This window comes from Aquarana catesbeiana, linkage group LG04 (assembly GCF_042186555.1).
Source record: "Aquarana catesbeiana isolate 2022-GZ linkage group LG04, ASM4218655v1, whole genome shotgun sequence".
NCBI lineage: Eukaryota > Metazoa > Chordata > Amphibia > Anura > Ranidae > Aquarana > Aquarana catesbeiana.
This window is the reverse complement of record NC_133327.1, coordinates 680,535,620-680,607,708: the sequence shown is the minus strand read 5'-3', so window position 1 is coordinate 680,607,708 and position 72,089 is coordinate 680,535,620. Positions and strand designations below refer to the sequence as shown.

Here is a 72,089-nt window from a genome sequence, read left to right as displayed (position 1 = left end):
ACCGCCATTGAAATCCCCCCTCCCCCTCCCACTCCAAATTTTTATACAGTATTTGAGAATAAGTTTTGAGAATAAGTTCCCTTTTACATTTCGGAATGTAACATTTGCTTATCGTCTGTTTGTGTTATCGTGCCTTTTTATGGTAAACCTTTTACAGAGAAGAAGATCTCATAGTGGAAATATGTATTTTATAATCCGCCATCTGTGCCAAGCAGTATGGAAAGTGTCCACTGGGTGTCATTGTTGCTCCGGTGATTTGGGGTGGATGTGGTCTGTACAATGTGGGGCTCTCCGCACCTCTGACATTGGATTATTATATAGATCACATTCCTGGCACTAGGCCTGTATAGAAATAAGCACAGAATGAGTGATAAGACTTATTATCTGCTCATATTTACTTTAATTTCCATTTGTATAAAGATTCCTCTTATTGCTGCAGCCCTGCGGCATTATCGCCAATGAACCGTATGGAACAGTTGGTGGTCAGCGCAAATTTAGGAGTCCATTACCGGCATCGCCGTCCTCCCGGAGGATCGCTGGCTGTCGAATTGCAGGGATATCATTTTTAACAATTGCCTAAATACTGTTATTTTACCCAGGCCCTGTCCCCCTAGGAGGGAGGCGCTGCAGAAAACGCTTCAGGGATTTGTTTTTAATCACATAAATCCGCCGCCTTGTTATAATAGTCTTATCTAAGCAATGTGGGCAATGTGGACTTAAAGAGGAGCTCCAGTCCCCCTCCCCCACCCCCATAATATTAAAAGTCAGCAGTTACAATACTGTAGCGGCTTACTTTTAATATAAGGACACTTACCTGTCCAGGGATCCAGCCACTGGCGTCAACAGGGGGAGGAGGGGGCCTGACAGTGGCTGAAGCCCTGAGTGGGTTCCCCAAAAAGCCCTGGGTCTCGGGTGGGCACTGTTCTATTATTAGCCCCGAGCGCCACCGCCCGCCGCCGAGGGGGGACCGATCAGATTCCGAGCGCCGCCGAGTGTGGCCGAGTCACGTAGCAGGTCCCGCCTTCTGGAGCCTGCAGCGCCTATGATGGACCTCCCACTGGTCCAATGTCGGGACCGCGGGACGTGTGACGTCCATCATAGGAGCTGCAGGCTCCAGAGGGCGGTAATTACAATGCGGCCGCCGCGCCACATCGATCCCCCGCTCGGGCGGGCGGCTCTCCTCTCTGCCTCGCACTGTTGTACACCACGGCTGAGCTGAGCTGCTGATGCAAGACACATGAAGTCTGTCTCCTGGTCAGGTAGGTCAGTGTGTGTCAGGTAGGTAGGTCAGCATGTCAGGTCAGTGTAGGTAGGTCAGTGTATGTCAGGTAGGTGAGTTTAGTGGTCAGCATTGATGGGCACTGGTAAGCAGGGCAGCAACCAGCAAGTGAGCTTACCCCCCGCCACACAACCCCACCGCCCAGCCAAAAAACCCCACCCCACTAACGCCACCCCACCCCCACCCCCGTGCCGGCCTTGGACTTCAGGCCGGAGCCCCTGGCCTTTTTGCCACCTAACAACTCCCCTGGATCCAGCAATGTCCTTACCTGAGCCAATTCTTCAATCGGCTTCGGGTGCAGGCGCCGGCATTTTGATTTCCACTCGGAAACCTGCTTGCGGCAATCTGCCCGGAAGTGGGCGTGGGTACTTGTCAAAACTAGGTACCCCAAACCCCCCCCACCCCCAAAAGAAATCAAAAAGTGCCAAATGTGGCAGAGGAAGGGGGAGGATGTAAATGAGCAAAACTTCCCCTTTTGGGTGAAGTTCTGCTTTAAAAGGGACTTCACTCTGTCCACCCCCCCAACCAAAAAAATCCCTAACACTGATTACTGCTTCAGAATAAAAAAAAAAAATGGAGTCCGGCGCTGTAATGGTTGAAGCAGAGGTTCTCCCTTTGCCCTTCTTCTCCATCTTTACTACATGTCCTGACAGAGATGCCACAGCGTGTCTGCGCATGTGCTGGATCCACAAATATGCGGCGTCTCGGCGGCGTCTGTGCATGCGTGGTGACATCTTGCAAACAGCTTCTTGGTTGCTACATCACACATCTCAGGAGCCAGTGTACAGGATGTTGCGCATACCTTCCTTTTTGAGATGGGAATGAGGGACATAGGCATAGGACACACCCCTTGCCATGCCCCCTTAAAGGAGAATTGTACAAAAAAAAACAAAAAACAAAACAAGATTGGGTAAACCCTCAAGTGCTTTTTTTAGCACTACTATTCCTTTATATTGGCCTTTGGAATTTATAAATGCAGCAATTTAGAAATCAGATGAAAGGTTTAGCTCTGGGAAACACTTTTTGATAGATAAAAAGTGCATTTTATATACAACTATATGGATCAGAGCAAAATGAGGGACAAATGAGGAGGAATGAGGGACAGAGGGACATTGCTCCAAATCAGGGACAGTTGGGAGCTGTGGTTGTGCATGCACAAAAACACTGCAGGGGGTCTCTACCAGGGTACTGGTCAAGACCCGTGGCATCTCTGAACATGCTGGAAGGCAGCAATGTCATCCTGGCTAAGGAAAGGATTTAGGAATCAACCCTTTCGCTGCCAGAGCCGTTTTTGCATTTTTTTTTTTTTTTTGCACACACATGTTTAACCACTTAAGGACGGAGCCTCTTTCTGAGATTTGTTGTTTACAAGTTAAAAACAGTTTTTTTTAACGCTAGAAAATTACTTAGACGCCCCAAACATTATATATATTTTTTTCTAACACCCTAGAGAATAAAATGGCGGTCCTGGCAATACTTTCTTTTCACACCATATTTGCGCAGTGGTCTTACAAGCGCACTTTTTTTGGCAAAAAATACACTTTTTTGAATTAAAAAATAAGACAGCAGTAAAGTTAGCCCAATTTTTTACATTGTGAAAGATAATGTTACGCCGAGTAAATTGATACCGAACATGTCACGCTTCAAAATTTCGCCCGCTCGTGGAATGGTGACAAACTTTTAAAAATCTCCATAGACAATGTTTAAAAAACTACAGGTTGCATATTTTTAGTTACAGAGGAGGTCTAGGGCTAGAATTATTGCTCTCGCTCTACGGATCGCGGCGATACCTCACATGTGTGGTTTGAACACCGTTTTCATATGCAGGCGCTACTCACGTATGCATTCGCTTCTGCGCGCGAGCTCGGCGGGACGGGGTGCGTTTATAAAAAAAATTTTTTTTCTTATTTATTTTACCTTTTTTTTTACATTTTTACACTGTTCTTTAAAAAGAAAAATTGTGTCACTTTTATTCCTATTACAAGGATTGTAAACATCCCTTGTTAGAGCCCTTGCACACTGGGGCGGGGGCGGCGTCGGCGGTAAAATGCCGCTATTATTAGCGGCGTTTTACCGTCGGTATTCGGCCGCTAGCGGGGCGGTTTTACCCCCCGCTAGCGGCCAAAAAGGGTTAAATACCACCGCAAAGCGCCTCTGCAGAGGCGCTTTGCTGGCGGTATAGCCGTGTCGTCCCATTGATTTCAATAAGCAGGAGCGGTAAAGGAGCGGTATACACTCCGCTCCTTCACCGCTCCGAAGATGCTGCTGGCAGGACTTTTTTTACCATCCTGCCAGCGCACCGCTCGGGGCTTTCACACTGGATACACAGCAGCGGCACTTTCAGGTCGGTTTGCAGGCGCTATTATTAGCGCAATAGCGCCTGCAAACCACCCCAATGTGCAAGGGCTCTAATAGAAAAAAAGCATGACAGGACCTCTTAAATATGGGATCTGGGGGTCAAAAAGACCTCAGATCTCATATTTACACTAAAATGCAATAAAAAAATAAAAAAATAAATTTTGTCATTTAAAAAAATGAAAAAAAAAAAAATGGACCTTTAAGAGCTCTGGGCGGAAGTGACGTTTTGACGGCCTGAAGATTACGCAAAGCCCACAAATATAATATATTTTCTGAAAGCAGACACCCTAAAGAATAAAATAGTGGTAGTTGCAATTTTTTGTCACCCGATATTACCATAAAGGTCTAGGAAACTCAAAATTTCAGTAAAAAAAACACACTAACGTGAATTATAGGGGCAAACGAGCACAATAAATTACCCGAATTTTTGTTAAAATATAAAAGACGAGGTTGCGCCGAGTAAATAGATACCCAACATGCCAAACCTTTCATTTGTGTGCGTCAGTGCAATGGTGACAAACAAACGTCAGTACCCTATATTTTCTATAGGCGACGCTTCAAAAGCCCCCCTATAGGTATCAGTTTAGCATTACGGGGAGGAGGTCTGGTGATAGAATTATTGCTCTCACTCTGGCGTGCGTGGCGATCATAGTTGCCAACATTGCAAAAAAAATATGTGGGACACTTTTTTGGCAGTAGGTAGAGCCGCACAATAATTAGGGGGCGGGGCATTCGTTTGTGGGCATGGCTTATCAAAAATTACAAGTGCGGTGCGCAAAGCCATTAGGCTAGGGGGAAGATCGAGCGGCGGCGCCGGCCGCCATTTTGCTGGAGCCAGCTGCTCCAAAAATAAAAAAACAACATTCCCGATTTTCCTTAATCCTGATTCGGGACAGCCTCCAATCGGGACGAGGGTCCCAAAATCGGGATTGCCCCGGGAATATCGGGACTGTTGGCAACTATGGGCGATATGTAACATGTGTATCGCAATCAACGTTTTCACATGTAGGCGCCCCTCGACGCATGCTTTTAAGTTTGTACGTATGTATATGTGGAGGTGGGGGGGTCCTCAACATTTTTTAGGGGGGGGGGAGGGTTATGTGCTTGGGTTTAACCTAATTTTTTTGCAAAAAAAAATCTAAAAAATATTTTACTTAACTTTTTTTTTTTCATCATGTGATTTTTAGATGGCAGGTTCTCTGTATTGAGACATGCAGGGTCTAAAAGACCCCCCCCCCATGTCTCCTTTGGACTCCACTGAATGTTTTGCAATGCAAATGGTGTTCTATCAGATTACCGCTACCCATCAGATTGCGCAACGGAAGTGACGTTCCGACCAAAAATACTTCCTGCGCATGCGCTATGCGCTCCAACATGCGTTCCACGGCGCTATGCGTTCCACAAATAAATAATATAAACGATATGTAACATGTGTATTGCAATCAACGTTTTCACGCCTAGGCGCCCCGATGCATGCGTTTACGACCGTTTACGTTCATGCGTGTGTATATGTGGGGGGGGGGCCTCAAAAAATTGGGGGGGGGGGGGTGTATTTTTTTTTTTTACTTAACTTTCATTTTTTCATCACACAGGGGACAAACAGTCCCCTGATGTGACGATTTTTAGGTGACAGGTTCTCTTTACTGAGATATTCAGGGTCTAAAAGTCCCCCCAACGTCTCCCCTGTGCCCTGAATGTTTTGCAATGCAGATCGCGGGTTCACCGGCGGACATCGCGGCCACGCGCATCGGCTCCGGCGTCATGCGGCGGGCGCGCACACCTTCCCCATACCCCTTAAAATGGGGATTGGCGCAGGGGAGCCAACCTGCCACCATATAATGACGGCGGCTGGTCGGCAAGTAGTTAAAGTATAACTAAAGGCAATATTTTTTTTTTCCGTTTTGGATAGAGTGGAGAGGGATTAGAACCCCTGTCAGGTTTTATTGCTGTATGTTCCACCGTTATGGAGATTCTTCCTCTCTATTTGTCTTGGCCGTGTTTTTGTTTTTTGATTCTTCTAAACTGATCCCGCTGGAGTTTCTAAGGTTATGCTTAATAAATTTGGTTGTTTTTTTTTGTTTTTTCACCTAAACAGCGCTATACCTTTACGCACCCCGTACACGCCGCCGCTAAAGAAGGATCTCCGATCGGTGACATGTGACTGACTTAGAAGGAGCCTCGGGCAGGAAGGCCGGTCTCTTCTGGCCGCTGACAGAATAACATAACTGGATCCAGGAGGGATTATTATTACAAGAAACAGAAGATGTACCCTTCTGCTTCTCATTATCAGACTTCTTGGCCCGAGGATCCGACAGACACAACATCTCTATCAGGTTCAGAGGTCCTTCTACAGCCTTCCAACCAAAATCCTCTGATCCCAAACCTATCTTCGTCTTATTTCCTTTTTCTATCCTATTTCAAGTAGAACTAAAGTCCTTATTATTAGACATGTGTACTGCAAAAAAATGTGTTCATTTTTGTTTTCGTTTCCTTCATTTTTATTATTTTTTGTTTTGTTTTTCGGGTCATTCGTTATGAACGAAATTCGGATATCCGTAAATTCAAAAATTCTTAAAATTTGAAAATCCGAAGATTCGTAAATTCTATATTTGAAAATTCGTAAATTTCGAAATTTCGATATTCGTAAATTCGTAAATCCAAAAATTTGGAAATTCTATATTCAAAAATTCGTAAATTTCGAAAATTCGTAAATTCAAAAATGCAGAAAATCAAGAATTCGTAAATCCGAAAATCCATCAATTCATAAATCCGAAAATCTGAAAAACCGTAAATTCGTAAATTGTTAAATTAGAATATTCAGAAAATCGAAAATTCGTGAATTCGTGAATTCAAAAATTCGAAAATTCAAAAATCCGAAAACAAGTAAGAAAATCCGAAAATTCGAAAGAAGAAAATCCGAAAATGTGAAATAATAATTAACTTGTAATAACTAACTATTACATTTTAGGTATTGAAATTTCCTTTCAAATTTGGCTGTTAGTAAACGAATACGAAATGTATACAAAGTTAAGAATTATCCGAAATAACGAATGCCGCATCTAAACAAATGGAATGGAACAAATTAATAATAAATAATGATAATAATAATAATAATATTTTTGTTATTATTATTATTCATTTTTTGTTCTGTTCCATTTATTTAGCTACGCCATTCGTTATTTTGGATAATTCGTAACTTTGGATTAATTTGTATTCATTAGTTCAATAACAGCCAAATTTGAAAGGAAATTCAAATACCCATAATTTATTAGTTAGTAATAGTTAGGTTATTATTAGTTAGTTATTATTTCAGATTTTCGAATTTTTGGGTTTTTGAATTCTCAGATTTTCGTGCTTTGAATTTTCGTTCCTCTTTTCGGATTTTCGAATGTTCAGATTATCGAATTTTCGAATTTCAGAATTTACGGATTTTAGAATTTACGAATATTTGGAAAAATTTGTTAAACGGGTTTTTGTTAATTCGGATATTTCTGAATGATCAAATTTGTCGAAATTTGTTAAAAAACAAATTCTGAACGAAAAAAAAATTGCACATGTCTACTCATCATGGTGGCTGGGCTGAAAACGCACAACACAGACATTTTGGCACATTTTTCATGTGTTTTTGCGCCAGCAACCAGTCTTCTATCATAAACCTCAGGCCTGTGAATAAAACGAAGGACTCAGGAGTGTCAATGGTGGGTAAGGAGAATTCCATTCACCTGGTGAGGAAACTTTCATCTACCTGGTGAAGCGACTTTCATCCACCTGGTGAGGAGACTTTCATCCACCTGGTGAGGAGACTTTCATCCACCTGGTGAGGAGACTTTCATCCACCTGGTGAGGAGACTGTCATCCACCTGGTGAGGAGACTGTCATCCACCTGGTGAGGAGACTGTCATCCACCTGGTGAGGAGACTTTCATCCACCTGGTGAGGAGACTGTCATCCACCTGGTGAGGAGACTTTCATCCACCTGGTGAGGAGACTGTCATCCACCTGGTGAGGAGACTTTCATCCACCTGGTGAGGAGACCTTCATCCACCTGGTGAGGAGACTGTCATCCACCTGGTGAGGAGACTTTCATCCACCTGGTGAGGAGACTGTCATCCACCTGGTGAGGAGACTGTCATCCACCTGGTGAGGAGACTGTCATCCACCTGGTGAGGAGACTTTCATCCACCTGGTGAGGAGACTGTCATCCACCTGGTGAGGAGACTTTCATCCACCTGGTGAGGAGACTGTCATCCACCTGGTGAGGAGACTGTCATCCACCTGGTGAGGAGACTGTCATCCACCTGGTGAGGAGACTGTCATCCACCTGGTGAGGAGACTTTCATCCACCTGGTGAGGAGACTGTCATCCACCTGGTGAGGAGACTGTCATCCACCTGGTGAGGAGACTGTCATCCACCTGGTGAGGAGACTGTCATCCACCTGGTGAGGAGACTGTCATCCACCTGGTGAGGAGACTGTCATCCACCTGGTGAGGAGACTGTCATCCACCTGGTGAGGAGACTGTCATCCACCTGGTGAGGACCCACAAGCAGGGCTGTGTTTTGGCCTAGGGCGGCACTTTGCGGGGGGCGGCAAAAAAAGCCGCCCCCCCCGCATGAGAGAAATTCCCCCCACCCGATTCCCGGCTCCCGCGGCCGCCCCCCCCGCACACATGCAGCCCACGGCGGCCGCCTTGCTGTAGCGTCGCTGTTGTGTATGGGCGTGCTTGGCAGAGGGTGGAGGGGCGTGTGTATGGGCGTGCTTAGCAGAGCTCACGCCCCTCCACCCTCTGACAAGCACGCCCATACACAGCAGCGCCGCCCGCTACAGCAAGACGGCTGCCGTGGGCTGCATGTGTACGGGGCGGGTGCAGGAGCTGGGAATCAGGAAGACGGGTGGGGGGACTTGCTCTCATGCGGGGGGCGGCGTGTGACTCATGCCCCCATAAGCGGCCAATGGCTGGCGGAGGTGGAGCCTTATGCTCCGCCTACCCTCCTCCACACTGCTTGACCCTTCTCCTCGGCACTGGGGCAGGGTCTGGCAGTGACGTCAGGAAAAGATAAACAGAGAGAGAGAGGCACAAGGGAACCCCGTAGAACAGCAGGTAAAGTTATTAAATAAATTATAAGAGTTTTATGGAACAGTGTTGGCATTTGATGGCACAGTGGCTACAATTGATGGGGCACAGTGACAGCGTTTGATGGGGCACAATGGCTGCGTTTAAAGGCACAGTAGCTACAATTGATGGGGCACAGTGACAGCGTTTGATGGGGCACAATGGCTGCGTTTAAAGGCAAAGTGGCTGCAAATGATGGGCACAGTGACAGCGTTTGATGGTGCACAATGGCTGCGTTTAAAGGCACAGTGGCTGCAAATGATGGGGCACAGTGACAGCGTTTGATGGGGCACAATGGCTGCGTTTAAAGGCACAGTAGCTACAATTGATGGGGCACAGTGACAGCGTTTGATGGGGCACAATGGCTGCGTTTAAAGGCACAGTAGCTACAATTGATGGGGCACAGTGACAGCGTTTGATGGGGCACAATGGCTGCGTTTAAAGGCACAGTGGCTGCAAATGATGGGCACAGTGACTGCAATTGATGGGCACAGTGACAGCATTTGAAGGCACAGTGCCTGCAATTGATAGGGCACAGTGGCTGCATTTGATGGGGCACAGTGGCTGCGTTTGATGGCATAGTGGCTGCGTTTGATGGCAAAGTGGCTGCAATTGATGGGCACAGTGGCTGTGTTTGGTGGGCACAGTGGCTGCGTTTGATGGCACAGTGGCTGCGTTTGATGGCACAGTGGCTGCATTTGATGGCACAGTGGCTGCGTTTGATGGCACAGTGGCTGCAATTGATGGGCACAGTGGCTGCGTTTGGTGGGGCACAGTGTCTGCCTTTGGTGGGCACAGTGGCTGCGTTTGATGGGGCACAGTGTCTGCGTTTGGTGGGCACAGTGTCTGCGTTTGGTGGGCACAGTGTCTGCGTTTGGTGGGCACAGTGACTGCAATTGATGGGCACAGTGGTTGCGTTTGGTGGGCACAGTGGCTGCGTTTGGTGGGAATAGTGGCTGCATTTGATGGAACAGTGGCTGCATTTGATGGAGCACAGTGAGGCTGCAATTGATGTCTTTTTTGCTGAATTTTTTAGTTTGTTTGCACCCCCCCAAAAATTTTGAGCACCAGCCGCCACTGGCATGTGCAAAGTGCTCCATGCATGCTAAAATCAATGCAAACCCTTTAAACAGTCCACATTTAGTTGCAGTCTCCAGGGAGTGGGGAAGGGTACCTGTCAAAAACAGGTACCTGTTCCCCCCTCCCCCCTGAAAGGTGCCAAATGAGCCTAAAGAGGAAGGTGTGTGGTTTACAGATGATAGGGCGGGTCTTAAACAGGAAGGGGTGTGGCCTCGGCAGCAAGGGGTGGGTCGTATTTAAATTAGGGGGGTGCATGAGTTTAGTCAGGCCTAGGGCAGCACAAAACCTAAATACACCACTGCCCACAAGAACATCTACAGCCCCAGCAATGATGATTACAAGAACTGTGACCAGCGGCAGAGGGCCTGGGAAGAAGTTGGCATAGCGGACATGGCTCAGGAGCTCTGATAGCACAAAACACCCCAAACAGAAAAAAAATGTAAAACCGATACAAGAACAACGAGGAATTATGAGGTCACAGGTGATACCGCTTTCCATTGGCCAAAACAAAAATGTTTTCTTTTATTCGGATATTTCCGAATTAACAAATTTGTCGAAATTTGTTAAAAAAACAAAATCGGAACGAAAAAAAAATTGCACATGCCTACTCATCATGGTGGCTGGGCTGAAAACGCACAACACAGACATTTTGGCACATTTTTCATGTGTTTTTGCGCCAGCAACCAGCCTTCTATCATCAACCTCAGGCCTGTGAATAAAATGAAGGACTCAGGAGTGTCAATGGTGGGTAAGGAGAATTTCATCCACCTGGTGAGGAGACTTTCATTAACCTGGTGAGGAGACTTTCATCTACCTGGTGAGGAGACTTTCATCTACCTGGTGAGGAGACTTTCATCTACCTGGTGAGGAGACTTTCATCCACCTGGTGAGGAGACTTTCATCTACCTGGTGAGGAGACTTTCATCTACCTGGTGAGGAGACTTTCATCCACCTGGTGAGGAGACTTTCATCCACCTGGTGAGGAGACTTTCATCCACCTGGTGAGGAGACTTTCATCCACCTGGTGAGGAGACTTTCATTCACCTGGTGTGGAGACTTTCATCTACCTGGTGAGGAGACTTTCATCTACCTGGTGAGGAGACTTTCAGCCACCTGGTGAGGAGACTTTCATTCACCTGGTGAGGAGACTTTCATCTACCTGGTGAGGAGACCTTCATCCACCTAGTGAGGAGACTTTCATTCACCTGGTGAGGAAACTTTCATCTACCTGGTGAGGAGACTTTCATCCACCTGGTGAGGAGACTTTCATCCACCTGGTGAGGAGACTTTCATCCACCTGGTGAGGAGCATTAATCCACCTGGTGAGGGCCCACAAGAACATCTACAGCCCCAGCAATGATGATTACAAGAACTGTGACCAGCGGCAGAGGGCCTGGGAAGAAGTTGGCATAGCGAACATGACTCAGGAGCTCTGATAGCACAAAACACCCTAAACAGAAAAAAATGTAAAACCGATACAAGAACAACGAGGAATTATGAGGTCACAGGTGATACTGCCTTCCATTGGCCAAAACAAAAATGTCTGAAGCTTGACTGCTGAAGACACTTATGCTCAAGTGGTAACGGGAGATTAATCTGCTGACACCAGAAACGCTTAGTTTATTTCGGTGTTTGCATTAAAGCATTCTTTCCCAACCTTTTCAACACAAAGGAAGCCTTGAAATAACTTTCCAGTCTCAGGAAACCTTGCTAATCATTTCTATATCTACAATTCATGGTACATTAGTGTGATGGTCAGTGAGAAGAATGCTTCTCACACTTGTGGTCATTGGGAAGATTGACCCCCTACAGATAGCTAAAAAGATCAATGGTGTCAGTGGGAACTTATCAGAGAGGCAGGAATTGCTCATTGCTCAAGGAACCCCTAGAAACCTCTGGAGCAGTGGTCTCCAAACTGCGGCCCTTTGCTTTCCTGTATCCGGCCCTTGGGGCACTGTTCCTTCCACTGATACGGGACACAATTCTGCCAGCTGACACCAACAATGGGGCACCATTTTTCCCACTGACACCAAAAATGGGGCACTAGTCCTTCCACTGATACAGGACACAATTCTGCCAGTTGACACCAACAATGAGGCACCAATTTTCCCACTGTCACCAATAATGGGGCACTATTCCTGCCAGTGATACCAATAATAAGGCACTATTCCTTCCACTGATACTGGACACTATTCTGCCAGCTGACACCAACAATGAGGCACCATTTTTCCCACTGACACCAATAATGGGGCACTATTCCTGCCAGTGATACCAATAATAAGGCACTATTCCTTCCACTGGCACCAAATGTGGGTTTACTCCCACTGATGCCGGACAAATTTAATTATCGGAAAGAGCCCACTGATGCCAGGAAAATTTCCACTCCTGTTGGCCACATTCCGGCCCCCATTAGATCTGAAGGACAATAAACTGGCCCTTTGTTTAGTAAGTTTGGAGACCCCTGCTCTGGAGGAACTGTAAGGTTCCATCGAACCTTGGCTGAGAAACCTGCATTAAGCTTCCATTCACACCAGTCAGCCTTTATACCGCAGTGGGTGGTGTGTAGTGGGAATCCCCGCTCTGTACCGCACCATTCTCTCTCTCTCTCTCTTTTTTTTTAATGAGCTTTATTGAAATGTTTATTGACATTCATAGACGCTTTGTTGGCAACCGTGTTTTAAATTCCCACCTGCATTGTACTTCCAGTGTAGCACATGAAGAGTATGAAGGGTCCATAGTCAGTTATGGGTTTAGTAGTCTATTTGGGGTTAATCTCTGGATTAGGTCACATGGCAGGAATGAAAAATTATCATTTCAAAGCTGTTTTTTTTTCGCTATTAAAATAAATGAGACGGATGTGTTTTTGCTTAGGATCAACGAATGAAACGGTCATGTTGTATAACAAAACGTTTCCACGTGTCTTGCTGAATCACGCGCCCCTGCCGCCTCGGCCTTCCGCCCACCAGGGAGTTTCACAAAGCAAGACTGGGAAGCATGGAGGCCAGGCCTTTACCCTCACTCCTACTCTCTGCTATTCATATTGAGTGATCACATTATATCACTGAATCAAAGAACAAGAGGGGATGATCTAAAGCGGGAAGTCTGATCTGGCAGGACTTGTACTTCTTAGGAGTATAAGAACCAAATGATGGGGGTATATGGGTACAAAATAATAGGGTTACAGGACCAAAATGATGGGGGTATATTGGTACAAAATGATAAGGGTACAGGACCCAAATGATGGGGGTATATGGGTACAATATGATAAGGGTACAGGACCCAAATGATAGGGGTATATGGGTACAAAATGATAGGGATACAGGACCCAAAGCATGGGGGTATATGGGTACAAAATGATAGGGGTACAGGGACCCAAATGATAGAGGTATATGAGTACAAAATGATAGGGATACAGGACCCAAATGATGGGGGTATATGGGTACAAAATGATAGGGGTACAGGACCCAAATGATGGGGGTATATGGGTACAAAATGATAGGGATACAGGACCCAAATGATGGGGGTATATGGGTACAAAATGATAGGGATACAGGACCCAAATGATGGGGGTATATGGGTACAAAATGATAGAGGTACAGGGACCCAAATTATAGGGGTATTCGGGTACAAAATGATAGGGATACAGGACCCAAATGATGGGGGTATATGGGTACAAAATGATAGGGATACAGGACCCAAATGATGGGGGTATATGGGTACAAAATGATAGGGGTACAGGACCCAAATGATGGGGGTATATGGGTACAAAATGACAGGGATACAGGACCCAAAGGATGGGGGTATATGGGTACAAAATGATAGGAGTACAGGGACCCAAATGATAGGGGTATATGGGTACAAAATGATAGGGTTACAGGACCCAAATGATAGGGGTATATGGGTACAAAATGATAGGGTTACAGGACCCAAATGATAGGGGTATATGGGTACAAAATGATAGGAATACAGGACCCAAAGCATGGGGGTATATGGGTACAAAATGTTAGGGGTACAGGGATCCAAATGATAGGGGTATATGGGTACAAAATGATAGGGCTACAGGACCCAAATGATGGGGGTATATGGGTACAAAATGATAGGGATACAGGACCCAAATGATGGGGGTATATGGGTACAAAATGATAGGGCTACAGGACCCAAATGATGGGGGTATATGGGTACAAAATGATAGGGCTACAGAACCCAAATGATGGGGGTATATGGGTACAAAATGATAGGGATACAGGACCCAAATGATGGGGGTATATGGGTACAAAATGATAGGGCTACAGGACCCAAATGATGGCTGTATATGGGTACAAAATGATAGGGGTACAGAACCAAATGATAGGGGTATATGGGTACAATATGATAGGGGTACAGGACCCAAATGATGGGGGTATATGGGTACAAAATGATAGGGCTACAGGACCCAAATGATGGCTGTATATGGGTACAAAATGATAGGGGTACAGAACCAAATGATAGGGGTATATGGGTACAAAATGATAGGGGTACAGAACCAAATGATAGGGGTATATGGGTACAATATGATAGGGGTACAGGACCCAAATGATGGGGGTGCAGAAAAAAAATGGAGATATGGCAACAAAATAATGGGGCATGGGAACACAATCATCAAGGGAGGGGAAAAAATGATGGGGTACAGGACTGAAATAATGGGAACAAAATGAGGGGAATAAAGGAACAAAATCATGGGGATATGGGAACAAAATGATGGAGGAATAGGAAAAAAAAAATGGGGGACTGGTACCAAACGATCAGGGAGTGGGAACAAAATGATGGAGGTAAAAGGACCTGAATGATGAGGATATGGGGAAAAAAATGTATAATGGTGCAGAACCAAAATGATGGAGGTTTAGAAACAAAATGATGGGGGTATGGGAACAAAATTATGGAGGGATGGAAAGAAATGTGGGGGGAATTTGTTCATAAACGATCCGGAGGATGGGGTAAACAGTTCAATCTCTGTATTTGTGGACGATACTAAGCTAAGCAGGGCAATAACTTATCCACAGGATGTGGAAACCTTCCAAGAAGATCTGAACAAATTAATGGGGTGGGCAACTACATGGCAAATGAGGTTCAATGTAGAAAAATGTAAAATAATGCATTTGGGTGGCAAAAATATTAATGTAATCTATACAGGGGGGGAGAACCTCTGGGGGAATCTAGGATGGAAAAGGAACTGGGGGTCCTAGTAGATGATAGGCTCAGCAATGCCAAGCTAATGCTAACAAAGCAAACAGAATATTGGCATTAAAAAGGGGATCAACTCCAGAGATAAAACGATAATTCTCCCGCTCTACAATACTCTGGTCCGGCCGCACCTGGAGTATGCTGTCCAGTTCTGGGCACCAGTCCTCAGGAAGGATGTACTGGAAATGGAGCGAGTACAAAGAAGGGCAATTAAGCTAATAAAGGGTCTGGAGCAGGGGCGGACTAACCATTTAGTCACTCGGGCACTGCCCGAGGGCTCTGGGCCACTAGGGGGCCCCATCAGGGTTGCCAGGGACAGTATGGACCAGGGACAGCCAATAGAAACATGTCTGTGTATACTGTGTGTACATGTATGTGTATACTGTGTGTGTGTGTATACTATGTGGCCCCATAATCTCTGATTGCCTGGGGGCCCCATCATCTCCTATTGCCCGGGGGGCCCATGAGTTGTCATTCCGCCCCTGGTCTGGAGGATCTTAGTTATGAGGAAAGGTTGCGAGCATTGAACTTATTCTCTCTGGAGAGGATATGATTTCGCAGAAGAGAGTTTAACAAGACACATGGCCACTCATTAAAAATAGAAGAAAAGAGGCTTAACCTTAAACTACGTAGAGGGTTCTTTACTGTAAGAGCGGCAAGGATGTGGAATTCCCTTCCACGGGCGGTGGTCTCAGGGGGGGGGCATCGATCGTTTCAAAAAACTATTAGATAAACACCTGAACGACCGCAACATACCGCAACATACAGGGATATACAATGCAATACTGACACATAATCACACACATAGGTTGGACCTGATGGACTTGTGTCTTTTTTCGACCTCACCTACTATGTAACTAATATGAACAAAATGGTGGGGATTGGAATCAAATGGTTGGGGTACAGAGCCCAAATGATGGGGATATGGGGAACAAAAATTATAGGGGTACAGAACCCAAACTAATGGAGGTATTGGGACAAAATGATGAGGGTACAGGAACAGGTAAACATGATCAAAATGATGGGGGTATGGGAACAGAATGATTGGGAATGGGAAAAAAATGATGGAGGTATAAAAGTCAAATGATGGGGGTAGAGAAGTGAAGTGAGAGGGGGGATGGAGCCAAATGATGGGGGTGGGAACAAAACAATGGGAGTACGGAACCAAATGATGGGGGTACAGGGTGAATATTCGGAATATGGGAAACAAATCTATAGGGGTACAGAACCCAAATGATGGGGGTACAAAGCCCAAAATGATTGGGATACAGGACTCAAATGATGGGGAAATGGGATCTGTATTATGGAGGTATGGGAATCAAATGATGGGGCTATGGGAAACAAATAATGGGGGTACAGGATTAAAATGATTGTGATATGGAAGCTAAATGATGGGAGAATAAGAACAAAATGATGAGGGCATAGCAACAAAATGATCAGGGGCTGAATACAAAATGATCAGGGAATGGGAACAAAATGATGGGGAATGGGAACAAAACGATGGGGAATGGGAACGAACTGATGGGGTGGACATGGAAACCAAATGATGGGGGTTCAGGACCTAAATAAAAGGGGTATATAAATGAAATGATGGTGGTATGGGACCATCTCTGAATAATGAAAAATAATTATACAAATCTGCATTACTGGACCTGGAATCATAAATGGACCTTGACGTGATGGATGACGTGTAACATTGCCAGTAACTGGACCTCCATTTCACATTCCAATTGTACAAAGACATCAATCGTCTCATCGGTTGTATCTCCTCCGTGTATTTCTGATTTGCCTTTTTATATAAATATGATCAAATGTATTTATTTTTTTTTTCAAATGTTAAGTTCCTAGCTATGTATATGTAAAATAAAACCAAGCTATTAGCATTTTATATTATCTTTTGAATGTTTCTGTGTTTGAACAACTGGAGGAATGTCTGGAAATGCTCTTGTACTGGAATGCTAGCTGGCCCGGGGGGGGGGGGGGGGGTTGGGGGGGGGGGGTTATTGCCAGCTGGTGTCCATCTAGAGCCAATTCCAATTAGAAATCCATTGAAGCACAATTATCCAGTGTTAGTCTAAAGATGGGTGTATTGAACCTCCTCGGTACCGACATGTTTCACCCCCTTCATTACAAGGACATTTTTCAGTCTTCGGTGCTCTGATAGTTTGACTGACAATTACTTATTACTTATTTAAAGGGGTTGTAAATCTTCGTATTTTTTCACCTTAATGCATCCTATGCATTAGGATGAATAAACACCTGGCAGTGACCGGCCCCCCAGCCCCCCCCCCCCCCCCGTTTTACTTACCTGAGCCCTGGAACTTGACCCGCCGGGGACGCGCTGTCTCTCTGCCCGGGGTTCTCAGCTCTTGATTGATAGATTGATAGCAGCGCAGCCATTGGCTCCCGCTGTTGTCAATCAAATCCAATGACACGGTGGGCGGGGCCAAGTCATACATTCAGCAGCTATGGACACTGAGTGTATGACTCGGGAGCTCGCCCGCAAGGTAACCCCCTCAGGAGAGCGCTTCTCCTAGGAGGTCACCCGATGTGGAGAGGAGCCGCGAGAGCCACTGGGGGACCCCAGAAGAGCAGGTTCGGGGGCCACTCTGTGCAAAACGAGCTGCACAGTGGAGGTAAGTATGATATGTTTGTTATTTTTTTTAAAAAGCAAAACAAACCCTTACAATCACTTTAACACTACACTAATGAATTGTATATATTTTTTAGATGGATAAACCTTTTTTTGTAGTGCTTAGTAACCCCAAGTTTTTTTTTTTTTTTTTACTGTATAAAAGAAAAAAGACTAAAAGATTCTGTTAAATATGAAAAAAGGTCCCCTTTTTGGAAAGTAGACACCCCAAGGCATAGCTACCAACTGTCCTGGATTTTATGGGACTGTCCCCGATTTTGAGGGACTGTCCCTGATTTGGAGCAATGTCCCTCTTTCCTCCTCATTTTAGTCTGATCTATATACAGTGGAACCTTGGTTTACGAGTAACGTGATTAACGAGCGTTTTGAAAGACGAGCAACTTTTTTTTTTAAATCCCGACTTGGTTTGGGAGTGTTGTCTTGCAAAACAAGCAGGATTCAAGCCAATGGGGTGTGCAGTACTGCATTTGGCCAGAGGTACAGGGGGGCGCCGGTGACACTAGGAATGGTTCGGAGCCGTTCAGAAATACTCGGAACCACTTGGAAATACTCCGTTCCCCATTGTTTCCGAGCCTTTCCGAGGGTTTCTGAGTTTAGCCGAGCTGTCCCCGAGTATTTCTGAGGCTCTCCGGCGCCCCCCCCCCACCTCTGGCCACTTGTGGTATTGCATGCAATAGAAGTGAATGCGGAACGAATTATGCGGAATGGGGAAACTCGCTTTGATATGCGAGTGCTTTGTCTTACAAGCATTCTCCTGGAACGGATTATGCTCGTAATCCAAGGTTCCACTGTAGTTGTATATAAAATGCACTTTTTATCTTTCAAAAAGTATTTCCAGTGCTAAACCTTTCATCCAATTTCTAAATTGCTACATTTGTAAATTTCAAAACCAGTATAACAGTAGTAAAAAAAAGCTCTTGTGGGTTAACTAATCTTTTTTTTTTTACGTATAATTCTCCTTTAAGGGGGCATGGCAGGGGGCGTGTCCTATGCCTACATACATTTGCTAATAGGTGTCCCTCGTTCCCTTCTCAAAAAGTTGGGAGGTATGCCCAAGGTGATCTAATTTTTTGTCCCAATCTGAAAGAGTGGACTTCCTGATCTCCCTTTCTGGCTAATGGCAGCCTTTGCTTGCATTCTGTGATGCTGTCACCAAGATCATGTAGTATAGAGCCGCTTTCATTGGCTCTGTACCTTTTTGCATGTCATGATGCAATGACATGCAAAAAGCGCTTTTGTGGGTGTGCGGTTCCCGGAGGAACACACCGGTATGTCTCTATGGACTGGGAAGAAGATTTCCCTGTAGGTCATTGTCCTCGGGTGGATTTGAGGATATCAGAATCCGGGGTTACACAGAGTCCAGCTCTGTTATTCCGTATTGTTTCCCTTCATGCCGTATCTGGGTGGGTATTGCATGGTGAGAAGGAGCCAGATCCAGTCCGCTCCCTCTCCGTGTGAAGTCCGTTGTCTGATATTCATACTGGCTGGAAATCTCCTTCTGCTTTTCAGGACTGGTCAGGAGAGATGACTGCAGAACCCCAACAGAAAGTACAGAGGACTGCAGAACCCCAACAGAAAGTACTGAGGACTACAGAACCCCAACAGAAAGTACAGAGGACTGCAGAACCCCAACAGAAAGTACAGAGGACTGCAGAACCCCAACAGAAAGTACAGAGGACTGCAGAACCCCAACAGAAAGTACAGAGGACTGCAGAACCCCAACAGAAAGTACAGAGGACTGCAGAACCCCAACAGAAAGTACTGAGGACTGCAGAACCCCAACAGAAAGTACTGAGGACTGCAGAACCCCAACAGAAAGTACTGAGGACTGCAGAACCCCAACAGAAAGTACTGAGGACTGCAGAACCCCAACAGAAAGTACTGAGGACTGCAGAATCCCAACAGAAAGTACAGAGGACTGCAAAACCCCAACAGAAAGTACCGAGGACTGCAAAACCCCAACAGAAAGTACAGAGGACTGCAGAACCCCCAACAGAAAGTACAGAGGACTGCAGAACCTCAACAGAATGTACTGAGGACTGCAGAACCTCAACAGAATGTACTGAGGACTGCAGAACCTCAACAGAAAGTACTGAGGACTGCAGAACCTCAACAGAAAGTACAGAGGACTGCAGAACCCCAACAGAAAGTAATGAGGACTGCAGAACCTCAACAGAAAGTACTGAGGACTGCAGAACCCCAACAGAAAGTAATGAGGACTGCCGAACCTAAACAGAAAGTACAGAGGACTGCAGAGCACCAACAGAAAGTACTGAGGACTGCAGAACCCCAACAGAAAGTACCGAGGACTGCAGAACCCCAACAGAAAGTACTGAGGACTGCAGAACCCCAACAGAAAGTACAGAGGACTGCAGAACCCCAACAGAAAGTACTGAGGACTGCAGAACCCCAACAGAAAGTACAGAGGACTGCAAAACCCCAACAGAAAGTACCGAGGACTGCAGAACCCCAACAGAAAGTACCGAGGACTGCAGAACCCCAACAGAAAGTACCGAGGACTGCAGAACCCCAACAGAAAGTACCGAGGACTGCAGAACCCCAACAGAAAGTACAGAGGACTGCAGAGCACCAACAGAAAGTACAGAGGACTGCAGAGCACCAACAGAAAGTACCGAGGACTGCAGAACCCCAACAGAAAGTACCGAGGACTGCAGAACCCCAACAGAAAGTACAGAGGACTGCAGAACCTCAACAGAAAGTACTGAGGACTGCAGAACCCCAACAGAAAGTACTGAGGACTGCAGAACCCCAACAGAAAGTACAGAGGACTGCAGAACCCCAACAGAAAGTACAGAGGACTGCAGAGCACCAACAGAAAGTACTGAGGACTGCAGAGCACCAACAGAAAGTACTGAGGACTGCAGAACCCCAACAGAAAGTACAGAGGACTGCAGAACCCCAACAGAAAGTACTGAGGACTGCAGAACACCAACAGAAAGTACTGAGGACTGCAGAACCCCAACAGAAAGTACAGAGGACTGCAGAACCTCAACAGAAAGTACAGAGGACTGCAGAACCTCAACAGAATGTACTGAGGACTGCAGAAACTCAACAGAAAGTACTGAGGACTGCAGAACCTCAACAGAAAGTACAGAGGACTGCAGAACCCTAACAGAAAGTACTGAGGACTGCAGAACCTCAACAGAATGTACAGAGGACTGCAGAACCCCAACAGAAAGTACAGAGGACTGCAGAGCACCAACAGAAAGTACTGAGGACTGTAGAACCCCAACAGAAAGTACCGAGGACTGCAGAACCCCAACAGAAAGTACCGAGGACTGCAGAACCCCAACAGAAAGTACTGAGGACTGCAGAACCCCAACAGAAAGTACTGAGGACTGCAGAACCCCAACAGAAAGTACTGAGGACTGCAGAACCCCAACAGAAAGTACAGAGGACTGCAAAACCCCAACAGAAAGTACCGAGGACTGCAGAACCCCAACAGAAAGTACCGAGGACTGCAGAACCCCAACAGAAAGTACCGAGGACTGCAGAACCCCAACAGAAAGTACCGAGGACTGCAGAACCCCAACAGAAAGTACCGAGGACTGCAGAACCCCAACAGAAAGTACAGAGGACTGCAGAGCACCAACAGAAAGTACAGAGGACTGCAGAGCACCAACAGAAAGTACCGAGGACTGCAGAACCCCAACAGAAAGTACCGAGGACTGCAGAACCCCAACAGAAAGTACAGAGGACTGCAGAACCTCAACAGAAAGTACAGAGGACTGCAGAACCCCAACAGAAAGTACTGAGGACTGCAGAACCCCAACAGAAAGTACAGAGGACTGCAGAACCCCAACAGAAAGTACAGAGGACTGCAGAGCACCAACAGAAAGTACTGAGGACTGCAGAGCACCAACAGAAAGTACTGAGGACTGCAGAACCCCAACAGAAAGTACAGAGGACTGCAGAACCCCAACAGAAAGTACTGAGGACTGCAGAACACCAACAGAAAGTACTGAGGACTGCAGAACCCCAACAGAAAGTACAGAGGACTGCAGAACCTCAACAGAAAGTACAGAGGACTGCAGAACCTCAACAGAATGTACTGAGGACTGCAGAAACTCAACAGAAAGTACAGAGGACTGCAGAACCTCAACAGAAAGTACAGAGGACTGCAGAACCCTAACAGAAAGTACTGAGGACTGCAGAACCTCAACAGAATGTACAGAGGACTGCAGAACCCCAACAGAAAGTACAGAGGACTGCAGAGCACCAACAGAAAGTACTGAGGACTGTAGAACCCCAACAGAAAGTACTGAGGACTGCAGAACCCCAACAGAAATTACAGAGGACTGCAGAACCCCAACAGAAAGTACAGAGGACTGCAGTACCCCAACAGAAAGTACTGAGGACTGCAGAACCCCAACAGAAAGTAATGAGGCCTGCAGAACCTCAACAGAAAGTACAGAGGACTGCAGAACCCCAACAGAAAGTAATGAGGACTGCAGAACCTAAACAGAAAGTACAGAGGACTGCAGAGCACCAACAGAAAGTACAGAGGACTGCAGAGCCCCGATGTGGGGGGGCGCAGAGGACTGCAGAGCTCCAAGGGAAAGAAGGACAGAGGACTGCAGATCCTCAACAGGGGGAAGGACAGAGGACTGCAGAGCTCCAAAGGAAAGAAGGACAGAGGACTGCAGAGCCCCAACCGGGAGAAGGACAGAGGACTGCAGAGCTCCAAGAGGGAGAAGGACAGAGGACTGCAGATCTCCAAGAGGGTGAAGGACAGAGGACTGCAGAGCCCCAACAGGGAGAAGGACAGAGGACTGCAGATCTCCAAGAGGGTGAAGGACAGAGGACTGCAGAGCCCCAACAGGGAGAAGGACAGAGGACTGCAGATCTCCAAGAGGGAGAAGGACAGAGGACTGCAAAGCCCCAACAGGGTAAAGGACAGAGGACTGCAAAGCCCCAACAGGGTAAAGGACAGAGGACTGCAGAGCTCCAAGAGGGTGAAGGACAGAGGACTGCAGAGCTCCAAGAGGGTGAAGGACAGAGGACTGCAGAGCTCCAAGAGGGTGAAGGACAGAGGACTGCAGAGCTCCAAGAGGGTGAAGGACAGAGGACTGCATCAATCTTGTAGCGTACCTCTGGTCTCCCCTTCATTCTTGCACAGTTGTACCAGCTCCTCTCCTGGACTGAAATGTCTTCCTCTGATTTCATCGCACACTGTAAGCTTCTCACAATGTGCATCAGAAGTGACAGCAAGTCAGCTAGAGCCCCGCCTCATTTCCTGGTTGGAGGACATCCAGCGTCATCTAACACTTTCCTCCCCAGTCTGACCTTACCTGGCCCACCCCTTTCCATTCATTGGATTTTAGTTCCTTCAATAATAGAGGCTCAGCATCACATAAGGGGGCGTTATCATGCAAATACAGCCTGCCTAGGAACGCCCACTTCTCCAGACTGACATCCACCCATGAAGGCATTTTTCATATTTGCATAACTCCTCCCCAGAGCCTACCCACTTGCTTGCATCAGAGGGTGAGGGCTCCAGAGGGCAGTACTGAGGACGGGATGCTATGATGTTTTCAGGAAGCCCATGTACAGCCCCTCCCACCAGCAATGGTCTGCCTGCATTACATAGAGAAGAAGAGAGATGACACATCACTGGGATTAAAATAAAGAATGTTAAGAAAACAGAAAGATTTTACACAAAAAATGTCATTATCACGTTGATGGGGGGGAGGGACAAAGAAAATAAATCATAAGCAGATTAAACTTCAGCTTTGAAGAATGTGAGGCAATGTTTGCAATCACTTGAAAGCTTCTCGGGAAAGGAACTGTCTGAGGTCAGTGAGATCCTACGTGCCGAGAACTGAGCGGTCTCATGAGAACGGGCGGCTGCAAAGGAAACACTTTCTTCCAGTTTGTTGGCATGAAGTGTTTGGCGGACTTCGCTTTACCTGTTCATCTTATCCAGACAATGATGTCATAATGAGGAAATCCTTCAAAAACAAGGATAGAGCTTCACAGTAATGCCAGGATAAGCCCAGAAGCATTGCATGCTGGGAATACCTCTCAACAGTTTGAGAAGGGACACCTATCAGCAAATGTATGTAGGCATAGGCCACGCCCACTGCCACGCCCCCTTAAAGGAGAATTAACCAAAAAGAAAAGGTTAATTAAATCCACAGGGACTTTTTTTTACCACTACTATTCCTTCATATTGGCTTTTAAAATGTACAAATGCAGCAATTTAGAAATCAGATGAAAGGTTTAGCGCTGGGAAACCCTTTTTGAAAGATAAAAAGTGCATTTTATATATAACTCTATAGATCAGACCAAAATGAGGGATAAATGAGGAGGAATGAGGGACATTGCTCCAAATCAAGGACAGTCCCTCGAAATCAGGGACAGCTGGGAGCTAAGAGCTTCACAGTAATGCCAGGATAAGGCCAGAAGCAATGCATGCTGGGTATACCTTCAGATGTGCGGCATTACTTGCAACTCAGCACAGATGACACTCTCCGTAACTTATCAGAACATTGCCGGGGATGCCATATTCCATGCAACAAACTGTCTGTCTGTAGTAGATGTGTGCGGTTTGTTTTGTTCCAAATTGAAATTCAGACATATTTTTGTGTACAGCAACTTGATGGCTGCCATGGACCCCTGGAAGTGTTGTGACCCCCCCCCCCCTCCACAATGTTTTCTGGCCCCCATTATCCCGCCTGTGAGCCGGCATGAGGGGGAGGGGGGACCGGTCCATTCGCTGATCTCCCCTCAGCTCTCTGCCCTCATATTGCGAAGCGCCCGCAATTCGCTACTTTTAAAATTCACTAAATGCCAGCAAGCATGCAGCCAGTGAAGTCAGAAGTGCCCATTATATAGGACTGACAACCTTCAGGTGACCTCCCTACAACAAGGGGGCAGAACAAGTCCTGACAGGTCACTGATGTGAGAAGGAACTCCTTCCTCCACTCCTATCACCTCGCTCCTCCCTCTCAACTCCACTGCCCACAACCAAGATGGCGCCGACTTTGCGCGTTTCCAGGGAAACGGGCGGAAGCGGAATACGACGCAGATGTTCCGTTAGATTAGGCGACCCGTCAGAATGTGTAATGGAGGTGACGTTCAGTCGCCGCCATCTTGCTACACCCCGCACTCTTCCATAGTAAGGATACACTGAGAAGGGGGAAAGCGGACATCTTGTTACACCCACGAGAGTTTTGCATTTTACACTTATTTTTAACAGTAAAGTGAGTTTATATAGCGAAATACAGTACTTAGAACTCCGTCTGACTGGTTAGATGTTTAATTTTAAAAGCAGCGAACTTCTGTCAGATTAGCAAACCTATGAGACGAGCAGGCTTGGCGCTGCTTTTAAAATTCAACATCTAACCAGTCAGACGGAGTTCTTAGTACTGTATCTCACTATATAAACTCACGTTAATGTTAAAAATAAGTGTATAATGCAAAACTCTGGTGGGAGTAACACGATGTCCGCTTTCCGTCTTCTCAGTGTATCCTTACTATGGAGGCTTGTGGGGTGTAGCAAGATGGCCGCGACAGACGTCACTTCCGTTACCAATTCTGACGGGCCGCCTAATCTGACGGAACACCGGTGTTGCGGTCTCCTTGGAGAAGGACGCAGGAAGCGGAAGTGACGCTCTCCGGAGGAGAAGATGGCGGCCCCCAGCTTGCTGCTGTCACCTGTCAGTCGGCTCCTCCGGGTCGGGTTGGGGCTGCTTAGCCGGGAGGGATGGAGACTAGCGGCGGTGCCCAGCCGGGGCCTGCGGGACTGTGAGTGAGGAGAGCCCGGGCTCACTACAGGGGGTGAAGGGGGTATCAGTCCAGTACCTAAGGGGGTCTTGGTACTTACTGAGGTGCCTATAGAAGGGGGGGGTCAGTCTGGGGTGCCTATAGAAGTGAAGGAATTCAGTAGTTGGGGGGCCAGTCCAGTTGTTCCGGGGGGGGGGGGTGTATATGTCTGGTGTGCCTATAGAAGAAGTGGGGGGGGCAGTCAAGTTGTTGGGGGGGGTTTCAGTTGGGGGTGCCTATAGAAGTGGGGTCCAGTCGTTGGGGGGGCGGGGGTGCCTATAGAGGTGGAGGGATTCGGTAGTTGGGGGTACAGTCATTTTTTGTATGTCTGGTGAGCCCATAAAAGTGGGGGGCCAGTCCAGTTGTTTGGGGGGTGGTCAGTCTGGGGTGCCTATAGAAGAAGTGGGAGGGGGGCAGTCAAGTTGTTGGGGGGGCTGGGGTTTCAGTTGGGGGTGCCTATAGAGGTGGAGGGGTTCAGTAGTTGGGTGGGCAATCCAGTTGTTTGGGAGGGTCAATTTGGGGTGCCTATAGAAGTGGGGTCCAGTCGGGGGTGCCTCTAGAGGTGGAGGGATTCAGTAGTTGGGGGTACAGTCATTTTTTGTATGTCTGGTGTGCCCATAAAAGTGGGGGGCCGGTCCAGTTGGGGGGGTGTCTGGTGTGCCTATAGAAGTGGGGGGGGGGCCAGTCCAGTTGATTGGGGGGGGGGTGTCAGTCTGGGGTGCCTATAGAAGAAGTGCGGGGGCAGGGCAGTCAAGTTGTTGGGTGCCTATAGGGGTGGAGGGGTTCAGTAGTTGGGGGCAATCCAGTCGTTTGGGAGGGTCAGCCTGGGGTGCCTATAGAAGTGGGATCCAGTCGTTGGGGGGGGGGGGTTTAGTAGGGGTGCCTATAGAGGTGGAGGGATTCAGTAGTTGGGGGGGCCGGTCCAGTCATTGGAGAGGGGTTTATGTCTGGGATGCCTATAGAAGTGGGGGTCCAATCCAGTAGTTGGGGGGGGAGGGGAAGTGTCAGTCTGGGGTGCCCTTAGACCCAGGTGTTAGCTCTTCTGTCAGTTTTATTGCCCCCCCCCCCCCCCCCCCCCCCGTATAATTCTAGTGGATTTGTATCTCTCACAGACAGTATTTGTGTTTTGTTTCTAGTGGTGGAGAAGAAGGAAGGGAAGATGACGGTGGTGAGTGATGAACTATTTGTTTTTTACAAGGTTTTTATATTTGTAGATGACACTTTGTGTGGAAATGAGAAACTTGAGTCTGCTGGTGGGAGATCTTCCCTGAGGTCCTCCTTATTACCTCACTATGGAGGCCGCCATTGCTGGCCTCTCATTTTGAGATTGTTGTTGTTCAGATCCTCTGACTTCAGTACATGATGGGGGATTAAAAGAGAAGTTCGGCATTAAAAAAAAAAACGATAATCCTCATCTAGGTGGATGCAGCATAGATTTGGTGCTTCCATTTCCCCCCCTGCTGGCTCTGTAGTGAGAACTGAGCGATCAAACACTGCTGATGACTCAGTTTTCCCCTCTTTCATTCTGAACAGAAAGCCGGGACTGTCAGCCAGCAGCTCTTCGCTCTTAAGCCCCCATACATACTATTAGATTTCCTTCAGATTTTTGTCTTCAGATTTACCAAAACCGTGTAATATGAGGTCAAACCTTAAGAGTTTCAATTCATATACAATCAGGCAGGCCCTTACACTACATGGTTTTGGTAAATCTGAAGACAAAAATCTGCAGAAAATCTAATAGTGTGTATGGGGGCTTTACCTCCAGCGCTCACTAGAGTGCTGGGCTGTGGAGGGGGAGGGAGGGGCTGGCTCAGGCTCTCAAGGGATGGCTAAGAGGCGGAGCCAAGTGTCAGTCCAGGGATCTGGGTGGCTCCCCCTCTCCTCATTGGCACCTGTCAATCACAGGCAGTAAGGAGCTTGTTCTGGGGGCACTCGGCGGGGGACAGGAGCACTGGAGGGGGGGGGGGGGGTATTTGATCACCTCTGCGGTTTTTGTTTTTTTATAAACAAAAAAGGCCAACAATTTTGAAAAAAAAAACAACAATTTTTTTTACTTGCTGCTATAAAACGTATCCAATAAAATTGACAAAAAATCTTAGTTCTTCATCAATTTAGGCCGATATGTATTCTGCTACATATCGTTTTGGTAAAAAAAAAATCCCAAAAAAAGGGCATATTGATTGGTTTGCGCAAAAGTTATAGCATCTACAAACTATGGGATAGATTTATGGACTATTGTTTTTGTTTTTTCTAGTAATGGGGGCAATCGGCGATCTCTTTTTTTTTTTTTTTTTTTTTTTTATTTAACGGGACTGTGACATTGCGGCGGACAAATCTGACACTAAGTGGCACTTTTTCGGGACCAGTCACACCAATACAGCGATCAGTGCTAAAAAAAAAAAAGCACTGTCACTGTATAAATCACACAGGCAGGGAAGGGGTTAACATCAGGGTGATCAAAGTGTTTACTGTGTTCCCTGGGTGTGCTTTCTAACTGAGCGGGGGATGGACTGACTGGAGGAAGAGAGACTTCTGTGATTAGCAGGAATCGGTGATCTCTCTCTCTCTCTCTCTCTCTCTCTCTCTCTCTCTCTCTCTCTCTCCCTCTGTGAAAGAATAGCGGTCTGCCTTGTTTACATAGGCAGACCACCCATCTGTCTCTCCTACGAACGATCGGCGGGTCCCGGCAGGCATTGCGGCCGCTTCACCCGCTGATTGGCTCCCACTGTGTGCAGTCACAGCAGTAGCGTGGCACCGCCGGCGCACACACTCGTGCCAGAGCCCGCAACGAGAATCACGTACAGGTACATGATTTTGCTCTTCAATCGGAAGTAATCCCATCCATAAAACGGCTTCATTTTCGGGACCTACGGAAATGTAACACTCCCGTTGGTTGTGCTCTCACCCAAACTGTCAAACCATCCAATGGCTGGTGTCATACCTGATCACATGTGCAGCATCATGGCAGTTGTAGATTAAATAGAGGCAAAGATGGCTACTTCCTTGGCTGAAAACGATATGGGGGGGTTTTCTTACACTTTAAGGGCCGCCTTGCCGCAGTAAATTTACATGGGATGGTCCTTAAGTAGGTAAACAGCAACAAGTCCAGTAAATATATAATTTGGCAGTGCAGTGCCTGAGTGGTTAGGACTTCTGCCTAGCAGCACTGGGTAATTGGTTTGAATCCCAACCACGGCACTACCTGCCTGGAGTTTGCATGTTCTCCCTGTGCCTGCGTGGGTTTCCTCCGGGTACTCCGGTTTCCTCCCACACTCCAAAGACATGCTGGCAGGTTAAGTGGATCCTGTCTAAATTGTCCCTAGTATGTATGAATGTGAGTTAGGAAGCTTTGATTGTAAGCTCCCTGAGGGTAGGGACTGATGTGAATGTACAATATACAATCACCGGCTTCACAGTGTGAACACTGTTTGGTATTTATTAAAACAAATACAATTTCACTTACAGGCAAAGAAAAGTAAACCTTGCCCTATAAAATTACAAGTTGCATAAAAAGCTCCGCACTTTCAGTAAAAGTGATGACATCACAACAGGCTCCTCCCCTACACGTTTCGTCACAAATGATTCTACGTGTTACGTCACAAAGGATGTCTTCCGGAGCATGAAATCGGGGCTTCATGAAGCGGTGTTTACATGAAGATCCGATTCTTCGTTTTTGCCACCCTTTTCTTATAAGGGCTATATTGGTACACTTTCTTCTAATTTTGTTTAACCACTTCAGCCCCGGAAGCATTTACCCCCTTCCTGACAGGCCATTTGTTGCGATACGGCACTACGTCGCTTTAACTGACAATTGCACGGTTGTGCGACGATGTACCCAAACAAAATTGACGTCCTTTTTTTTTTTCTCCCACAAATAGAGATTTCTTTTGTTGGTATTTGATCACCTCTGTGGTTTTTATTTTTTGCGCTATAAACAACAAAAAAAAAGGGTGACAATTTTAAAAAAAATGTAAAAAATATTATATATATATATATATATATATATATATATGCCAATATGTATTCTTCTACATATTTTTGGTAAAAAAAATTCCCAATTAGCGTATATTGATGGGTTTGCACGAAAGTTATCATGTCTTCAAAATACAGGATAGATTTATGGCATTTTTATTATTTTTTTAAATTGTTTTACTAGTAATGTCAGTGATCTGCGGTTTTTTTTTTTTTTTTTTTTTGCGGGACTGCGACATTGCGGCGGACAGATCGGACACTTTGACATTTTTTTGGGACCAGTGACATTTATACAGCGATCAGTGCTAAAAAAAAAATACACTGATTACTGTATAAATGTCACTGGCAGGAAAGAGGTTAACACTAGGGGGCGATCAAAGGGTTAAATGTTCCCTAGAGAGGTGTTTCAAACTCTAGGGGGGATGGGACTGACTGGGAGTAGAGAGAGATCGCTGTTCCCAGTCGCTAGGAACAGACAATCTTGCTCTACTCCCCTTACAGAATGGGGATCTGTTTGTTTACACTGGCAGATCCCCGCTCTGCCTCTCTGTGAAGCGATCGTGGGTGGCCGCCGGACCCACTGATTGGCTCCCCCCGCTAGCAAATGGACATGTGCGCCTACAGATCATCATGTCTGCGTCCGACGTACAATGACGGTGGTTCGCACAGGAGAGCCAACCTTCCGCAGCACAACTGCAGCGGCTGGTCGGGAATTTGTTAATATAGGCACATATAAGGTGTAGAGCTGCACGATTCTGGCTAAAATGAGAATCACAATTTTCCCCATTCATCTTTCAGGACAGCACCATAGAGAGACACCGGCTCCTCCCCTCTTAGGAAACACCGCCTTCCAATTCAATATTTAAATCTCATCCTCCCAACGGCCCCTCAGTTCAGGTGTTTCCTCCGGTGGGGAGACACTGCTTGGGAACCGTGGCGGATCAGTCAGGGAGACTGAAGCCAAAGATTTTGTGTGAGGAAGAGGGGGAGTCGGGTCTCTCTAGCTCTTTCCCTCTACTATTGTTTGTTCAGTTAGGTAAAGGCTGGGGAAGCCATACTTACCTGTTTTTAAAACTGAATTGGCGCGCCTCAGCCTCTCTTGGGGAAAGAGACAGCTGAGGAGGTCCGTGTTTCTTCTGCCCAGGGGGGCGCTGTGGGAAGTGCCTGAGTCTCTCCTGCTTGTTCAAGCAGCCAGCGTTTGAAGCTCTATGGCCGGGTCGGATGACGGGTGACGTCAGTTCCGGCGAGGGCGGGCACTTCCGACGATTCCGCGTCTTCCGGTTCCGGACGCGGGGAAAGAAAACGGACCGAGCGTTCGGCTGGTGCGACCCTCTTGCTTTGCTGTAGAGTCAGCTGTCGGGGGAAACGATCGACCACCATCCTCAGCGGACATGTCTGAGACAGAGGTCTCTAGAACTGCTCCAGGAGACAGTAGCACCAGCCATGCTAAGGTAAGTGGAACCCTGGGGTGGTGTTCCCTTACCTAAATCCCGATAGCTTCACGGGTGTTCTCCCCTCACTGGTGGTCGGGGGGAAGGGGAGTGTGTCTGGGACCCTGGTGGTGGTTGGTCCTGGGGGGGGCACTCCTGGTGGTCCTCTGTAAAAGCACTGGTGGGATTGGGCATTTATGGCGACTCTCTCTCTTTCTTTTTCAGAAAGCCACAGAGAAAAGCAAGTCGCCTCATGGTTCAAAGAAAAAATGCCCCTCTTGTAGAGTTAGTATGGGGGAATCCTGGACCAAGGCACTTTGCAAGGAGTGCATTGATGGATTAGTCAGGGAACAGGCAGCAGAACAGGGTACAGATCTTGCTGCATCCGTCAAAGAGCTTTCTAGCACCTTTCAGTCCTTTAAAGCACTCTTTTCTAGCTTCCAGTTGCCGCAAGCCCAAAGCAGTCCTTTACCAGTGCAGCAGAGTGTTACACCTAGCCCAGTGGATACTCCCTCTGTTAGTGGAGAGAGACCAGGGGGCTCCAGAGTGGAAATTGAGGAGGAGCCAGATAGCACCGCTTCAGATTCTCAAAGGGAATCGGATGTGGAGGAGGTGGATGGGGAATCCACAAAAACCTCTCGCTATAAGCTTTCCCTGGACGAAGTGGAGGAGCTCTTGGGAGCTATTCACACCACTTTGGGAATTCAGGAAGAAAAGAAGGTGTTATCGCTCCATGACCAAATGTACAAAGGTCTTGGGGAACAAAAAAGGAAGGATTTCCCAGTCCATGATGTATTGGTTGAGGCCATAAAGAATGAATGGAAAGATCCTGAGAGAAAACCTTTCTTTTCAAGGGCTTTGAAGCGAAGGTTTCCTTTTTCAGAAGGGGAGTCTCTAGTCTGGAATAAGACCCCTAGGCTGGATGCTGCTTTTTCTTAGGTTTCCAGGCAAACAGATCTGGCCTTCGAGGACATGGGGGTTCTTGCAGACCCCATGGACAGAAGGATGGACTCTCTCTTAAAGAAGTCCTGGGATTCATCACAGGGAAACCTTAAGCCTGCCATGGCGGTCACAGTAGTGGCCCGCAATATGGAATATTGGCTTACGCAGATAAAGGCGCATATTGAGGCAGGAACGCCAAAAGAGACTATTTTGGCTTCCTTTCCCATGCTACTTAAGGGTGTAGCGTATATTGCGGACGCTTCCGCCGAATCAGTGCGCATGTCCGCAAGGTCTTCAGCCCTCACTAATTCGGCTCGAAGGGCCCTATGGCTTAAGACGTGGCAAGGAGACAGCGCGTCTAAAGTTAAACTCTGTGGAATTCCCCTCACAGGAGATCTCTTGTTTGGCCCAGGTTTAGAGACCGTTTTAGACCGGACGGCCGATAAGAAAAAGGCCTTTCCCATTAAAAAGAAGTTTGGGGAGCAGGCTAAAAGAAAGTTTCGCCCTCAGAGAAAGTTTGAAACCCCAAAAGGAGAGCGGCAGAAAAAAGCTTGGGGGCAGAAGGGCAAGGGGCGGGGAGGGGCGATTTTTCGCCCTCCTGAACAGCCCAAGAAGACCCAATGACGGGGTAACCACGGTGGGAGGAAGATTGGGGGCCTTCCTCCCACAATGGGAGATGATCACCTCCAACCAGTTTGTGTTAGGGATCATAAGAAGAGGTTACCAGCTAGAGTTCTCAGAACCTCCTCAGCACAGACTTCTGGTCACCGAGCTGCCAAAGTGTGCAGAGAAAGCGTCAGCTCTTCTATCCTCCCTACAGGAGTTAGAGGAACAAGAGGTGATAGTGAGGGTTCCTGTAGAGGAGATAGGCAGAGGCTTTTACTCCCACATTTTTGTGGTCCGCAAGCCTTCGGGAAAATTCAGGCTTATCATGAATCTGAAGCCTCTGAATGTATCAATTACCTACAGGAAATTCCGGATGGATTCTGTCTATTCGGTGAAAGCGCTTCTTCCCCCAAATTGCTTCATGGCGTCAATAGACTTAAAGGACGCTTATCTGCACATTCCAGTCGCAGAAAGTTACCAGAGGTTTCTCAGACTGGCGGTGAAAACTGGGGAAGGAACGTTTCATCTACAGTTCAAAGCACTCCCCTTTGGACTATCCTCTTCCCCCCGCATCTTCACCAAAGTGATGGTGGAGGTCCTGGCTTTCTTGCGGCTCAGAGGCATCTCTGTAGTCGCGTACCAGGACGACCTACTCCTGTTTGCTCCTTCCCCGGAGCAGTTGTACCAGGATCTTCAGGTAGCAAGAGACAGCTTAGAAAACCTGGGATGGCTCTTGAACCTGGAAAAATCCAGTTTGGTTCCGGCCCAAAAGGTCACCTTCCTGGGCTATGTACTGGATTCGACAAAACAAAAAGTGTTCCTTCCAGCAGAAAAAATCCAGAAGGTGGACAGAGCAATATTACTGCTCCAGGGCAGCAGTCAGATCTCGGTAAGGAAAGCAATGTCAGCACTGGGCTTACTGACTTCCACGCTTCCGGCAGTTCAGTGGGCAGGGCTGCACTTTCGCCCCCTACAGCTGTTTATTCTGAGTGTCTGGGACCACAGTCCAGCATCTCTGGACTCCCTTATATCTGTGCCAAGTCAGGTCAAAAGGTCCCTCTGGTGGTGGAGGAAAGGGTCCAATCTCTCACAGGGCCTGGAGTGGGTTCTTCCAGTGTCCAGAACGGTTACGACCGATGCGAGCGGCACAGGGTGGGGAGCACACCTAGATTCCCAGATGAGGCAAGGCACCTGGGAAAAAGAAGACGCAAAGAAGTCCTCGAACTGGAGGGAACTGAGAGCAATAGAGTTGGCTCTCAGAGCTTTTCAGAGAGAACTCCTGGGGCAGCATGTGAGGGTCCGTTCGGACAACTCATCAGCAGTGGCCTACATCAACAGGCAAGGGGGAACCAGGAGCAGATCCTTGTGGGGTCTGGCAGAATCCATCCTCAGGTGGGCCGAAGGGAGCATTCTCTCTCTCTCTGCAATACATCTGAAGGGGGAGCAGAACCACGTAGCAGATTTTCTGAGCAGAAAAATGCTGAAGGAAGGCGACTGGGTCTTGAACCAGGACATCTTCGAGATGATTACTCGGAAGTGGGGGGTCCCCTCCGTGGATCTCTTCGCCTCAAAGGCGAATACGAAAGCTCGTCTGTTCTTTTCCCTAAACAGATGGGACGGAGCAGCCGGGGTGGATGCACTAGCTCAGAGCTGGCGTTTCTCAAAGTGTTATGCCTTCCCCCCTCCCGTAATGATCCCGTAATGATCCCAGCAGTTCTGAGAAAATTTCGGTCAGAAGACACAACCCTCATTCTGATCGCACCACACTGGCCAAGGAGGCCGTGGTTCTCCCTCTTAAAGAGTCTGACAGTGGAGCCTCCCTGGATTCTGCCTATCCGGGAGGATCTTCTCTCTCAGGGTCCAATCTGTTGCCCTCAGGTAGATCGATGGAACCTCGCAGCGTGGCTACTGAGGAAGAATTGCTAAAGGGCAAAGGTTTCTCGGATCGGCTAGTGACCACTCTCCTAAATTGCAGGAAAAGAGAGACGCAAGCCATTTACCTAAAGGTGTGGAAACGCTTTAACAGTTGGTGCACAGAAAGCTCCTTCGATGTACGAAGTTCTGTAGCAGTATTAGAGTTTCTGCAGGCAGGAGCGGACAAAGGATTAGCCCTTAGCACCTTGAAAGGACAAGTATCGGCACTAAGCGTTTTCCTGGAAAAGCCACTAGCTATAGATCCTTGGGTAGCTAGGTTTTTTAGAGCTTTAGGCAGACAGAGGCCTGTTAAAAGTTCCCCATTCCCAGTGTGGGATCTTTCCTTAGTTTTACAGTCTCTTACAGGGGATCCTTTTGAGCCATTGGAATCCTGTACCTTGAAGTTGATCACCCTCAAAACTGTGTTTTTGGTGGCGATCACCACAGCAAGGAGAGTAAGTGAACTCGAAGCCCTTTCTATTAGGGCGCCTTTTTTTCAGGTTTTTCCGGACCGTTTGATTTTTAAAATGGATCCGGCCTTTTTACCAAAAGTGGCCTCTAGTTTTCATAGGGACCAGGAAATTATTTTACCTACCTTCTGTTCGAATCCTGTGAGGGAACAGGAGCATATTTTTCACAAACTGGACGTTAGAAGGTGCGTCCTTCAGTACTTAGATAGTACAAAACAGTTTAGGAAATCCGATTCTTTTTTTGTATTGTTTTCAGGGGCTAGGAAAGGGTTCAAAGCCTCTAGACGATCAATAGCCAGATGGTTAAGGTTGGCCATTAGCCAGGCCTATGTAATCGGGGGTTTGGAGCCCCCGGAGGGTATTAAAGCACATTCCACCAGGGCAGTGGCAACTTCTCAAGCAGAGTGGGCTGGTGCTTCTCCGGAGCAGATCTGTAGAGCAGCAACGTGGTCCAGTTTTTCCACGTTTGTGAAGCATTACAGATTGGACCTGCTGTCAGCCAAAGACCAAGCCTTTGGGCATAAGGTGCTGCAGGCAGTAGTCCCTCCCTAAGGTAAGGTGCTCGCTTATCCTCTCTATGGTGCTGTCCTGAAAGATGAATGGGGAAAAACGGAGTTACTTACCGGTAACATCCTTTTCCAGGAATCTTTCAGGACAGCACTAGTACCCACCCAGGTTTTTGATTGTCTATGAGAACTCATCGCATGAGAACGTCAGGTAAGATAAAGATTTGTATGACGTATTCTTGTGTCTCCCCAGCTGGCCGGAGGAACTCGTGAAGAACTGAGGGGCCGTTGGGAGGATGAGATTTAAATATTGAATTGGAAGGCGGTGTTTCCTAAGAGGGGAGGAGCCGGTGTCTCTCTATGGTGCTGTCCTGAAAGATTCCTGGAAAAGGATGTTACCGGTAAGTAACTCCGTTTTTTTTTGCTTAGAAGATAGATGACGATTCTCTCACGATTCTCGCGGCGTAACATCACCTTTCACATTAAAAACAAAAAAATTGGGCTAACTTTACTGTTTTTTTTTTTTTTTTTTTTTATTCATTATAGTGTATTTTTTTCCCAAAAAATTGCGTTTGAAAGACCGCTAGGCAAATACAGCGTGACATAAAATATAGCAGCAATCGACATTTTATTCCCTAGGGTCTCTGCTAAAATATATATAAATGTTTGGGGGTTCCAAGTAATTTTCTAGCAAAAAATATTGATTTTATCTTAAGAAAGAAGTGTTAGAAAAAGATTTAGACTTTTAAGTGGTTAAACTTCCTGCATTTACACCTTGTTTTAAAAACTTGGCAGACTGTCTGGATTTTTTTCTTTACACACAGAAGTTTCCCTTTGATCTAAGAAGGAAGAGTTATACAATGTTTCTTTTTAAAAGCTTGGCAGACTGCCTGAATGTTTTCTTTTGACAGCTGAGTGAGCAGAAAAGTCTCTCCACTTGTTATATGAAAGAATCAGCAAACTCTGCAACAGAGATGTCAGTGGGGTTGAATCGAGATCACGATTTTTTAACGATTAATTGTGCAGCTGTAATATGGTGTATTAAGCACAGCACGAGAGCGATTTACTAGTTTGCTTGTTGCAGAGGAGGGGCGCATACATAAACAGAAGGGTTGTATAGACCTCTAGTCACGTCTGTGTGTTGGACTTGCCCCGGATGATTCTGTACAAAGCCGGAGAGCAGAATAACATAATAGACTTGAATCGTCTACATTAGGACCCCTCAGGACCCCTCTCCCCCTCTCCTCTCCCCTCTCCCCTCTCCCCCTCTTCCTCTCCTCTCCCCTCTTCCTCTCCCCTCTCCCCTCTTCCTCTCTCCTCTCCCCTCTTCCTCTCCCCCTCTCCCCTCTCCCTCTCCTCTCCCCTCTCCCTCTCCTCTCCCCTCTCCCTCTCCTCTCCCCTCTTCCTCTCCTCTCCCCTCTTCCTCTCCCCTCTCCCCTCTTCCTCTCCCCTCTCCCCCTCTCCCCTCTCCCCTCTCCCCTCTCCCCTCTCCCCTCTCCCCTCTCCCCTCTCCCCTCTCCCCTCTCCCCTCTCCCCTCTCCCCTCTCCCCTCTCCTCTCACTATTGGACTGAAGAAGTGGAAAATGCTGCGGCGTTGTCCAAAGCGTCGTGCCAAGTGTATGCTTTCATCTCCTCTCAGTCGTGGGAAAATGACGGCTATTTGGTCGCTCCGGGGAGAGCAGACAATTTGAATACTGCCGCTGTTTGAATAATTCTGTTTATGGTTTTGGAACTGGAACCCTCTGAGCCGAAAAAATAAAAAACCACAAGGAAGAAATGTTTAGCGATCGGTTCTCATTTATCCGGCTCAAGGTAGAGATACTGTAGTAGTTGGTCACATTCAACTTCTGGAATGTTGATGTTTTTTGTAGCTTCTCCTTTTCAGGAAGATGTACCAACATTTATGTCCACACGGGGAGCACCAACACCTTCATCCGGTCACCATGGATTGGATCAGGGCTGATGTTGCTTGTCCAAGAACAGGATGGGAGGTGTGAAAGTTGTGAATCCCGCCCCTCCAGTGCTAGTTACATAATCCATAAAACTGCATTATATGTAGAGGTCAGATAGTGTTGAAGGCCACTACCCCCTGTTCAGGGATGGATGTTCCTGTTTAACATTAGGGTTGAAACGATTAATCGATAATGAAAATCGTTTGTCAACGATTTTCATTATTGATTCGTTGGTCCGCACCTTGCTCCCTGCCAGTCCATTAGAATCCTCCTGTGTACATGAGTTCTCATGAAAATACGGCGGCGCTCATGTGACCAGGCACGTCCGCGCCGCATGTCCGCGCCGCACGTCCGCGCCTCTCCTCCTCGCTGACGTCGGCTCCCCCCTGATATTCTCAGCCCCACCCGCTGCTGCCTCGAGGGAATAGACAGAGGTGAGAAGCAGCTGTGAGAGCCGAGCTGCACCTGTGTGAAGTGATAAGATAGTGGCTAATGGTTATAAAATACTCAGTACAGTAATTTCTGTGATGACAAGTGCCCCATGATACTAAGTATTTCTGGGGGGGAATTGCCCCATCATTGGTGTTCAGGAGGGGAATAGTGCCCCATCATTGTTGTTCTGGAGGGGGTGGGGGGGGAGTGCCCCATCATAGGTGTTCTGGGGAGGGGGGGAATAGTGCCCCATCATTCCATCATTGGTATTCTGGGCGAGGGGATAGTGCCCCACCGTTGGTGTTCTGGAGGTGGAATATTGCCCCACCATTCGTGTTCCTGGGGGGGGGGGGGAATAGTGCCCACCATTGGTGTTCCTGGGGGGGGGAATAGTGCCCCACCATTGGTGTTCCTGGGGGGGGGAATAGTGCCCCACCATTGGTGTTCCTGGGCGGGGGGGGAATTTTGCCCCATCATTGGTATTCCTGGGGGGGGGGGGGAATTGTGCCCCATCATTGGTATTCCTGGGGGGGGGGGGGGGGGAATTGTGCCCCATCATTGGTATTCCTGGGGGGGGGGGGAATTGTGCCCCATCATTGGTATTCCTGGGGGGGGGGGGGAATTGTGCCCCATCATTGGTATTCCGGGGGGGGGGGGGGGAATTGTGCCCCATCATTGGTATTCCTGGGGGGGGGGGGAATTGTGCCCCATCATTGGTATTCCTGGGGGGGGGGGGGGAATTGTGCCCCATCATTGGTATTCCTGGGGGGGGGGGGAATTGTGCCCCATCATTGGTGTTCCTGGGGGAGGGGGGATTGTGCCCCATCATTGGTGTTCCGGGGGGGGGGGGGGGAAGGAATTGTGCCTCATCATTGGTGTTCCTGGGGGGGGGGGGATGATTGTGCCCCATCATTGGTGTTCCTCCTGGGGGGGATAGTGCCCCATCATTGGTGTTCAGGAGGGGGTGGGGGGGGGTGCCCCATCATTGGTGTTCTGGGAAGGGGGGGAATAGTGCCCCATCATTCCATCATTGGTATTCTGGGCGGGGGGATAGTGCCCCACCATTGGTGTTCTGGAGGTGGAATATTGCCCCACCATTCGTGTTCCTGGGGGGGGGGGGGATTGTGCCCCATCATTGGTGTTCCTGGGGGGGAGTAATTGTGCCCCATCATTGGTGTTCCTGGGGGGGAGTAATTGTGCCCCATCATTGGTGTTCCTGGGGGGGGGGAGGAATTGTGCCTCATCATTGGTGTTCCTCCTGGGGGGGGGGGGGATAGTGCCCCATCATTGGTGTTCCTCCTGGGGGGGGGGGAATAGTGCCCCATCATTGGTGTTCCGGGGGGGGGGAATTGTGCCCCATCATTGGTGTTTCTGGGGGGGGGGAATTATGCCCCATCATTAGTGTTCCTGGGGGGGGGGGAGGAATTGTGCCTCATCATTGGTGTTCCTCCTGGGGGGGGGGGGGAGAATAGTGCCCCATCATTGGTGTTCCTCCTGGGGGGGGAATAGTGCCCCATTATTGATGTTCCTGGGGGGGGGTTGTGCTATAAACCCCATCCTGACAGAATACCTGTATATGACCTGTGTATACCTGTGTAACACACAGGTTTTTTCATTATTATTTTAAATGAAGACATGGCATATTACGTTTTTTAAATGAATTTTTCTGATTAATGGAAAAAACTAATCGATTATGATAATAATTGTTAGTTGCAGCCCTATTTAATACAGATCTTTTATCCTGTTCTTTTGGCAATCAACGTCTTCCTTGACACATTCCATAGTGATTGGATCAAGGCGTTGATGTTACCTGTGTGGATAATGTTGGGGGATCTTCCTGACTACTCATTAGAACTAAAGGAGAAGCTTCAAAACATCTTCAACGTTATAAAACAAATCCAGTTGAATGGACCTTCCTATGTCTCCTGGTAGATATTCTCAGCTGATCTCTGCTGATCACTTTCAACTGGACTTCTTCTGTAATGTTGAAGATGTTTTTGCAGCTTCTCCAAGCCACCTCTTCAGTTCTGATGAGTGTCAGGAAGATAGGCCAACATTTATATCCACAGAGGTATATCAAGGATATGTGTTAAGGCATACCGTATATACTCGAGTATAAGTCAAGTTTTTCAGCACATTTTTTTTGTGCTGAAAGTGCCCCCCTCGACTTATACTGGAGTCAAGCACTTTTTCTGCAGCAAAAAATTTCATTTTCTGAACCGACTTTGGGGCCCTGAGATACGGGTTCACTTTGTGCTAGGAACCCCAAATTTGGTGTGCAAACCCAGTGGAACCATAACATATCCAAATCTGGGGTTCCTAGTACCAAGTGGCCCTGAGATACGGGGCCCCAAAATCGGTTCGGAAAATGTCATTCTCTGCTGCAGAAAAGTGCTTGACGTTTTCTAAGCCGACTTTGGGGCCCCCGTATTTCAGGACCACTTGGTGCCAGGAACCCCAAATTTGGTGTGCAAACCCAGTGGAACTGGTTCCACAACATATCCAAAGCTGGGGTTCCTAGCACCAAGTAGCCACGGGATACGGGGCCCCAAAATTGGTTCGGAAAATGTAATTCTCTGCTGCAGAAAAGTGCTTGACATTTTCTGAACCGATTTTTGGGGGCCTGTATCTCGGGGCCACTTAGTGCTAGAAACCCTAGCTTTGAATATTTTATGGTGCTAGTTCCACTGGGTTTGCACACCAAATTTAGGGTTCCTAGCACTAAGTGGCCCCGAGATATGGGGCCCCAAAGTCAGTCAACTGTGTCCATCTGCAGCAATGTCATTCCGGGACCCTTTGGGTTCAGAGACCCCAAATTTTGGCTGCAGCTAGAGGGGCATCCAGGAACCCTTAACTACCAAGTTTGAAGTTCGGGGGACCTATGGCTGCAACTGGGCACAGTGAGGCTGCAACTGGGCACAGTGAGGCTGCAACTGGGCACAGTGAGGCTGCAAATGGGCATTGTTGACCCTCTTTTCCACTTACAGTAGCTGCGCATTTCTCACCCTCGTCTTATACTCGGGTCACTACGTTTTTTTTTCCCCATTTTTTTTTTTTGTGGTAAATTAGGGCCTCGACATATACTCGAGTATATACGGTATGTTATTGTTCAAGAACAGGATGAGTGGTGTGGAAGTTGAGAAACCCCCTCTGTTATAGTTAAAGCGGAGTTCCGCCTGCAAAAAAAAAATTAAGTCAGCAGCTACAAATACTGCAGCTGCTGACTTTTAAAATAAGGACATTTACCTATGCAGGGCACCCGCGCACCCGCGATGTCCCCATCCAAAGCCGATCGGCCCCTCGGCTCCAGGTGGAGGCGCCGGCATCTTAGGTAAGGGAATCGGGAAGTGAAGCCTTGCTGTTTCACAACCTGTTTCCCTACTGTGCATGCGCGAGTCGTGCTGCGCGTTCTGACTGGTTCCTGCTGTCTTCTGGGACCTGTGTGTCTCCCAGAAGACGGGGGGGGGGGGGGGGGAAACTCCTCTTTAAGAATCCCATCCCTGGTGGTCCAGCATTATGGGTACCACCAAGCAATAAGTGGACTTGTGTACAGGAGAAAAGGTGAGAGCGTCTACTAAGTGTAGTATAAGGGGCGGGGGGCAGAGGGCGGAGCTGAGTCCTGCTGTCTGTGTCAGTGGAGGCATCAGCAGGACATGGGAGCGCCCCCGCACGGGTGCCCTGAGGGAGAGAGCTTCTCGAGAAGAGGAGGATCCAGGAGTGACGCTTGGGGACCCCAGAAGAGGAGGATCGGGGCCAAAATCAACTGCACCAGGGAGGTAAGTATGACATGTTTGTTTAAAAAAAAAAACTGAACCTTTTAGTTATCCTTTAATTTTTTTTTCAAAGAACAGGGTTGGAGGATGTGAAAGTTGTGGAACCACCCTGTTCTAGTAACATAATCCCAGGTTTTGTTAGGGCTGTATATGTGTCAATCTTTTGAGTCGCGTGGTGGAAGGTGTTGTTGTTAAATACCGTTTTAACACTTCTACCCCAGTGATTTGAGGACAGTTCACACCTTCAGCCATATGACTCGGTTGATTAACACCTACACAGACTCCTGGCAACAAAGGATGGGATTATGTCACAAGGACGGGTTGGTGCCACCACTTACTCTGTTCTTTGAAAATCAACATTTATCACGTTCCGTGGTGATGGGGTGAAGGTGTCTGGGATATAAATGGTGGGATATGTTTCTGACACTCTTTAGAACAGTATCTTTGATACGCTGTGAAACCTCTTCAACATAACAATAAAAATTCAGTCAAATGTGACCAACTACAACTAGCTGTACCCTGACCAGGATACATGAGAACCTTCAGACGTTTTTTTTTTTTTCCTGGATATTTCTGTTTTTTCGGCTTAGAGGCTTCTCCTATACACAAGTCCCTTCATTGCCTGGAGATGCCTAGTATGTCGGGCTGTCCTGTCAATTGATCGTCTTGCAGCTGGAAAGAAGCTGGCGTTTTCGGTGATAATGAAATCCAGGTTTGGGGACTTTAACCGTTAAATCAATTTGGCACTTAGAACAGAGCTGGTGGGTGGTGTGTAGTAATTTTAGTGTGTGGTAAACTTCAGGATTTAATGGGAACACAAAGCTACTTCTGGACATGCAATGTGTGCATAGAATAAATAACGGACACCTTGTAGACATGGTGGTGAAACGGGCTCAGAGCAGATCATAAAGGGGAGAAAAACGGATGAATGAGGACACAGTAGGAGTGAATCGTGGATATGAAACAATAGAAACTTGGCCACAAACTTGGAGACCTACTAGTGGCTTGTTTCCCATTCCCCGAGGTATAAGAGAACCAAGGGGGGAATGAATGTGTCCCCAATCAGGACTGGTTAACGACCATATTCTCATTACACGCATTCCTGGAAGGCTCAGAAGAAGTGGGTGCTGCAGCAATGACCGCCTGGAGGCATCACAGATCATCTTTGCTAGCACACCATGGATCAGCACGTTGCGTGCAAATGTTTTAGTGTAAAATGATCACATCACAATAGACAAAGAGCAACCTTAGTCAGTGGGGAGCGGTACCAGCGGCTACATCGCCAAGGTGCCCCAGAAACATGCCTGCTTGCACTTCAGTCAGTGGGGAGAAGCACCAATGGCTATATTGGCAGGTGCCCAGGACTTGTCTGCTTACTTTAAAACAGATCTTCTTCTTTCTTCTCCTTCTTTCTTCTTCTCCTTCTTCTTTCTTTCTTCTCCCTCCTTCTTTCTTCTCCTCCTCCTCCTTCTTTCTTTCTTCTCCCTCCTTCTTTCTTCTCCTCCTCCTCCTTCTTTCTTTCTTCTCCTCCTCCTCCTTCTTTCTTTCTTCTCCTCCTCCTCCTTCTTCTTTCTTCTCCTCCTTCTTTCTTTTCTTTTCTTTTCTTTTCTTTTCTTTTCTTTCTTTCTTTATTCTCCTTTCTTTCTTTCTTTCTTTCTTTATTCTCCTTTCTTTCTTTCTTTCTTTCTTTCTTTCTTTCTTTCTTTCTTTCTTTCTTTCTTTCTTTCTTTCTTTCTTTTTTTCTTCTTCCCCCCTTTCTTTCCTCTTCTTCTCCTCCTCTTTCTTTCCTCTTCTTCTCCTCCTCTTTCTTTCCTCTTCTTCTCCTCCTCTTTCTTTCCTCTTCTTCTCCTCCTCTTTCTTTCCTCTTCTTCTCCTCCTCTTTCTTTCCTCTTCTTCTCCTCCTCTTTCTTTCCTCTTCTTCTCCTCCTCTTTCTTTCCTCTTCTTCTCCTCCTCTTTCTTTCCTCTTCTTCTCCTCCTCTTTCTTTCCTCTTCTTCTCCTCCTCTTTCTTTCCTCTTCTTCTCCTCCTCTTTCTTTCCTCTTCTTCTCCTCCTCTTTCTTTCCTCTTCTTCTCCTCCTCTTTCTTTCCTCTTCTTTCTTCTTTCTCCGTCATCGGGAGGCCCGCTGGTTCTTCCGGGTTCAGCTGCTGGGTCTTACGACGGCACACCACTAGGCCCCCTCCTCTTTTCTCAATGAAGGTCTATGCCTCCTGGGATACGTGACCTGCATTTCCCAGGAGGCACAGCGGGCATAATGCCCATCGTTTGCCTAGGCAAGTGGCCTGATATGGGGGGGCAGGACAGAACCTTTAGAATATTTAACAGGAAAAAAAAAAATGGGTACAAAAAAGTGCGCTCTGTGTGGAGAGGAGGGAACTTTAAATGTATGTATAGCAAAGGCGCAACAGAACTAAAAAAAAAATCTCCTAAAACTAGTGAAATTCTGTTTGTTCGACAGCTGTCACCGGAAAAAGGAGCATTTCCCCTTTTTTATTTTTCTTCTGTAAAGTTTTGGTTGTCCCATCACAGAGACAGTGGTCACCAGGACACACAGGAGTGGATCTTCCCAGTGGGGACACAGACAGCAATAACAAAACAAAAAAAAAACCTGACAGAAGGTTCTGACCCCCTCAATACTCTAAACTAAATAAAAAGTTTTGGCATTGGATAACCCCGTAGCCTCACTTCACTCCAAAACGTGATTATCTCCGTTGCCAGCTTTCACATATGGCCATAGTTCAGGATATTACATATACATAGCAGACTATAATATATTACAGGAGGTCATCCCAAGATTTTAACCACTTCAGCTTTGGAAGACTTGCACCCCTTCATGACCAGGCAATGTTTTACTATACGCCACTTCGCTACTTTACCTGAAAATTGCGCGGTCCTGCAACACACTACGGAGACAAAACGGATATCATTCCACCCCCCCACAAATAGAGATTTTATTTGGTGGTATTTGATCACCTCTGCATTTTTTTATTTTTTGGGCTATAAATAATTTTTTTTTACTTTTTGTTATAAAACATCCCATTTAAAAAAAGATAAAATTAAATTCTTCATAAATTTAGCCCAAAATATATTCTGTTACATGTCTTTGGTTGAAAAAAAATAAAAATAAGTGTATATGAATTGGTTTGAAAATTTGATCGTCTATAAATGACGGTGTATATACTGGAATTATTATTATTTTAATACTAGTAATGATGGCGATCAGCGACTTATAGCGACAAAAACCGCCTCATCCCCTCTGTCAGGAGAGAGATCTGTGTTGTTTACATACACAGATCTCTCTTCTGCTCCGCCGATCGGTGGGTTCTGGCCATGAATCATTGCCCAGGACCAGGTAAACGGCAAGTGAGGGAGCCAGTGACCGCTCAGTCAGGTGGGTGGGCGTCCGTGTGCCCCCTACCCAGAAAAGCAGGATTCGCTGCAGCCAGCACTGAACTGCACGAGTAAAACTACAGTGCACAGCTGGCAAGCAGTTAGAGTAGAATTCCAGGTTAAACCTAACTAGTCCCTTCTGCCTGCTAATACCTACAGTGTCTTGAAAAAGTATTCATACCCCTTGACATTTTCTACCTTTTTGTCACGTTACAAGCGAAAATGTAAATGTATTTTATGTGATAGACCAACACAAAGCGGTACATAATTGTGAAGTGGAAGGAAAATGATAAATGGTTTTCAACATTTTTTACAAATAAATATGTGAAAAGTGTGGGGGGGGGTACATTTGTATTCAGCCCCCTTTACTCTGATACCCCTAACTAAAATCTAGTGGAACCAATTGCCTTCAGAAGTCACCTAATTAGTAAATAGAGTCCACCTGTGTGTAATTTAATCTCAGTATAAATACAGCTGTTCTGTGATGCCCTCAGAGGTTTGTTAGAGAACCTTGGTGAACAAACAGCATCATGAAGGCCAAGGAACACGCCAGACAGGTCAGGGATAAAGTTGTGGAGAAGTATAAAGCAGGGTTAGGTTATAAAAAAAAAAATATCCCAAGCTTTGAATGTCTCATGGAGCTCTGTTCAAGCCATCATCCGAAAATGGAAAGCGTATGGCTCAACTGCAAACCTACCAAGACATGGCCGTCCACCTAAACTGACCGGCCGGGCAAGGAGAGCATTCATCAGAGAAGAGCCAAGAGGTCCATGGTAACTCTGGAGGAGCTGCAGAGATCCACAGCTCAGGTGGGAGAATCTGTCCACAGGACAACTATTAGTCGTGTTCTCCACAAATCTGCCCTTTATGGAAGAGTGACAAGAAGAAAGACATTGGTGAAAGAAAGTCATAAGAAGTCCTGTTTGTAGTTTGCGAGAAGCCATGTGGGGGACACAGAAGTTCAATTTTTGGGTGGAACTCCCCTTTAGGTGGTTTCTCTCATCCATGTAAACTGGTCAGATGAGACCAAAATTTAACTTTCTTTCTCGAACATCACGGGACACAGAGCCACAGTAATTACTGATGGGTTATATAGGTATCACTGGTGATTGGACACTGGCACACCCTATCAGGAAGTTCAACCCCCTATATAATCCCTCCCCCTTGCAGGGATACCTCAGTTTTTACGCCAGTGTCTTAGGTGATGGACGTGTAAAGATGTCCTGTGCTGAGCTCCAAAGGGAATATCCTAAGATCCTATACTGGGGCAAGCCAGGCGAACCGGATCCATTCAAAGTGTCTTTTCATGGCCGAATTGAATGGTACCCGGGCCTCGTGTCCGAAGAAACGAGGTTTTACCCGTAATGCTTCTCTTTTTAGAGAGCTGGACCCCGCAGATCATAAAATGGCTTTAAACTTCCTAATTTCTGGCGAGGTGCTTTACGGTCCCAGAACTGTTGGATCCCCCTACTGATGGGGGCCCCAGTCTCTGACGGTTTTTTCAAACGGAGCCCACCGTGAGAGGTGAAGATTGGGTCTGTGTAAACAGCACCCTGCGGCTGGATAAGGTACGAGGAGATTCCACAGAATTTTTGAGTTCTAGTGGCTTTTCTCCTTTAAGGTAAATGCATGCTATGCCTATTGTGACCACCGGGGGCTGCCAAGAGCACAAACCTACACATGCTGAATGTCTGTCTCAGGTGTTGTAATCGCTGTGTATGTCCCAGCGTATCAAGCAGGCTGCAAGCAGGTAAGGTGGATGGGGGGATTTCTCATGTTTGAATGTTCCCCCCCAGGCTAGAGAGGGGCCACAGGGGTCTAGAAAGTGGTTATACCACCCGGGCTCTGTGGCCTAATGGCCACCATCTCTGAAGATAGCCGTTCAGGCAAATCTTGTTACCAGTCTCCCTCCTTCCCCCCCCCCCCATCCCCAGCCTTTTCTCCAGAGCATGACAGGAGAGTCGGCAGTGCGGGAAGCGCTCGTTTTTTTCAAAACTCGAGGGGGGGGGGCGGTAGAGGAGGGGGCGGGATGTCAGCACAGAGTGTTTAGACTCCCACTCAGGCCAGCTGCAGGCTATTAAAGGCACTCTGTACAGGTGCACTCAGCCTTCTGAGAGACACAGAGCTGACGGTCGCATGTAAGGTGGGACACAGGCATTCTCCTAGGCAGCATTTACTGAAGTAACACCAGACTGAGCATTGGGTAGCAAGGCTTTTAGCCAGACTACATCGCTCAGCGGACAGTGTTCATTTGTATACCTCACACCTTGTTGCTTTGCACTATGGGTAGAAGAGGTTCAAGCACCCCAGTAACCAGAGACACTAGGGGATCTCGTTCAGGTTCTGAGGGCCCCCTGTCGGCAGCATCCTTCCCCCCTAAAGATGGGCCAGGGACGGCTAGCCAGGGAGAGCCATCGGGGTCAGGGGCTACACCTGCTTCTGGCACTTCAGCCCCTGTATATATTACACAAGAGGTTTTTTCCTCAACCATTAATGGTCTAGAGGAAAGATTAATGGCCGTGATTACGTCTTCACTCAGTGGAAGAAAACGCACTAGGCTTTCCTCTGTTCCCCAAGACCCTCAGACAGAGGAGCTCTGGGATAAAGGAGATGAATCCCTTTCAGAGGATCGGGATGGGATGGATGATTCCTCTTCGGAGGATTCAGGTGGAGAGGGACCCTCTGCGACTTCCCAAGAGGAGAAAGTCTTAGTGCAGATCCTCACTGGATTGGTCCGCTCCACATTTAAGTTGCCCATACCTGAAACTGCTAAAGAATCCTCTTCTGCTTTGGGGTCACTGAAACCTTTCCAAGCAGCACATGCTTTTCCTGTTCATACTTTACTTGAAAAGCTTATTTATTCTGAGTGGGATCACCCAGACAAACGTTTTTTTCCGCCGAGAAAGTTTTCAACACTTTATCCGATGGAAGAAAAGTTTATTAAAATGTGGGGAATTCCGGCTATTGATGCCGCCATTTCCTCAATAAATAATAGCCTGACTTGTCCTGTAGACAATGCTCAGATGCTCAGGGATCCTGTAGATAAAAGGATGGAATCCCTATTGAAGGATGTTTTCTCCTTAGCAGGATCAGTGGCCCAACCTGCAATAGCAGCGATTGGAGTCTGTCAATACTTAAGAGACCATGTTAAGCAGGTCATCAAAGTATTACCTGAACAGCAGGCCCAGGGGTTTGCTAACCTTCCAGCGGCCTTATGCTTTGTGGTTGACGCCATTAGAGATTCTATCGTGCAAACCTCCCGTCTTTCACTGGGGTTGGTGCATATACGTAGAATCCTATGGTTGAAAAATTGGTCAGCCGAAGCACCATGTAAGAAGCTACTGGCTGGGTTTCCATTTCGTGGTGCAAGGTTGTTTGGAGAGGACTTGGATAACTATATCAAGAGAATCTCTTGTGGGAAAAGCACTCTCTTACCTGTCAAGAAGAAGAGTAAGCGTCCCTCTTTCAAACGGACTCTTTCCCCAGCGCCGGGGGCTTCAGCCTCCAGGCAGTCTCGACGGCCGCCTCCATCGGGGTCCAGAGACAAGAGTCAACCCCAGGGACAAAAGAAGTCCTGGGGAAAGAAGCCTACTAGGCAAAACACTAAGACCTCTGCATGAGGGGGCGCCCCCGCTCACTCGAGTGGGGGGAAGACTGCGACAATTCTCAGAGCTCTGGCAGGAGGACTTCCAGGACAGATGGGTAGTCTCCACGGTAACCTTAGGGTACAAGCTGGAGTTTCAGGAATTCCCTTCTCCTCGGTTCCTCAGATCAAATGTTCCCAGAGACCCAGAGAAGAAGCAGTCGCTCCTTCTAGCGTTAGAGCGACTTTTGTCGCAGGAGGTCATTATGATAGTTCCCGCAAAGGACCAGGGATTGGGCTTCTATTCCAACCTTTTTACGGTCCAAAAGCCAAATGGGGATGTCAGGCCCATTTTGGACTTAAGGGATCTGAACCGATTCCTAAGGATTCAATCCTTCCGCATGGAATCAATTCGAACAGTAGTTCCCACCCTGCAGGGAGGAGAATTTCTGGCATCAATAGACATCAGAGATGCATATCTGCATGTGCCCATTTTTCCTGCTCATCATAAGTTTCTGCGCTTCGAGGTAGGAGGGCGCCATTTCCAGCTTATGGCTCTGCCCTTTGGGATAGCCACTGCACCTCGAGTGTTCACAAAGATCTTGGCTCCTCCTCTGGCCAGATTAAGGGCTCAGGGTATAGCTGTCATAGCATACCTAGACGACCTGCTCTTGATAGACCGGTCGGTAGCCTCTTTGAATGGAAACTTGAGGACCACGGTCAGGTATCTAGAACACCTGGGTTGGATCCTCAACTTAGAAAAGTCTTTCCTAAAACCAGTAAGAAGACTGGAGTATTTAGGTCTGATTATAGATACAAGCCAGGAGAAAATATTTCTACCCCAGGCAAAGATCACTGCTTTGAGAGAGCTGATTCTGACAGTAAGGACCAAGAAGGGTCCCTCAGTCCGCCTTTGTATGAGGCTAATAGGGAAGATGGTGTCTTCATTCGAAGCAGTTCCCTATGCTCAGTTTCACTCAAGAATGCTGCAACACAGTATTCTGTCGACCTGGAACAAGAAGGTTCAGGCATTAGACTTTCCGATGCACCTGTCGCATGCGGTGCGTCAGAGCCTCAATTGGTGGCTCATACCCGAAAACCTGCAGAAGGGGAAATCCTTTCTACCGGTTACCTGGACGGTGGTAACAACAGATGCCAGTCTGTCAGGTTGGGGAGCAGTTCTGGAACAGGCTGCGGTCCAAGGAGTATGGTCCAAGACAGAGAGGACCTTACCCATCAACATTCTGGAGATCCGGGCGATACATCTAGCTCTAAAAGCCTGGACTATCAGGCTACAGGGTTGTCCGGTCAGGATCCAGTCCGACAATGCCACAGCAGTGGCTTATGTCAATCATCAGGGAGGCACCCGGAGCCGAGCTGCTCAAAAAGAGGTGAACCAGATCTTAGTCTGGGCAGAGATGCATGTGCCATGCATATCGGCAGTTTTCATCCCGGGAATAGAGAATTGGCAGGCGGACTATCTAAGTCGCCAGCAGTTACTTCCAGGGGAATGGTCTCTGCATCCCGACGTCTTTTGGGCCATATGCCAAAGATGGGGGGTTCCAGATGTAGATCTCTTTGCATCCCGATTCAACAAAAAGATAGACAGATTTGTGGCAAGGACAAAAGATCCTCTTGCATGCGGACGGATGCGTTGGTGATTCCGTGGCATCGGTTCTCACTGATTTACGCATTCCCGCCTATTCTGCTACTACCACGACTCCTTCGCAGGATCAGGCAGGAAAGGAAGTCGGTACTTCTGGTGGCCCCCGCTTGGCCCAGAAGGACTTGGTATGCAGAAATAGTAAGGATGACGGTAGGTTCCCCGTGGACACTACCGGAACGCCCAGACCTGTTATCTCAAGGTCCAGTGTTCCATCCTGCCTTACAAACGATAAATTTGACGGTTTGGCTATTGAGACCCACGTTCTGAAGAGTCTTGGGCTCTCAGGTCCTGTCATATCTACCTTGATTAATGCAAGGAAGCCAGCTTCCAGGATGATTTATCATAGAGTCTGGAAAGCTTATATAACCTGGTGTGAATCCAGAGGTTGGCATCCCAGGAGATATGTCATAGGTAGAATCCTTGATTTTCTACAGATGGGATTAGAGATGAAGCTGGCCTTGAGTACCATCAAGGGCCAGGTCTCTGCTTTATCAGTATTATTTCAGCGGCCACTTGCTTCGCATTCTTTGGTCCGAAACTTTATGCAGGGGGTGATGCGTCTTAATCCTCCGGTTAAAGCGCCCCTAAACCCCTGGGACTTGAATTTGGTCCTGGCTGTGTTACAGAAACGGCCTTTTGAACCAATAAGTCAGATTCCTTTGGTCTTGTTGACAAGGAAATTAATTTTTCTGGTGGCCATCTCTTCTGCTAGAAGAGTATCAGAATTAGCAGCTCTTTCCTGTAAGGAGCCTTATTTGATTATACACAAGGATAGAGTGGTACTACGCCCTCATCCTAGTTTTTTACCGAAGGTGGTTTCTGATTTTCATTTAAACCAAGACATTGTTCTACCTTCCTTTTTTCCAGATCCCTGTTCTCCGGAAGAGAGATCTCTACATTCGTTGGATGTAGTAAGAGCAGTTAAGGCCTATCTAGGGGCAACTGCTCAGATTCGCAAGACGGATGTTTTGTTTGTGCTGCCAGAGGGTCCCAATAGAGGACAGGCAGCGTCAAAAGCTACCATTTCTAAATGGATTCGACAGTTGATCATTCAAGCTTACGGTTTGAAACAGAAGATTCCTCCGTTTCAGATCAGGGCACATTCCACAAGGGCTATTGGTGCTTCTTGGGCAGTGCATCACCGGGCCTCTATGGCTCAAATCTGCAAGGCCGCAACCTGGTCTTCAGTTCATACATTCACCAGATTCTATCAGGTGGATGTGAGAAGGCATGAGGATATCGCCTTTGGGCGTAGTGTGCTGCAGGCAGCGGTACAGGGTCCTCAGGTCTGATTGCACCCTACTTGGTCGTGGTTCCCCCCCCTCAGGTAGCATTGCTCTGGGACATCCCATCAGTAATTACTGTGGCTCTGTGTCCCGTGATGTTCGAGAAAGAAAATAGGATTTTTTAAAACAGCTTACCTGTAAAATCCTTTTCTTTCGAAGGACATCACGGGACACAGAGGTCCCACCCCTCTTCTAATACACTATATTGCTTGGCTACAAAACTGAGGTATCCCTGCAAGGGGGAGGGATTATATAGGGGGTTGAACTTCCTGATAGGGTGTGCCAGTGTCCAATCACCAGTGATACCTATATAACCCATCAGTAATTACTGTGGCTCTGTGTCCCGTGATGTCCTTCGAAAGAAAAGGATTTTACAGGTAAGCTGTTTTAAAAAATCCTATTTTTTGGCCTAAAAGCTAAACTCTATGTGTGGCGGAAAACTAACACTGCACATCACCCTGAACACACCATCCCCACCGTGAAACATGTTGGTGGCAGCATCATGTGGTGGGGATGCTTTTCTTCAGCAGGGACAGGGAAGCTGGTCCGAGTTGATGGGAAGATGGATGGAGACAAATACAGGACAATCTTAGAAGAAAACCTGTTAGTCTGCAAAAGACTTGAGACTGGTGGGGAGGTTCACCTTCCAGGAGGACAACGACCCTAAACATACAGCCAGAGCTACAATGGAATGGTTTAGATCAAAGCATATTCATGTGTTAGAATGGCCCAGTAAGTCCAGACTTAAATCCAATTGAGAATCTGTGGCAAGACTTGAAAATTGCTGTTCACAGACGCTCTCCATCCAATCTGACAGAGCTTGAGATATTTTACAAAGAAGAATGGGCAAAAATGTCCCTCTCTAGATGTGCAAAGCTGGTAGAGACATCCCCAAAAAGACTTGCAGCTGTAATTGCAGAGAAAGGGGGTTCTACAAAGTATTGACTCCGGGGGGCACCATACAAATGAACCCCCACACTTTTCACATATTTATTTGTAAAAAAAATTGAAAACCACTTTATTTTCCTTCCACTTCACAATTATGTGCCACTTTGTGTTGGTCTATCACATAAAATCCCAATAAAATACATTTATGTTTTTGGTTGTAACATGACAAAATGTGGAAAATTTCAAGGGGTATGAATACTTTTTCAAGGCACTGTATGCTGACTAACCTGTGTAAGAAAGATCGGTATACTTGCCTATTTTCACCTTGCTCCAGTTACATGACCCCGGATCAGCCTGCGGTGGCTGCAGGGGAGAAGAGAAACCACAGGGGAGAGGAGCCTATGGGTGATGCTCTAGACTTTACCAGCCATTGTCGGAGCGCTCTCTCCTCTCCCCTGCAGCTGCTGCTGGCTCACGCAGGGGATCACGTCATCACAGCGGGCTGAAAAAAGGTAATATACATCTTTTTTACACAAATTGGTCACCATAGGTGTTAGGAGTGGAGGGGAGGGCTTTTTAAGGCTAGCTAGGTTTAGCCTGGAATTCTACTTTTAGCTGATATTGACATTCTCCTATATCTGATATAAAATCTTCTGATCAGGTTTTCCTTTGATCAGCAATTTTCAAGTCTTGCCACAGATTCTCAATGTGATTTAGGTCTGGACTGTGACTGGGCCATTCTAACACATGAATATTCTTTGATCTAAACCATTCCATTGTAGCTCTGGCTGTATGTTTAGGGTTGTTGTCCTGCTGGAAGGTGAACCTCCGCCCCAGTCTCAAGTCTTTTGCAGACTCTAACAGGTTTTCTTCTAATGCCGCGTACACACGACCGGACTTTCCGACGGAATCATTCCGTTCTTGTGTGGGCTTCATCGGACCTTCTCTTTAGAAAATTCTGACGGACTTAGAAATAGAACATGTTTCAAATCTTTCCGACGGACTCAGTTCCTATCGGGAAAACCGTTCGTCTGTATGCTAGTCCGACGGACCAAAAACGACGCAAGGGCAGCTATTGGCTACTGGCTATTGAACTTCCTCTTTCTAGTCCCCCTCGTACGTCATCACATTCTAAACGATCGGACTTTGGTGTGATCGTGTGTAGGCAAGTCTGGTTTCAGCAGAACTCCGTTGGAAAGTCCGTCAGAGTCTACTCTGACGGAAAGTCTGCTCGTGTATACGCGGCATAAGATTGCCCTGTATTTGGCTCCATCCAACTTTCCATCAACTCTGACCAGCTTCCCTGTCCCTGCTGAAGAAAAGCATCTTCACCACATGATGCTGCCACCACCATGTTTCACGGTGGGGATGGTGTGTTCAGGGTGATGTGCAGTGTTAGTTTTCCGCCACACGTAGCGTTTTGCTTTTAGGCCAAAAAGTTTAATTTTAGTCTCGTCTGACCAGAGCACCTTCTTCCACATTTGCTGTGTCCTCCACATGACAAAGAAATTGATAAAATGTCTATTAAGAGATAGTTACTGTATATGGTAATTTGTATAGCAGAAGACGTAGTAAAGCCTCAACCTAGGTCATAGGAATAGTATAAGCTGATCAAACAAAGCATTGTATGAAATGTGTTTTAATGTGGGAATCGGAGCTCCCTCTCCTCGGCTCGGCAGCGGAGACGAATGTTTCTTATTACAGAACATCAAAGCTTCTCTCTCTCGCTGTCAGAATCCCGTTCAGACCTCACATGTGCTCCCCATCGGCATGGCGGAGGAAAGTGTCTCCCTGGCGCAGTCCGCTACTAGCAGGAACATATTCAATAATGGAAGATACACACCAGTCACGTGAAACAGCATAAAGCCACCCATGTTATGTTGCCAATGTTTGGATGCAGAGCATTAAATGTGTTAGCAGATTTAGATTAGACACTAAGAAATTGAAGCCAAACCCCAGCTCACATTTTATAATCAGTTACAGCAAAAATGTTCTTTTTCTATTGGGATAAAGGATTTACAGAAACAATAAAAGCTGAGGATTGTAAACTCCCCTGTCAGTGTTAAAGTAGAACTATAGGATAAACTTTTTTTTTTTTCATTTTGGATTGGATTTTAAAATCTTCTGATCAGGTTTTCCTTTGAACAGCAATTTAAGTCTTGCCACAGATTCTCAATGTGATTTAGGTCTGGACTGTGACTGGGCCATTCTAACACATGAATATGCTTTGATCTAAACCATTCCATTGTAGCTCTGGCTGGATGTTTCGGGTCGTTGTCCTGCTGGAAGGTGAACCTCCGCCCCAGTCTCAAGTCTTTTGCAGACTCTAACAGGTTTTCTTCTAATGCCGCGTAAACCCCAGTCAGATATTTTTTTTTCGCCCATCAGTGCTGCTTCATCTGTGTCCCATTGCAGAGATTTACCTTCACTCCCTGTCCCATAGCCAAACAGGAAGTTATGGCAAATCCCTGCAAATTAAGGGAATTCCTCAGGGACAACCCCCCCCCCCCCAGGTCATCAGAACTAATGTATTACTTAAAGCGGGGTTCCACCCAAATTTTGAACATTCTCTCTATGCATTCTCTTCCTTGCCTAGATGCTGACATGCTGTGTAAAAAAATTTAAATCGCCGTAATGACCTTTTTTTTTTTCTAATCTTCTTAGCACTTCCTGGTTTTCCTTCCATGGGAGTAGGCGTGTTTCTAGCCTCTCCCAGACCTCCCACAGTCCCCTGGGAGCTAGTCTCAGGCTTCCCAGCATGCATTGTGCAACAGCGTCATCACAACATCTCGGTGAATGCTGGGAGCACAGCATTCACTGCATCCAGGAAATACATGCTTGTGGGCTTCAAATGCCCACAATGAAGATGGAAACCGCCTTCAGTGAATTTTATAAGTTATTCTTTACAACGAAATCGGACACAGGCGGACTTATTACACAGAACATGTGAGTAGATAATCATGAGAAGAAAAGTTTGTGAATGAACTCCAAAAAAGAAAAAAAAAAAACGATAGATAGGTGGACCCCCGCTTTAATGCATTACTTTTTTGGGGACAACCCAAAATTTAGAATTTTTCATTTACTTCCACTTTCGATGATGATAGTAAACAAGACAAAGAGGATAAATTTCCTTAACGGGGGCACAGACAGCAATAAAAACTGACAGGGGTTCTAATCGCTCTGCACTCCATCCAAAACTAAACAAAAAAAAAAAAAAAAGTTTTGCCTTTAGTTATACTTAAGTGGTTTCTCTCAACGCTGAAGGATACAAGAAGTAAAGAACTTGTATCGCTTAAATGGTGTGTGCCATATTAAACTATAAAGTGCAATGTGCAAACAATAAAAAAAAAATGTTGAAAAGTCCATATGACATACAAAGAAAAGTTTAAATGAGATTAAAATGAAAAAAAAAAATATATATATATATATATATATATATATATATATATATATATATATATATATATATATATATATATATATATATATATATATATATATATATATATATATATAATCAGAGTCCCAGTAAAATCACGCTGTTAAAGAGTGACAATGGGGTGGATTTACTAAAACTGGAGCACTCCATAATCTGGTGCAGCTCTGCATGGTAGCCAATCGGCTTCTAACGTCTGCTTGCTCAATTAAGTTTTGACAATAAAATCTGGAAGCTGATTGGTTTCTTTAGAGCTGCACCAGATTGTGCACCTTCCAATATTAGTAAATCTCCCCCAATGTTGCTGTCCATGTGTCAATCACCCATATGTGAAAATCCACCACCAAAGGGGGATAATACGCTTACTGGAACGTGTGGATTGAGTTGGAGCATAGAAATAAAAGAAGCCTCCACATAGTGTAAAACCCTAATTGTAGGGTTACATCGTATCCAAAATAAAAACACCTTGTTACAAGATCCAGCAGAGAGCAAAAACATGGAATGCAATGGTCTAAATAGCCAAAATAGAAGAAATAAAGTCTAAAAAAAAAAAAAGAAAACTAATGCAGCCATTGCATATTTTTTTGAATATGCTCCGGTGTTTTTAAATAGCCCCGCAGGATAAGTCATTTTTGTATGTGTGCGCTGTTGTTGGTCTTATAGCAGCACCATCTTAAATGTAAACGCTATTTTAGGGCATGCCCCCCCCCCCCAGTATGATTTATGTATGTACACTGGGAGAAGAGCTCCCATTCAACCCCGCCTACTGGTGGGAGTCGGGCCATACAAGTTCCTCCACCAACTCTCTCATCCATTATCTTTAAGGACCTTGCTTTGTGCACTGGTGCGCAGTAATGTTGGAACAAGAAGGGGCCATCCCCAAACTGTTCCCACAAAGTTGGGAGCATATATTTGTCCAAAATGTCTTGGTATGCTGACGCCTTAAGAGTTCCCTTCACTGGAACTAAGGGGCCAAGCCCAACCTCTGAAAAACAACCCCCACACCATAATCCCCCCTCCACCAAATGATTTGGACCAGTGCTCAAAGCAAGGTCCATAAAGACATGGATGAGCGAGTTTGGTTGGGGTGGAGGAACGTAACTGGCCTGCACAACCTGATAGAACACCTTTGGGATAAATAGAGTGGAGACTGCGATCCAGGCCTTCTCATCCACATTATTGCATGAACTCACAAATGCACTTCTGGAAGAATGATCAAACATTCCCATAGACCAGTGGTTCTCAACTCCAGTCCTCAGGACCCACCAACAGGCCAGGTTTGCAAGATAGCTGAAATACATGACAGGTGATATCACTTGCTGCTCAGTGATTGCAGTATTCTATTCTGCAACTCCCCAAGGTAATACTTAAAATCTGGCCTGTTGGTGGGTCCCGAGGACTGGAGTTGAGAACCACTGCCATAGACACACTCCTAAACCTTGTGGACGGCCTTTCCAGAAGAGTTGAAGCTGTTATAGCTGCAAAGGGTGGGCCAAGTCAATATTGAACCCTACAGACCCTAAGACTGAGATCCCATTAAAGTTCATGTGCGTGTAAAGGCACCAATACTTTTAGTAATATAGTGTATATTTTATGAATAGTTTTTATAGTTACGTTAAATAAAATCGTTTTTTTTTTTTTTTTGTATTGGACATACTGTACATCTTATTTTAATGACGCCTCTAAAGTCCTGGGGTAGGATTTTTTTGTTTCTTTTAGGTCTTTATCACAGGCAAAAGCTAGATTTTCCATGGAGTTGTTGTGGTAAGAGGGTGACTTTTTTTTTTGGTCGATGTAAAAATATCATACAGTTGTGCCTATTTATGGAAGCCGCCGAAACCACAACACGCCCTGAAGGACCTCTTTTTGGAGGGCTATGCTGAGTTGCATAACCATCGCTTTTTTCAGAATGCAATCAGATGAAGAATTGGACGGCGAGGCAGTGAATGAGGTCTATTAGACTGCTGTGTTCGCGCCAATAAATTCTATTTCATCTTTTTATTTGTCTCGATATACCCGCTTTTGCTGAACTTTTGTGAGTGTCTGAAGTTCTCTTTTTTTTGGCCAGACATTGAATTCCTCACATTTAGCGGTGCAGTAAATCAGATTTCAATAGTGTATACACAGATGTATACAGATGCAAGACGTGTTATCTATGTATGAATAAACTATTCGCATACGAGGTTCTGGCTTTGTCCCAGGATGCGGCTCACGAGAGCTAAGAAGACCAGCCGCTCATCTCTTTATTACTTTCCTGCATTGGTCCATCTGAGGCATTGCAGAGACAGGACCTGTGACCTAAGTGTGGCCCAATTCTGATTCTATTTCCCCAATGGATGTTGGATCCCCAATGTGCATTTTCAGAAGAGGCTTCCATGTCTACACAGTTATTTTTGTGGGCACTAGGTGAAATTTTGGACCTCATGGCTCACGTTTTGCTCCAAGTCCAAAGCCTATGATTTATTTCCTCCACCTGCATGGTGGTGTTTGTGGACGTTTTGCTTAAGACTCAAAGATTACTTTTTACTGCTCTAGACCTGAAAAGTTTTAAAGTAAACCCGTGGTTTGGTTTGCCCAGCAGCGTATACTTGCCCTTCTTTTTTTTTTTTTTTTGCTCTTTCACTAGTCCCTTCACCAGCTGTGAGCACAAGGAAAGTTGTGTGTGTGAGCTACAAGTCATTGGAGTCGTAGATTAAAGCCCAAGTCTAGATTGGGCCAAAAAAAAAGTATGGATCCCCCTAGTAGCTCCAGCTTCTATATTTGCCTGATCTTACCTCTCAGATTCACTGTTCTAGCAATATGGCGCTGCTCTTTTTCCGGGTGGAATGTTCTTTGACGCCCAATGTTATCCAACCAAGTACCTGCTTGTCAAGCCTCTGCCCCCTGCCCTGAACTCACAGGAGTGTGATGCTGAGAGTGGCCCATTGTCATTCCATGGAGTCTGTTCATTGTCTGTGTAAGAGGAGGACAAAGAGGACCTGTGAGGTCACTGAACCTTCAGAGCAAAGGCATCTGGAAAGAGTGAGGTCTACAGAATGGGTGCTCCAATGAAGGGGGTACAGGAGAAGGGGGGTTTCAAGTCTGAAGTTGGCTTTAAACAGGGCTATGGACTTCTTGGAGACAGTGCTGATTTGCGCAACATGGAGTGACTTACTTGCTTGTTGGTATGTGAGAGATTCAAGCAAACGTTTTTTTCTTTTGCTCTTAATGAACAAGACATAGGTTTGTTTTTAAAGCTGAGCTCCATCTAGAGACCACCAAATACCCAAATCCTTGATAACATGACACACTGGCTCCCGAGTCCTTCTTCTTCTGGACTACTACTAAGTAGGGTCCTCCTTTCATTGCTCATGTTGCTGTCTGGTGACCTGGACACTTACCATTGGGTCTATCTGGAGCATGGCAAGGGTAGAAACAAGAAAAGAGGCGGTGGACTTGGAGTTCTGTGGTGGATCACATGCCTAGTGATGAAAAGAATAGAAGCCTCTCATAAAAGGCACAGCATGCATGAATCAATTACAGTCAAAACATCTATATATGCCATTTTGTAGAACCAGTTTTTCGATGGAAAATGCAGACAGCATACCCTTGGTCTGGTTGGCTGTAGGGTGGAGCGTTTGGGCACCAGAGAAGATCTGTGGTTGGTTCTCCAAGATGTTTGGAACTAGGGCTGCAACTAACGATTATTTTCATAATCGATTAGTTGGCCGATTATTGTTTCGATTAATCGATTAATCGGTTAATAACCTTAAAAAAAAAAAAAAAAAAGTGTGGCGTATAATTTAGTTAATATGTAAAGTTTAAAAAAAAGGCAATTTATTCTTAAATATCTCTATGCAGTGGTAAATATAAATAACCAACTATATGGTTAGGGAGCAAAATATCTAATCCACTCTGAGAATAACAGACAGAAGAGATAGAATCTGATAAATATTATCAGACTCAGATCAAATGTCTTCCTCCAAAAAATAATTAATTAATTTTAAGAACGTTCGTTCGATTTTCTAATCGTTAGTGGGGTCAGGTCGCCGTTCATTTTCAACCACAGTGACGGGAAAATTTGGAAATAGAAAACTTCTTGGTCAAAGGAATTTTCAGACAGTGTATGTGGTTTTCGTTCAGAAATTACATTCATTTTAAAAACAGACTGTTAAAAACAAGTAAAAATTTCAAACAACATTCTTTCATTCAGCAAATGTACAAAGACTTTTCGTCTGAATATTCTCATCTGAAAATTAATCTGTGTGGCCAGCATAAGGCTCGCTACACACCTAGGCAGTTTGCTTTTGATCTGTTTCTGCAGTGCTTTTTGCTGTGCGTTTTGATTTTTGCGCACGTGATTTTGCGGCAATTTGCGTTTTTGCTTTTTTTTTGGCCAATTGGGTTAAAAAAACTAAAATTAGCCCTTTATATTACAAAAAAAAAAAAAAGCAGATAATCACTACTATAAGGGGTTCATTTTTTTTACCGTAGAACTGTGAAAGTAACATCTACAATAGCAATTATTTGCTCTTTTTGTACTATAAAGGGCTAGTTTTAGTTTTTTTCAACCCCATTATGTTACTGGCCGATTAATCGATTATGAAAATAGTAATCGATTAATTTCATAATCGATTAGTTGTCGATTAATCGATTAGTTGTTTCAGCCCTATTTGGAACAACCTACCTGCCAAGTTCCTTCAGAAACTGTGTGCAAGTCTACCTAGAAGAATTGCTGGTTTTGAAGGCAAAGGGTGGCCACACCAAATTTAGATTGGATTTGGATTTCTCTTCTGTTTATTTACTTTTCATTTTGTTAATTGATAAAAATGAACGATTAACACTTCTATTTCGGAAAGCTTTCTTCATTTACATTTTTTCATACCTGCCTCAAACTTTTGCACAGTACTGTATATATCCATTTGCTGGCTGCCCTATAGCAGTTTTACTGCTAAAAGGAGGAAGTTGTGTGTGTGTGTGTGTGTGTGTGTGTGTATAATATAAATATATATATATATATATATATATATATATATATATATATATATATATATATATATGTGTGTGTGTGTATATATATACATATATTATGAGAGAGAGAGATTTTATTTATGTACAGCGTTGCACGACTGCATAATTGTCAGTTAAAATAAAGCAGTGCCGTATTTAAAAAATGGCCTGTCCATGAAGGGGGGGGGGGGGGGGGTTTAAATCTTCTGGCTATAATAAAATTCTGATCACATCTTTATAATGTATAGAAACACTTTTTTATTTTATTTATTTTTTTTTTTTTTGTAGCTTGAAGGACGTATTTTAGAAGAGAAATCATCATTGTGTCCTCCGAATCCCTCTGGTCAATGTCCGATCTGTCGCTGGAACCTCAAACATAAATACGACTACACGGTAAGATCTTCACAAGACTGCTCTATGTCAGGAGATCCTTTCAAAGAGGACCTGTCCCTTTTATGTATTGATGATCACACGTTCTAATATCCAACTATTTTCTGAAAGATCGCTCTTAGAGACCGTTTTTTTTTTTTTTTTATATAGGGCTTCCCCCTCTTCAAACCACTGCTTCATTACTACTGTTATACCTGGCTTGCAATGGTCTGATCTTGATTTGAGCTTGAGTTGCATGTAAAATGGGGAGAAACCTCATTATAAAAGCCTGTGAACTATATATAGATCTTTATATCACTAGAGGGATAACCAGCAGGAGGAAGGAGGTCCTGATTCCTCTATATAGATCTTTATATCACTAGAGGGATCATCGGCAGGAAGAAGGAGGTCCTGATTCCTCTATATAGATCTTTATATCACTAGAGGGGTCACCAGCAAGGTGGAAGGAGGTCCTGATTCCTCTATATAGATCTTTATATCACTAGAGGGGTCACCAGCAAGGTGGAAGGAGGCCCTGATTCCTCTATATAGATCCTTAGGTAGACCTCGTTTAGAATACAATTTCCAGTTCTGGAGATCTCACAAAGAGATATTGATTAGATAGAATAAGTCCAGAGCCAACAAATGTGGTCAAAGGCTGAGGGATAAAACCTATATCAGGAGAGATTGGAGGAACTAGCAGGAGGAAAGCTCAAGAGTAGCATTAAAGTATTGTTTTACAATAAGAGTTGCTTTGAGCAAGCTTCCACCAGAAGTGAGCCAGTCAACAGTAGGTGAATTAAAACATTCTTGGGGCAAACCTAGATCTGTACTCAAACTCGATGGACTACTTTGGTCTTTTTCTGCCGTCTCTTGTATGTTTCTAAACCAAAGAAGAATGCTCCCCTTAGTGGGACTTTAATAGGCCACCAACTCTTATGATAAAAAAAATATACATTTTTAATGGTATACTATAAAAAGACGTGAAGACGTCTACAACATACAAAAGTACATTCCATACAGAATCGGCGCAAGAGATATACAGATGATAATGTTAGATGTACTCTCCTGGGGTTGAATTACCCCAATGCCCGACGCGTTTCCAGTATTCTGATACCTTCCTCAGGGGTTTGAGAGTTGCAAATGTTTTACAAATGTATAGGTTCCAGTGGAATGATTCTGTGTTCAGGCAGCACTTAGGACCCCAAGGTCAAATTAAATATTTCATGGACGCCAGACCCGGATAATGGAGAAGCTAAATGTATGCTATGTTTCCAATATCAGAATGTATTGAGCAAGTCTAATTGGGACAGACGATCGTTAGATTCTCTGATTCTATATGGAATGTATTTTTGTATGTTGTAGACGTCTTCACGTCTTTTTATAGTATACCATTAAAAACTTATATTTTTTTAACATAAGAGTTGGTGGTCTATTAAAGTCCCACTAAGGGGGGCATTCTTCTTTGGTCTAATACGTGAGGGATGGGACCACCACACTCTACATTTGACATGATGGAAGTCTCTTTCTTTCTTACTTGTATTTTTCTATGACCAGAGCAAATGTGGAGGATATGAAATGAAAATAAAATCCCACTGTCTTCTTTTTTTTTTTTTTTTTTCGGTTGTCTTTTTCCGCAGGACGTTCTTGTCCTCAGTCAGTTCATCCGATCGGATGGTGGAATGATACCACGCAAAGTGACGGGCCTGTGTTCAGAGGAACACAAGAAAGTTGTAGCGTGTGTTAAGATGGCCCATCGAGCGGGTAAGAACTGAGCCAACCACTGCCCCCTGTGGGGGGGTTAGATGATAGAAATATTTGAGTTGTCACCGTTCTACTTCTTATGTCCTGCATAAGTTGATTGTCTGCTTATAAACAAACACTGCATGGTTGACAGTCGAGTGTGGTGCAAAAGAATCAGAAAAATCGATTATCCTCTATGAGTCAACCTTTCTTTGTAAAGCGTTTTACAAAACTGCTTTTTCTGCAATGTGAAAAATTTAATTCTGCTGGATATCTTAATTGATGAGATTTCAATGCTGGAATCTCTTTCTATCCGACTGATTCAACCCCTGCCCCCCCCCCCCCCCGCACCCACCACTACTACCACAACCACTATTTTGGCCATGTAGGAAGGGTAGAGACAAAAAAAATCACTACGGGAAGATCTCGTGCAAAGCTTTTCACGAAAAGTGGAGCCTGTTATATCCACAAAGCGAAGTCAACTCCATATTAATGCCCAAGGATTTTGAAGGAAAACGACCAACAACCTCTCATGGTGTGATGGTCAGAGGTGGGCCTTCCTCTCCTCTTTCCCGATGACAAGTTCTCTCTCTCTCTCTCTCCTTTTTTATAAGGTCATACATGGAGGAGGTGATGTGATATGTTTTTAGAGGTCTGTCTAGTGATCACAGTAATATTTTTTTTTTTTTTTTTTTTGTCTATCTCCAGGTCTTTTGCCAAATCACAGGCCCAAACTTGCGGAAGGAGTTGTGCCCAGGCCGAAATTCCAGCTAAACAGGTGAGCCAAGGTGGTCAGGGTATCCAAATAAAAGCTGTATTATGTATCAGTGGGAATAGGTTTGACTTAACCCGTAACAGGAGGATGATCTCTGTCTCCTCCAGCTCTATAGGGCGATGCAGCTCTACCCTGTGTCGCTTCCTGTGGCCATAATATAGAAGCTGAGAAGGTGGGTGGGGCTGTGTGAATAAGACCATAGTTTCCAGCTCACAGCGGGGCCCGGGGGTCTCTGCCTGCCCCTCGCGCAGCGGGGCCAGGGGTCTCTGTTTCCCGAAAGTATATTATATTTAAACTTTTATATTGTTAAAGCGGAGTTCAACCCAAAAATGGAACTTCCGCTTTAAGGGAAGGTGACCCCCTAACATGCCACATTTGGCATGTCATTTTTTGGGGGGTGGGGCAGAAACCCTCTTTTTAGAGGGTTCCAACTCCCACTTCGTCGTGGCGCAGGAAGGAAGGTCACCTCTCCCCCCCTCCCTATCGGCAATCATCTGGGACACGTCACAGGTCCCAGATGATTGCCCGGCCAGTCACAGCGCGCGGCTTGCGCATGCGCAGTGGTTGCCCCACGGTGACGATGCCGGCGCTGCAGAGAGGAGGGGGAGACGAGCGGGGCTTCGTTCCCCCGCACCGCTGAACCCGGGGACAGGTAAGTGCCCGATTATTAAGTCAGCAGCTGCAGTATTTGTAGCTGCTGACTTTTAATTTTTTTTTTTAATTGGAACTCCGCTTTAAACTTTTTTTTTTTTTTTTTTTGTTTGTTTTTTTTTCATTCTTCAATTACTTCCTGGTTTCTTGCCTAGGCAAATTATGTCATATATCCCAGGAGTCTTTAGAAGGAGAAGGGGAGGGGTTTTCTCAGCTAAGCACACCCTCCTGCATGTGCCGACAGAGTATTTTCATGATTACTCATATTCGTGAAAATGCTCTGATACCCGAAGCCAATCCTTTACAGTGTGATTTGCACCCAAAGAAAATCAATGGGCTCAAATTGCACTGCAAAGAATTGCATGCAATTTGAATAAGAATGCGGTGCGATTCCTGTCGGAATTGTTTCTCGCACCTGTCTGAGCCCAGGCTGAAATCACTATGACAAGCCTGGGTTCACACAGGAGCGGTGGGGAAACCACATGCGATTCGGACCGGAATCTTACCACATTCCTGTTCAAATCGTATGTGATTCTTTGCAGTGCAATTTGAGCCCATTCATTTTGTATCGAAGAGTACTTGACTGAAAGTTTCGGTACTCATACTCGCCGATTAAAAAAAGGAGTCTCTGCGCAACCCTTTTTATTTACTAAAGGTGATCTCTGTTAAAGTAGCTCTTGCATTATGCACTCAGTTTATTTGCCTGGTGCTGTGTCTCTTCTATTGGTCTCTTACCCTCCTTACCCACCCCCCCTGTTTATAATATTGTCTATGTGGCTGCTTCTCTCTGCAGGTATCTGACTCGCTGGTCTGTAACCAGTGCTCGGCCAATTCTCAGGAAAGGACTGAAGTGGTGCAAAGTGAAAATGCCAGTTGGGGACCCCATCATGAAGGATAATGTGCGCTACAGTAAAAGACCTTACTTGTACAGACAATGAATGGTCATATTGAATAAACGTCTTTCTTTTCTCACAATGCTTCATGCAGATCTGTATTGTACATAGGATGAACATGGCGTGGGTGTACAGATGGGGCGGGCAGTGACGCGGGTCTACAGATGGGGCGGGCAGTGGCGTGGGTCTACAGATGGGGCGGGCAGTGGCGTGGGTCTACAGATGGGGCGGGCAGTGGCGTGGGTCTACAGATGGGGCGGGCAGTGGCGTGGGTCTACAGATGGGGCGGGCAGTGGCGTGGGTCTACAGATGGGGCGGGCAGTGGCGTGGGTCTACAGATGGGGCGGGCAGTGGCGTGGGTCTACAGATGGGGCGGGCAGTGGCGCGGGTCTACAGATGGGGCGGGCAGTGGCGCGGGTCTACAGATGGGGGCGGGCATGGCGCGGGTCTCAGATGGGGGCGGGCAGTGGCGCGGGTCTACAGATGGGGCGGGCAGTGGCGCGGGTCTACAGATGGGGCGGGCAGTGGCGCGGGTCTACAGATGGGGCGGGCAGTGGCGCGGGTGTACAGATGGGGCGGGCAGTGGCGCGGGTCTACAGATGGGGCGGGCAGTGGCGCGGGTCTACAGATGGGGCGGGCAGTGGCGCGGGTCTACAGATGGGGCGGGCAGTGGCGCGGGTCTACAGATGGGGCGGGCAGTGGCGCGGGTGTACAGATGGAGCGGGCAGTGGCGCGGGTGTACAGATGGAGCGGGCAGTGGCGCAGGTGTACAGATGGGGCGGGCAGTGGCGCGGGTGTACAGATGGAGCGGGCAGTGGCGTGGGTGTACAGATGGGGCGGGCAGTGACGCGGGTCTACAGATGGGGCGGGCAGTGACGCGGGTCTACAGATGGGGCGGGCAGTGGCGTGGGTCTACAGATGGGGCGGGCAGTGGCGTGGGTCTACAGATGGGGCGGGCAGTGGCGTGGGTCTACAGATGGGGCGGGCAGTGGCGTGGGTCTACAGATGGGGCGGGCAGTGGCGTGGGTCTACAGATGGGGCGGGCAGTGGCGCGGGTCTACAGATGGGGCGGGCAGTGGCGCGGGTCTACAGATGGGGCGGGCAGTGGCGCGGGTCTACAGATGGGGGCGGGCATGGCGCGGGTCTCAGATGGGGGCGGGCAGTGGCGTGGGTCTACAGATGGGGCGGGCAGTGGCGCGGGTCTACAGATGGGGCGGGCAGTGGCGCGGGTCTACAGATGGGGCGGGCAGTGGCGCGGGTCTACAGATGGGGCGGGCAGTGGCGCGGGTCTACAGATGGGGCGGGCAGTGGCGCGGGTCTACAGATGGGGCGGGCAGTGGCGCGGGTCTACAGATGGGGCGGGCAGTGGCGCGGGTCTACAGATGGGGCGGGCAGTGGCGCGGGTGTACAGATGGGGCGGGCAGTGGCGCGGGTGTACAGATGGAGCGGGCAGTGGCGCGGGTCTACAGATGGGGGCGGGCAGTGGCGCGGGTCTACAGATGGGAGCGGGCAGTGGCGCGGGTCTACAGATGGGGGCGGGCAGTGGCGCGGGTCTGCAGATGGGGACGGGCAGTGGCGCGGGTCTACAGATGGGGACGGGCAGTGGCGCGGGTCTACAGATGGGGACGGGCAGTGGCGCGGGTCTACAGATGGGGACGGATTGTGGCGCGGGTCTACAGATGGGGACGGATTGTGGCGCGGGTCTACAGATGGGGACGGATTGTGGCGCGGGTCTACAGATGGGGACGGATTGTGGCGCGGGTCTACAGATGGGGACGGATTGTGGCGCGGGTCTACAGATGGGGACGGATTGTGGCGCGGGTCTACAGATGGGGACGGATTGTGGCGCGGGTCTACAGATGGGGACGGATTGTGGCGCGGGTCTACAGATGGGGACGGATTGTGGCGCGGGTCTACAGATGGGGACGGATTGTGGCGCGGGTCTACAGATGGGGACGGATTGTGGCGCGGGTCTACAGATGGGGATGGATTGTGGCGCGGGTCTACAGATGGGGCGGGCAGTGGCGGGTACGGGCAGTGGCGCAGGTCTACAGATGGGGGCGGACAGTGGCGCGGGTCTACAGATGGGGCAAAGAGTGGCGCGGGTCTACAGATGGGGCAAAGTGTGGCGCGGGTCTACAGATGGGCCGAAGAGTGGCGCGGGTCTACAGATTGAGTGGCCAGGGGCGCGGGTCTACAGATGGGGGCGGGCAGTGGCGCAGGTCTACAGACGGGGGCGGGCAGAGGCGCAGGTCTACAGACGGGGGCGGGCAGTGGCGCAGGTCTACAGACGGGGGCGGGCAGTGGCGCAGGTCTACAGACGGGGGCGGGCAGTGGCGCAGGTCTACAGACGGGGGCGGGCAGTGGCGCAGGTCTACAGACGGGGGCGGGCAGTGGCGCAGGTCTACAGACGGGGGCGGGCAGTGGCGCAGGTCTACAGACGGGGGCGGGCAGTGGCGCAGGTCTACAGACGGGGGCGGGCAGTGGCGCAGGTCTACAGACGGGGTGGAAATGGGGGGGGAGCGTAGATAGGATTTAAATGGCACAGGAAGCAAACCCCCCCCCCCCCCAGCATGAATATTTGGCTTGGAAGGCACCAGTAGTCCGTAGGTTCTCCATATATAGATAGCCCAGCACAAGATGGGTCACATCAAGCTAACTTTCAGCTATGAGGAACATCTCCATGCCAGGATCCCGTAAATCAAGAAGTGATCATAAGGTGTTGGTTTTTAATCAGATTACCCATTGGAGTGTTATCATCATATATAGATCCTGCCACATAACTGCCCCCACCTTCCACAGTACACTGCCCACTCCTGAGATTTACCCAAGCCAGGAAATCTTATTTCATTATAGTCTTGCAGAAGTGAGGATTCTGCATTTTTTTACTTTGAAATCCAGAGATAATTTACATCACATGACTAGCCAGTGAGGCCTGAGGACAGATTTGAGAAGCAAAGGTCCCCTTAGTCTGTGTTGCACCACACCGGTGAGTTCTGGTTTCCTATTCAGGACAATGCAGTGTTGCCTTGAGGTCTCTCGGGCCCTGTACTCCAGTGTGGTGAAGAGCAATGTGTACAGCAAACCGTGACAGCCGCTGTGTTACAGGTTCAGTCAGCTGCAGTTGAGGGGTGTTGGAGACAGATGATGGAGGGAGCGTTATCACTTTAAACAAGCAGCTATCGGGCTTCAATAAGTGTCAAATAGTGCTGACGCTTACTGGTGGCATGCTTAACCACTTCAGCCCCGGGAGGTTTTATCCCCTTAATGACTAGGCCATTTTTTGCGATACGGCACTGCGCTACTATAACTGACAATTGCGCGGATGTGCGACGCTGTACCCAAACAAAATTAATGTCTTCTTCATCAATTTAGGCCAATATGTATTCTGGTACGTTTTTGATTTAAAAAAAATCCCAATATGTGTATATTGATTGGTTTGCACAAAAGTTATAGTGTCTACAAATGATGGGATATTTTTTATGGAATTTTTATTTATTTATTTTTACTAGTACTGGCAGCAATTTTTAGCAGGACTGCAACATTGTGGCGGACAAATCTGACACAATTGACACTTTTTTGGGGACCAGTGACACCACTTCAGTGATCAGAAGATACACTGTTACTGTACTAATGACACTGGCTGGAAAGGGGTTAACATCAGGGGCGATCAAAGGGTTAAGTGTGTCCCTAGGGGGTGCGTACTTACTGTGTGGGGGATGTGCTCCGACTGGGTGAAGACAGATCGGTGTTCCTGTTTAGCAGGAACACAAGATCTCCCATCTTCTCCCCTGTTAGAGTGGCGATCTGCCTTGTTTACATAGGCAGATTGCCGTTCTGCCTCTTCCAGGAACGATCGCCGTTGCCGGCGAACATTGGGTCTGCCTGACCCACTGATTGGCTCCCCCCGTCTAATCAATCAGTGCAAGTTTGCGCCTCCGGTGGCTACTGCATGAAACAACGTACATCAACATACGTCATTTCGCGGAGCCGGGCCGCCTTGCCGCAGTAAATGTGCGGAAGCCGGTCCGGAACCAGTTAAAGTGGAACTTTAGTCAGAAAATGACATCCTGCTAGATGATTTCAGGCTGGCCACTTTTGCAGGTATAGCGATGTAAAACATTAAAAATAAGTAACTATACTGTTCAAAATCCAGTAATACCAAGTTTCACCCTGCTCTGCACATGCTCAGTTGCGCTCTCATTTTTAGGCAGAGTTTATAGAGGCCGATTTGCTAACAGATTCTGCACACAATCTACAAGGGCACAAAAAACCCAAAAAAATAATGGTTACTTACTGATAACAGTGTTTCTACAAAACCTTCCAGGACGGCAACACGTGAGATGATAGGCTCCTCCCTATAGGAAACACTATCAAATCACAGCTGTTTACCCCTTGTTCCTCCAGTAGTTGTAAAGTAATACTCCCAACCAATTCACAAAGGTTATTCCAACATTTAGGCATTTACCACCTAGTGTGTACATACACCTCCACCCATAGCAGGGCGAGAAGTAGGCCCGCCATCCTGGAAGGTTTTGTAGAAACACCGTTATCGGTAAGTAACCGTCAGTTTTCTCACCTCACCTTCCAGGACGGCAACACATGAGAGGGATAATAAAGAAATCCACAAGGCCTACCTTAGGGTGGGACCACTGCCTGAAACACTTTTCGAGGGAAGGCTAGGTCTTGCTGCGATAGGACCTCCACTCGGTAGTGCTTCAGGAAGGTGTCTTGACTGGACCAGGTGGCTGAGCTACGAATTTGCTCTGAGGAGGCCCCTGCTTTTTCATCCCAGGAGGTGGCTAGGGCTCTAGTTGAGTGTGCTTCCAACTTTTCTGGTGCAGGTTTGCCTGAGCTTTTGTAAGCTAAAGTAATGGCTTGCCTTATCCAACTAGAGACTGAAGATTTTGAGGCTTGGAGTCCCTTTCTAGGTCCAGAGAAGAGGATTAAAAGATGATTCGATCTCCTAAATTCTTTTACCCTCTGTAGATCAGTAAGGAGGCCTCTAAACAATGAAATTTCTTTTCTCGAATCGTCTTCCAGGGCAGCATCCGAGAGATAGGCTCCTCCTCCCCAAAACAGGAAACACATTAGTCCACCATTATAAATTTCACACTCTTACCTGTGTGCCTCAGTTGTTTGTGTTTCCTCCGGACCCACAGGAGCTGCAAGAACGTTTGTTATTTTATTTTCACCTGTCTCTGTGCTTGTTGCAGGAGACCCCCTGCCAGCATCCCATACAGCCCAAGGGGCTTTGGGAGGGCGAGCAGGCGCAGCACTGGGCAACATTGCTCAAAGCCTGAGATTTCGCCCCTACTGAGGGGTCTGCAATCATCCCCCCAGGCTGCAGGGGGACTCTGTCATCCCCACCCCATGCCGCTGTTAGGCCTGTGTATGCTTCCGCAAGCACCCCCCTCTGGCTTTCCGCAGAATCTGGAGCCCGCCAGGGGGGATGGATACATGCATAGATGGGCGCCCCCCCCCCCCGCCGCCGCCGCCGACCGCTGCCGAAAACCTCAGCAGCAGAGGGTCTAGCAGGGAGGGTTTTGCACCTTCTAAATTAGGTCCCTGGTGGCTGCGGCTGTCCCCCCAAACGAATCCACCGCTCTCCGGGCGGCGCAGCAGCGTCCTCACCGCCACAGGCCGCTACAGGAAGTCGGGGGTGTACCAAGATGGCGCCGAGGAAGTTCCGCTTCCGGGTTGGCGGCCATTTTCCCGTAGTCTATCTACTACGGAGATAGAGCAGGGACACCTAGGGGCGGGAAGTTTAAAAAAAAAAAAAAAAGAGAAAGAAAACAGAATACAAATAGCAAATTTGTTCAATGCTACCCCTCACTACCAGCACAGTTACTCTACAATACAGCGGCATGTGCAGGTGTGTCCACCAACCTGCACGGGGTCAGCCGGGGGCGGGGCCGGAGCTTATGCAGGAAGCAGATAAAAAGGCCTCTAAGCAGAGGATCCTGGTGGCTGATCATGTCTGACGCTTCCCCACCCTGCCCTGCAGATCCTGCAAATCAGGACAGCTCCAAGGTAAGCCAGAATATTCTTGAATTATCTCTGTCTTAACCTCTTTACTGCCTATCTACAGGCAGTTCCTTTGACCACCTGAACTCACTGGGTTTTTTTTTTGTTCTCTATGCTCGCTTGCAGGCAAAGACCCCTGAGGAAAGGAAGGCTAAAGGCAAAACATGTGCCTCATGCAGCCACAGGCTTTCCCCAGATTGGAAAAAGCCCCTGTGTCAGAAATGCTTAGACAAAATGGTGGCAAAAGAATCACAGGGATTTTTGAAAGACCTGCTCAATTCTTTTAAGAAAGAAATTCAGAGCACCATGGCACCACTATGCTCAGCTATAGAGAAATTAGAAACGCCAGCAAGTGTCGCTCAGGCCAGTATCCCATCTACCAGCGGAACACACATTCCAAGGGAGAACAAGGTACAGGCAGAACAAGAGGTGGATTCAGATGAATCTGAACAATCTGAATCAGAAGACGGTATCTGTTCAGACTCAGAGGAGGAAGATGACACGACAGACTGCAACCTGTTTCCTTCTGAGGACACAGACAGTCTTCTCAAAGCCATCACTGACACTCTAGGCATTAAAGAACAGAAAACCGCAGAACTCACTATGCATGACAGAATGTACAAAGGGCTCCAGCCCAAGAAGCCAAGAACGTTCCCGGTACACCAAACACTTAAAGACATAGTCAAAAAGGAATGGGAAGACCCAGAGAAAAAGCTTTTCATCCCCGCCACAATCAAACGCAGATACCCGTTTGCGGAAGCAGACACCAAAACCTGGGCTAAATGCCCCAAGGTGGATGCCTCTCTGGCAAAAATCACGAACAAATCGGACTTGGCTTTTGATGACGCAGGTACCTTCAGCGACCCCATGGACAAGAAAATAGAAGCTCTCCTGAAAAGGGCATGGGAA

General features: G+C 47.0%; 1 protein-coding gene across 1 annotated transcript; it reads left to right on the top strand.

Annotated features, from left to right (window-relative positions):
* The first annotated feature begins 25,288 nt into the window (after positions 1–25,288).
* MRPS18A (mitochondrial ribosomal protein S18A) lies at positions 25,289–65,235 on the top strand. The gene is made up of 6 exons (XM_073628726.1): positions 25,289–25,471; positions 26,626–26,657; positions 61,011–61,115; positions 62,732–62,855; positions 63,543–63,612; positions 65,054–65,235. The coding sequence occupies exons 1-6, from the start codon at positions 25,354–25,356 to the stop codon at positions 65,196–65,198; spliced, it is 594 nt and encodes a 197-aa protein (XP_073484827.1). The 5' UTR covers positions 25,289–25,353; the 3' UTR covers positions 65,199–65,235.
* Positions 65,236–72,089: the final 6,854 nt, after the last annotated feature.

Excerpts from the sequence above, each read along its gene's own strand:
- MRPS18A (XM_073628726.1), top strand. The coding sequence starts at position 25,354 with ATGGCGGCCCCCAGCTTGCTGCTGTCACCTGTCAGTCGGCTCCTCCGG. Across the intron at positions 62,856-63,542 it reads TAAGATGGCCCATCGAGCGG|GTCTTTTGCCAAATCACAGG; the intron begins GTAAGAACTGAG and ends GTCTATCTCCAG. Across the intron at positions 63,613-65,053 it reads CCGAAATTCCAGCTAAACAG|GTATCTGACTCGCTGGTCTG; the intron begins GTGAGCCAAGGT and ends TTCTCTCTGCAG.